The following is a 72089-nucleotide window of genomic DNA, read 5'->3' as shown; positions in this document are numbered from 1 at the left end:
AAATGTATAAATATATACAGTGCAGTGACTATACCATCAATTTAGTGATAAAAAAATTATAAAAAATTAAACCACAACTCCCACAGTGAGATAATTATACATTAAATAATAAGTGCCACATAACCGTGTTGGGGATAATGGCGTCTGCAGCTGTAAACGCAGGGGTGGCTCAGCACCCCACACACACTAAGAGAATGGAAACAAAAGAAAACAGCGCACAACGCCAAATAGTGAAGCAAATTCAACAATATATTATAGAATTAAAAAGGGGGTAATATATCTGCGTACATGAAAAAAGTTGGTAAAAGGCATGTAGTGTGTATCACACTGTTTACCACTCGGCAGCTGTTAACTGTAGAATCGGGTGCTTGCTTCCCTCTGCTGCTGCAGCTCAATTGATTCTGGGGCAGGACGTCAGTCTTTTCACTCCCAAGGGGATTTCCCTTCATGCAGCCAGGTTCAGCAGCTGGTACTGGGGCTCGGTGAAATCGCTCCTGCTTCCTGGCCGATATGAAGCTGCTCCTGTACCTCGGCAGGTGTATCCTCTGCACAGAGGTTAAAACGCAGCTTGCTGGGGTGCCCTCAGCATGCCACGATGCCGCTCCGTCGCGGGACGCTGTGTAATGACGTCACTGTCTACACAGCAGTGGTGGATTCAATAGGGAAGTTTGAACAGTCTTACAAAGTCTCTCACAAGTGTCCAAAACAGCACACAGGATTAAATAAAAACAGGACAGGCCAATACATAGACAAAGGCCAATGTAAGCAGATATAAGGCAATAGAATGTTACATCCAACTAGTTTCGTAGAATTAACTACTTCTTCAGGGAATAATTAGGCCATTACCCAGAGGTCTTAAATACCTCACATAGATACCTTATTGGTCAACCAATTAGGGATAGACCAATCATCTATAATAGGTAATGGTCTGCGTGATAGGGAAGATGTGTAGTTTACTTTTAAAACAAAAACTTTATTAACAAAAAAAAAAAAAAAAAATCAATACCTATTTAATATAAACTTACATATAGACAAAACCTAGCATAAATAATTAAAAACATGCTGGAATAAAAGAAACACAATATTAGTCGACTTAAAATAGACACCATCATTACTTGCATAAAAAGATGTAACTAGAAAAAAGCGTAGGATAAAGAAAGGAAAACAGAGATACAGAGATAAATGATACATCCCTTAGGTACAGAGGGGTGGTGAGCTAAAGATTCAATAAAGTGCCCAAATATCCACATCCTCATTTAACCCCTTAGGGGACATAGTATCTAACTTATGTATCCAATATGTCTCTTTAGAAGACAATGTTTTAACTCTGTCTCCTCCTCTTCTATTTACAGGAATCAACTGAATCCCCTTAAAAGTGAGACTTGACGGATCTTTATTATGGTGTATCAGGAAGTGTCTAGATACACTACACTACCGACACACTTTATTGAAGTGTGGTCGGTACCGCAAGCCGGGAAATCTCCCGGCTTGCTAGTGGCCGCCCCTCGGCGTGCCGCGCGTCATAGACGCGCGGTCACGCGTCATCGGGAGCGTGCGCCCGCTGCACGCGTGTCCAGGGGCTCCCCGAGGGAGCCCTGGTGTCCCGCGATCGCGGGACAGCGGCAGGGGGTTCCGGGGGACCCGGCGGACCCGGCAGCGGTAGGGAGAGCGCCCCGATCGGAGGGCGCTCTTCCGCTGCTTCCGCGTGCGCCCATCACACTCGGGCGCGCGCCAGGCTACTGCTGCGGCACAGAACGGGCAAATGCTCGAATAAACTGTGCCGCAGCAGTATGTTTTTCAAAACCATTTTTAATATTTCTGACATGTTCCTGAATCCAAACTTTAAGGCTGCGTTTGGTTCTGCCTACATATTGATACCCACACGCATGACTGTCCTGTTTTTATTTCATCCTGTGTGCTGTTTTGGACACTTGTGAGAGACTTTGTAAGACTGTTCAAACTTCCCTATTGAATCCACCACTGCTGTGTAGACAGTGACGTCATTACACAGCGTCCCGCGACGGAGCGGCATCGTGGCACGCTGAGGGCACCCCAGCAAGCTGCGTTTTAACCTCTGTGCAGAGGATACACCTGCTGAGGTACAGGAGCAGCTTCATATCGGCCAGAAAGCAGGAGCGATTTCACCGAGCCCCAGTACCAGCTGCTGAACCTGGCTGTATGAAGGGAAATCCCCTTGGGAGTGAAAATACTGACGTCCTGCCCCAGAATCAACTGAGCTGCAGCAGCAGAGGGAAGCAAGCACCCGATTCTAAAGTTAACAGCTGCCGAGTGGTAAACAGTGTGATACACACTACATGCCTTTTACCAACTTTTTTCATGTACGCAGATATATTACCCCCTTTTTAATTCTATAATATATTGTTGAATTTGCTTCACTATTTGGCGTTGTGCGCTGTTTTCTTTTGTTTCCAAACTCACACTGTGCCTGCATCTGTCGTGAGACAGTGTTAAATTGTGGTTTTATCACTGATAAGGAGCTTGAAGGTAAGTGGGGGCCACAGTATGCTTTATACTTAGCTAGACTTTATAGTTGCCTAGCATGTTTAGTATTATCGCCATACATTGTCTGCGCAGAGAGGTGCCCCATATCAGATAGCTTCGGGGTTATGCGAACCGCGCATGCGTCACCAGCGGGACTGTTTGTATCCGTAAGGTTTTCCCTATGGACGCAGGCTGCGCATGCGTCAGAGCGGGGCTCTGTTATTGCTGCACCAAGAGTATAGCTCAAAGGTATGCGGAGGCCCCAGTATGTTTAGTAATTAGCTAGACTTTATATTAGCATAACGTATCACAAGCGGGGCTGTTTGTATCCATAAATTTTCCTAACGGACGCAGACTGCGCATGCGTCAGAGCGGGGCTATGCTGTTGCTGCTCCGGGTGTTTAGCATGAAGTTTGAAGTGGGTAGGCACGGGTGGTATGCTGTACTGAGTAAGATTAGATTATAGCCACACAAATGGTAATGCTCACTGAGTAGACACTGCACGAAAGACTATCCCACACTTTATATTGAGGATTTTTAACTGAGGGTCGCGTATGCGTTGCGCGATAGGCTGTTGTTTCTCGTGCAGTCTTGCCACATAGTATCAAAAGACAGTGTAGCTGTAGATTTTCGCACTATTGAAGCGCTTGCTGTATAGTTTGGCCTTATGGCAGTCACCCATTTCCTCTCATCGCGGAGCTGCTTGTTCACCGAACATAATGCCTTTATTGTTGAGCTTTTAGAGTTTGTACTGGAGCATAACTACTTTTTGTTTGACTCTAAATACTATTTACAAGTCCAGGGAACGGCCATGGGAACAACATGTGCCCCCACCTACGCCAACCTGTATTTAGGCTGGTGGGAGGCAATCAGTGTTTTTTCAGAAGGGATGTCTATGTATACGGACCACATAGATCTATGGCTACGCTACATAGATGACATCCTTCTGCTTTGGAAAGGTACAAAGAATGAATTGGAGACTTTTCTAAAACTGCTAAATTATAACGATCATAATCTAAAGCTAACATCGGAAATTGGCTAACATCGGCCTCCGCATACCTTTGAGCTATACTCTTGGTGCAGCAATAACAGAGCCCCGCTCTGACGCATGCGCAGCCTGCGTCCATAGGGAAAACCTTACGGATACAAACAGTCCCGCTGGTGACGCATGCGCGGTTCGCATAACCCCGAAGCTATCTGATATGGGGCACCTCTCTGCGCAGACAATGTATGGCGATAATACTAAACATGCTAGTCAACTATAAAGTCTAGCTAAGTATAAAGCATACTGTGGCCCCCACTTACCTTCAAGCTCCTTATCAGTGATAAAACCACAATTTAACACTGTCTCACGACAGATGCAGGCACAGTGTGAGTTTAAACTGAGCAATATTGAAAGCAGAGTTTTGGTATTAACACTGCCCGCTTTTTGAACGTGTATCAAGATACACTGGCGACACACTTTATTCGAGCTCGGCTAGTCCCACGAATTCGGGTATACCCGGGTGTATTGCGGTTTGTGACTGTTTTCTGCCCGAGTGCATTGAGGTATTTTCCAAGCAGGGATTGAAGCATTTTATTCCCGCTAGCTGCAATACTGCACAGTATATATATATATATATACTGCATTACAATTCATGAATTTATGCCATCTGGTAGACACGCGAAGCATTGCAGCCTATTAAATCCTAATCATTATCATTTAACAGATCAGCCGCCCGTCAGCCAGGCATGAACCCAGGCTGGGAAGGCAAACGCAACGGGGCTTGTCAGAGGTGAGGAGCGGCGCATTCCAGGTATCTGCCAGGTACATACTGGGTATTTGCTCGAATAAAGTGTGTCGGTGCAGTATCTGTACAACTTGTTTAAGGACACATGTGCTAAATCTGGAAATAAAGACCCAATATCCCATAACCTGTTTAACTCACCAATGAGGTATTTACCATAACATCCCTGGTAAAGCCACTACTTTTCAACAGCAGCCGATGACGGCACGTTTGAATCTCTAGATCAAACGGATAGCGAGACATAATACAGGGACACAGGGTACAGACTCCTACAGTGGAGCGAAGGTCTCAAGCACTGAATATCTTACCCACTATAACGAGAGATCTAGGGGAATTATTTGAACATACAACACTGTTTACACAAACATATTTTTCCACCTGTACTCACCATAGACTCGGACACTGCGACTGGAAGGATAATAGGCATCTCATATAGATTAGTGCACTAGAGCCTAAAGAGACGCTTGGTAGAGATTGAATAGACCTTAGCAGTCTATTTTTAATCAGTATATAGAACTATACTATATACTGTTTTAATTACACGTTTACACAGTGATTTGAAATAAAGCTAACTATATTGACTACATACACTCCTGACCGTTTATACTACAAAGGTCTGCGGTGCGCCTACAAAAGGGATTCTTTATGTGTATTTTCTTTGGTACCCATTTCTTGTTAATCCTTTAAGTGTAAAGAGATGTGCCTAAAGGAGGCACCAGAGGTCCTTTTTAAGAGGCGCACAGCAAACCTTTATGGTATAATGTGGTCAGGGGTGAACTAATATACATAAAATAAAAAAGATTTATTTAATAACTTCGTTAAAATCGTGTAGTGTAGTGTGATGTATATGACACAGATAAAAATAGACTGGTAAAGTCTATAGTACTGCTCAGTTATCCTATTCACTACCAATGGTGAACAATGCTAAAGAGATGGTTATACTAAAGTTGCACTCATAAGAGAGCTATCAGGGTGTGAAGTATTGCTGCTTGTAGCTGATCACTGAGTCCAGACTAAATGGTGTACATCCGTTTGCTATCGATGCTAAGCCTCACATAGGTGTCCTGAGTATGCAGGGGATATCTGCTGGCAGAGTATAGCCAGTATGTAAAGGCTCTTAATGGGCTAGACCCTGTGCTTATATCATGGACGTGGTCACCGTGGAGTCCTGAAGGCACATACCCAGCCAAAAAAGGTAAGTAAGATGGCTGTAAACTGCAGGCGGTGTCTTATACTGTAGGGCTAACAGCACATATATTATAATGTTTAATTACTCTGTATCACCAGGACTGGTGGAAATATAGTGTTCTGCACAGTGGTACTGTGTTTATTATTTTTATTGGAGGGATCCCTCACTGCGCATGTGTCACAGTGTGCTTGTGTGGATCAATATTTTGCACATCAGAGCAGGTGAGATCGGTACACAGTAAAAATCACCTATGAAAAACGGTTCAGGTTTTTCACTACAGGTATATGCAGTTTTAACCCTGAAGCCTAGTATGCTCTCAGAACAGTACAAAGGGCTAAAATAACAGTTTTTTTAGAGAGTGCCCTTTCTCAGTGCTTCATATCAGAGTAGCTGTTCTAATGTTTATCCTCTTCACACATATATATATATATTGACTGCCAGATATAGTTTAAACGAATCAGATACCCAGCTGCACATAGTTAAGTGCTGGATCTAGGCAGGGAAAGTGTGTATGTTTCCTAGGAAGCTCCACTAGAAACGGGTCAGGTTCATGCTACAGGTATATACAGTATGGGGTATTCCCCTCTGTGTATTAACATATAACTGTGGTGTGCATTTGAACTCTAGTGCTGGACAGGATCGCGATCTCACACTGCGCAGGGCTTGCTTGCTACAAATAATTGTTTGTCACAAATGGAGCAGAGTTGAAACGGTAAGTAATAAAACTCTACTGAAGAAGTTTTTAGCCCTGAAGCCAGTACCATCTCGTTGGTGTGGGTCGGAGGTCCAGCTATATATGATTAAATGCTAGTTTTTAGGTATATTCCCTCAGTACACAGTGAGTATCCCCACTGAAAAAAGGGTCAGGTTTTCACTGTAAAAATATACAGTTTTAATCCTAGAGCCTAGTGTGCTCTCCAAATGGGAAAAAGGGCTGATATAACAGTGTGTTTGAGTGCCCTTTTTCAGTGCTTCACACCAAAGTAGCCGTTCTGATGTTTAACCTCTTGGCACATGTACTTGCTGCCAGATACAGTATGAATGAATCAGATGCCCAGCTGCATATAGTTAAGTGCTGGATCTTAGGCAAGGAAGGTGTGTATGCTTCCTAGGAGCCTCCACTGAGAACGGGTCAGGTTTTTTTATGTGAGTATATACAGTGTGGAGGGGTTCCCCTCTATGTGTTAACATATATATTTGCAGTGTATATTTAGACTACAGTGCTGGACAAAATCGCAATGTCACACTGCACAGAGCATGCTTCCTGCAGATACTGTCGGTAGGTTCTCCAGAGCTCCTCTGTTCACCAGGTGATAAAAGCCCAGCCTAGAAAGTTATAAACACCTCTTTAAATGGGTGTATCAGGAATAGTAGCCATGAGCATTTTTCAAAAGTGCAAGTAGCAAGTATGAATACCATAAGTGAGTTTATTGGTCGTGCTAGGTAGTAAACTGGTAGTACTTTGTCGGCAAAGACCCGACATGCGGCATGTTTCGTCGCTTCTTGCGACTTCTTCCGGGGTTTTTTTTTTTTAATCCTTTAAGTGGAATGAAATGGGACATCTTCGAAAACCTGTCCACGACCACCAAGATAGTGTTCATTCCTCTGGACCTGGGCAACTCCACGATGAAGTCCATAGAAATGTGGGACCAGGGGTGGTCGGGAACTGGAAGGGGTAACAGAAAACCCTGAGGCTTTTGACGTAGAGTCTTGCTTTGAGCGCACGTGGGGCATGCGCGGGTAAACTCCAGAATATCTTGAGACATCCTTGGCCACCAGAAATTCCAACGAATGAGATCAGTAGTCTTCTTAAAACCTGGATGACCTGCAGATTTAGAGGAGTGATCCCAAGACAGGACCTCTGGAAAAAATTTGGATGGTACAAAGAGTTTGTTGTCGGGAACGACCAAGTCCTTGGGAATGCGGTTCTCTGGGAGTGCAAAATCTTGTCAAGATTCTTGAAAGAAGACGTGACGAAAATCCTCTCTTGTGGAAGGATAGTCTCCAAAGATTCCTCTGGCCTCTCTTCAGAAGAATGTATTCGGGAGAGTGCGTCTGCCTTTACGTTCTTGGTCCCGGGGATATAGGAAAGGTGAAAATCAAATCGAGAAAAAAAAAGAGCCCAACAAGCCTGTCGTGGACCAAGGCATCGAGCATTCTCTATGTAAAGAAGGTTCTTGTGGTCCGTGAGAATAGTAAACGGCTCTTTCGACCCCTCTAGCAGGTGTCTCCACTCTTGAAGAGCCATCTTCACGGCCAGAAGTTCCCTGTTATCCACGTCATAGTTCCTCTCGGCAGACGAGAATTTCTTGGAAAAATATGCACAGGGATGTAACTTATCTTGGGGCGTGGGTCTCTGGGAAAGAACGGCACCAGCGCCACAATCAGAAGCGTCGACCTCCAGGACTAAGGGAAGTTCGATGTTGGGATGACGGAGAATAGGTGCGGATATAAAGGCTTCCTTGAGTGTCTCGAAGGCGGAGATGGCCTCGGATGACCAAGCAGAAGGATCAGCTCCTTTTTTGGTGAGCGCAGTGAGGGGTGCCACAATGGTGGTAAAACTCCGTATAAACTTACGATAGTAATTAGCGAACCCTAAAAAACGTTGTATGGCCTTGAGAGAGTTGGGTCTTGGCCATTCAGTGACTGCTTGAAGTTTACCGGAGTCCATCATAAACCCCTGTGGCCTGTAGCCGAGGTCAGGGAACAGTCCACACGTGTAGTTTAAGGATAAATGAAAACGTTCAGTGGCTTTATTTCTCCACAGCAACATAACATGCGGGTACACTGTCCCTTTAAGCAAATAAATCCTGCTCCACGTTGGGAGAAAACTGACTAACACAGCAGTCCTAGCTAGCAGGCTGGCTGACTAAACCATACCCAAACCGTAAGAGTCTTTTTAAGCAGTCATGCAAACAAATGAAAGAAATCTTACTTTGGCTGCAGTAAGTAGTGTGCTGTATCCTTCTGGCTAGCAGCACATCTATCCATGTGCTCTCATCTGAGACAGGCAGCTACTGCTGGTAACAAGATCCTTATCTACCTTGCTGGCTCTCAGGTGTCAGCTTACATCATGATTAGCTAGCTTCCACCTGAGTTAACCCTTATGAGTGCTGGATGAAGCACTCAGACATATGTTTCCCAGGCATAACTTATAGGGGTTGACTTCACCCTGTCACATACCTCCCCTGTTTGTGTGTGGCTAGTGTCCCACACGGCTGAAGCCCGACCCTCCACTCCGTCTCTTGACAAAAAATCAGCATTTCCATGGTCTTTTCCAGGTCTTTGCTGACTATCAAAAGAGAAGGGTTGGAGGGCCATATACCACCTGGTCAATCTGGGCTCCGAAGAGCGGGGCCCTCTGACAGGCACTTTTTTTAGCATGTCAAAGGCGTCTTGGCACTCCCAAGACCATTTAACTTGGGTCGGGGCACTCTTTTTTGTCAGATCTGTTAGGGGTGCAGATATTTCTGAAAAATTGGGGATAAACCGCCGGTAATACCCTGCTAACCCCAAAAGGGAGCGGACCTGTGTCTTTGTCTGTGGGGTGGGGACTTCCTTTATGGCGGCCACCTTGCTAGCTAGTGGCCTTACTATCCCTCCCCCATAGCCCAAGTACTTTGTAGTGGATTTACCCAGGGCACATTTTTTTGGATTTGCAGTGAGCCCTGCTTCTCTTAAGGACGTTAGGACTGCCCTTAACCTTTTTATATGAGACTGCCAGTGTCTGCTATAGATGACAATGTCATCCAAGTAGGCCGCGGCATATGCCCTATGGGGTCGTAGTACCTTGTCCATTAACCTTTGGAATGTGGCTGGAGCCCCATGTAACCCAAATGGCATAGTGACGAATTGGTATAACCCGAGAGGGGTGGCGAAGGCAGTTTTGCATTTGGATTCTTCCGCAAGAGGTATCTGCCAATATCCTTTCGTGAGATCTAGGGTAGAGATATACTCTGCTTTCCCAAGCGAGTCAAGCAATTCATCCATCCTAGGCATTGGATATGCATCAAATCTGGATACAGCATTTACCTTTCGCAGATCCACGCAAAACCTCACCTTCCCATCTGGTTTAGGGACCAACACGATAGGGCTACACCATTCGCTGTTGGACTCCTCGATCACGCCCAATTCCAACATGTCTATTATCTCCCTCTCTACCAGGTTTTTCGGCCCTCTGGCAATCTATAGGGACGGGACCGTACTTTTACGCCAGATTCTGTCTCAATCCTATGGGACACTAACTTAGTCTGCCCTGGCAGCTCTGAAAAAACATCTGGGAACTGGTCACATAATTCTAGTAGGTCTGACCTTTGTTCCGTTGTTAACTGCCCTCCCATGGGAACCTGATGGTCATTGTACGTACTACCCTTTGGAAGCTGCGGACCCAAATACTTCTCTCCTTCCCGAGGGTGGATGAACAGCGATCTCATCGTTTTCCAGGATTTCAGGAGGTTCACGTGGTAGATTTGTTTACCCTTCCTGGACCCTGGTTGAGAGATCTCATAGTTCACCTCCCCAGTGCGGCGGAGAACTTGGAAAGGACCCTGCCACTTCGCAAGGAGTTTACTCTCTGATGTCGGTAGTAGTAGCATCACTTGATCCCCAGGTTGGAAGACCCTCAAGCGAGCATTTTGGTTGTACTGCCTCTCTTGACGTTCGTGGGCAGATTTGAGGTTTTCCTTAGCAAACCGACCTATCATGTCTAGGCGGTTTCTAAGGTCTATGACATACTGAAGGGTATTCTTGGAGGGGGAAGGCTCCTCCTCCCAGGATTCCTTCAGTAGGTCGAGAATACCCCGAGGTTGGCGTCCATATAGGAGCTCAAACGGGGAGAAGCCTGTGGATGATTGGGGAACTTCTCGTACCGCAAACAACAGGAAAGGGAGAAGTGCATCCCAAGCTCGCTTTTCAGTGTCCACAAACTTCCTAAGCATGGTTTTTAAAGTACGGTTAAACCTCTCTACCAATCCATCAGTCTGAGGATGGTAGACTGAGGTCCGAACGGATTTTACCTCCAATAACTTTAGGACATCCTGCATTAACTTTGCCATGAAATTTGTTCCCTGGTCAGTTAACATTACTTGGGGACCCTAGAGAACAGTTCTAACAGCCCGTGAGCAACCTGTTTAGCAGTGGCTGATCTCAGAGGGAAGGCCTCAGGATATCTGGTGGCATAATCTACCACAACGAGTATAAATTTATGTCCCTTCGCAGAGGGTTCTAAAGGTCCGACCAGATCTACCCCAATTCTCTCGAATGTGACGGAGGAACCAAGGGAGCCGGCTTCTGTCCTTTTTGGCTATTTAACTGGCATTCAGGACATGTCTCACATAGTTTCATGATGTCACCATGTATGCCTGGCCAGTAAAACCGGGACGAGATGCGGTCCGTGGTTTTATCTCTGCCCAAATGACCACCCCATGGGAGAGTATGGGCTAGGGTGAACACCGTTTTAATCAACCCTTTAGGGACTAGCATCTGTCGAATGACCTCCCCTGTTTGTGTAACCTTATTCACACGATATAGAATGTCATTCAACAGTTCAAAATGTGGAAACACTTTTACACCCTGTTCATCCATTATCTTGTTGTTGACCTGTACCACCTTCTCATATTGTCTAGCCAGAGCTGGGTCGTCCGTCTGCCTCTGACGGAAGTCAGGAAGATCCAGGTCTGGCAAAATTCCCGTATCTATCTGTTCCCCACCCTGGTCATCCCCGGCCATGACCTGCAGTCCTTTGGGCTGACTAATGTTACCAAGAGTCCCAGCCTTTCTTAACCAGTCCTCTTTTTCCGCACGTCTCTGTTTACGTGTCTTTGGGACATGGTGTCTACGGGGAAAAATCTCTGGGGGAAAAGGGAACAAGTCTCCGGGCTTCTCCGGTACCAGAGAAGTAGGCTCCATAGGAGTAGGGGCCAACAATGTTTCGAGGTAGGGCCAGTCTCGGCCAAGTAGAACAGGAGCAGGTAGCCAGGGAGCAACTCCCACTAGTAGGCTAGCCTCTTGATCCTGGATACGCAGTAGAACATTCGCCGTCGGGTTTCTCTTTGTATCCCCATGGATACACTCGATATTCCAAGGAGAGTCATAAGATAGTCTATTGCTTGGAATTAGGCCCTCTAGGATCAGGGTTTTTCCAGAGCCCGAGTCCAGCATGGCGTTTACTTTTGTCCCCTCCAGAGATGCTGGGACTAACCACGGATTGTGGTCCCCTCGGAGACAAGCTGTGGCAGTGGTTCTGCTATATGAACAGTCCATCTCATCATCTCCTGAATCCGCAACCTCGGTCGTCAGCGGAAGCTCTCGACGGGGCTCGGTGTTTGGACCTCTCCGCTGTTGGATGGGGTCCTCCCTTCTGGTTGGTGGGGTTATCCTCTCCACCGGGTGGATGACAGGAGTCCAGGTTCTCGGGGAATACTGTGGGTGGTGGCCTCCCTTGAGTGATCCAGTGGCCTCGGACCCAGGTTGGGCGTCTCTGCGGGAGTTTGTACCAGGAACCCTCCGAGATTGGAAAGGGTTTTCCGATCGGGTTGACTGGATCTCCCGAGCTGGCGGGTTGTAGACCCCTCGATTGTCTGCTCTCCTGCCTCTAGCATCACCAGAAGCAACTGGTGTTTGCACCGGCCGTTCCCAGCTATCCTGTTGGGTGTCGTTGCCCAGGAAGTTTTCCACCAAGCGGACCGCTGAATCCAGGGAAAATGCAGCGTGTCTTTTTACCCAGGAGCGGGAGAAGGGGGGCAGTATCTGTATGAACTGCTCGAGCACAAACTGTTCAAGGATCTCTGCCTTGTCATGTTTTTCCGGTTGTATCCACCTGGTACATAAGTCTACTAAGCGGTGGGCTACGACCCGGGGTCTGTCTCTGTTTGTATATTTGACTGTCCGGAACCGCCGTCGGTAGGTCTCTGGAGTGAGGCCTAGGCGATCCAGAATAGCAGCCTTTAGTTGCTGATAGTCCATGGCCTCATCTGCTGGAAGAGCCTGGTAGGCTGCCTGAGCTTCCCCTATGAGGAGTGGAGCCAGAGTCGTTACCCAGCGATCAACTGTCCACCCGTAGGCCGTGGCTACCCTTTCAAAAGTGAGGAGAAATGCCTCTGGGTCTTCGTTGGCTTCATTTTATGCAGCATCACCGGTGGGTTATTTGGAATCCCTGGTCTGCCTGGGGCTGGGCCTTCGGCCAGCAATTGGAGTAGCTTTTCCTCTCGCCGGGCCTGTCGCTCATCTTGCTGGGCCTGTCGCTCATCTTGCTGGGCCTGTCGCTCAGATTGCTGGGCCTGTGGCTCAGCTTGTTTCTCTGCTAGCTGGAGCTGTTGCTCAAGGAACTGAGAAAAAATTGTCTCCATTTTTTTCTGTGTGTGTGTGTGTGTGTGTGTGTGTGTGTGTGTGTGTGTGTGTGTGTGTGTGTGTGTGTGTGTGTGTGTGTGTGTGTGTGTGTGTGTGTGTGTGTGGCCCTTCAGATACAGGGCCCGTCCAACATCCCACTTCTGACACCACCTGTGGCAGGACGGCCTGTAGCCGAGGTCAGGGAACAGTCCACACGTGTAGTTTCAGGATAAATGAAAACGTTCAGTGGCTTTATATCTCCACAGCAACATAACATGCGGGTACACTGTCCCTTTAAGCAAATAAATCCTGCTCCACGTTGGGAGAAAACTGACTAACACAGCAGTCCTAGCTAGCAGGCTGGCTGGCTAAACCATACCCAAACCGTAAGAGTCTTTTTAAGCAGTCATGCAAACAAATGAAAGAAATCTTACTTTGGCTGCAGTAAGTAGTGTGCTGTATCCTTCTGGCTAGCAGCACATCTATCCATGTGCTCTCATCTGAGACAGGCAGCTACTGCTGGTAACAAGATCCTTATCTACCTTGCTGGCTCTCAGGTGTCAGCTTACATCATGATTAGCTAGCTTCCACCTGAGTTAACCCTTATGAGTGCTGGATGAAGCACTCAGACATATGTTTCCCAGGCATAACTGATAGGGGTTGACTTCACCCTGTCACAACCCCTCATCGGAAATGATATACCCCAGGAACGAAGTAGAGGTCTGATGAAAGGTGCACTTCTCCAGTTTGGCGTACAAATGGTGTTCACGGAGACGGGAAAGGACGTAGGAGGTGTGGCGTATATGGTCCTGGAGATCTTTGGAAAAAATCAGGATATCATCGAAGTATACAATAACAAAAATATTGAGTACCTTACGAAAGACGTCGTTGATGAAATCCTGGAAGACAGTGGGAGCATTACATAAGCCGAAAGGCATTACCAGATATTCGTAGTGTCCACTACGCGTGTTGAAGGCCGTCTTCCATTCATCCCCCTTCCTGATGCGCACCAGGTTATAGGCACCACGTAGATCCAACATGGAAAAAATCTTGGCCCCCTGTAATTTATCGAACAGTTCGGTAATAAGGGGAAGGGGGTAACGATTTTTAGTAGTGATGTGGTTTAAACCCCTGTAGTCGATGCAAGGCCTCAACGACCCGTCCTTTTTCTTAACAAAGAAAAACCCAGCCCCTGATGGGGAATTGGAGTGACGAATAAAGCCTTTCTTGAGATTCTCCTGGATATATTCATCCATAGCGGGAGATTCTGGTAACGACAAGGGGTAGGTCTTGGACTTGGGTAGGGAGTAACCTGGAACTAGATCGATCGGACAATCGTAAGTCCTGTGTGGCGGCAAGAGGTCTGACTGTACCTTATTGAAAACGTCTCGGAATTGATGGTAAACGGAAGGTAGAATAACGTCGGGAACAGAGGTATTGGCCAGCAGTTGATGAGTCTCGCCTGACCTCGGCCTCCAGGAAATGGGAGCAGAGGAAGTCCAGTCAATGAGAGGATTGTTAAGCTGTAGCCAAGGAAGACCAAGGGTGATGGGTATCCCAGGAGCGTGAATGGTATTGAGAACTAAGATCTCCTTGTGCAGATGTGAGGACAGAAGCAAGGGAGCCGTCTCTAAGGAGATGTGGGCCGGGGTAAGAGGACGTCCATCGATACCGACGAGTGCGATGGGAACCTTCTTTCTCATGAGTGGTATGCGGTTTAACCTGGCGAATTCAAGATCCACGAAGTTTCCTCCAGCTCCTGAGTCAATGAAAGCGGCGGTAGAAGTCTTGAACTTATCGCCTGAAAGGGAGACTGGAAATGTAAGTTTCTTAGGGAGTTCACCTTTAGAAAGGGGACGTGAAGACATTACACCCAGAGAGAGCCCCTCTGTACTCACTGGGTGTTCCCATTTCCCGGACGCAGTGGACACTCCCGAACCAGATGTTCCATGGATCCGCAGTAGAAACACAATCCCCCGGCGTGGCGGAACTGCCGTATCGGTGTGCGGATGCGTTGTACCCCCAATTGCATTGGCTCTGGCAACTCCAGTGCAGGACGAAGAGGTATGGTAGCACTTGGGGAAGCAGGAGTGTTGCTGGGAGTACTGGAGAACGGAACTTGAAAGTTATGGACGCGAGTGCGCTGACGCTCTGAGCGGAGTACCTGGATACGTTGATCCACTCGGACAGCCAAATCAATGAGGACCTCCAATTGATCCGGCCTGGATTGGCGAGAGAGTTCATCCTTGATGGGATCTGCCAGGCCTTGCCAGAACACGGAGACAAGAGCCTATTGTCCCCAGTTAGTCTCGGCTGCTAGAGCCCGGAATTCCACAGCATACTGCGTCATCATTCGCCGTCCCTGAGTGATCTGGAGGAGAGAAACAGATGCCATCTCCCGACGAGAGGGAGAATCGAATACTTGTTGAAACTCGGCTTTAAATGCCGGGCAATCTTGGGTAAGGTCAGAACGTCGCTCCCAAACCGGGGAAGCCCAAGCCAGGGCGCTGCCAGTGAGGAGGTTATAAATGTAGGCTACCTTCTTGCGATCAGTATTGTAGAGATGGGGGGCCATTTCAAACTGCACCTCACACTGGTTTAGGAAACCCCTACAATCTTGCGGTTCACCTGCATAAGGCTTGGGGGGAGGAATCCTTACATCTGAGCTGCTAACTGCGCTTGCGGAGTGGGGTCTTACATCTGGCGGGGTCGCGGTCGGTACCCTGTCTGAGAGTACTGCGACCTGGCGTGCAAGTGCCACAATTTGATCCGCCATGGCCTGGTTTTGCTGAAGCAGATTGGAGAGAAACTGTTGAAGTTCGTTCTGGTCTGCGTCTTGTGGGCTCGACATAATGTTACGCCGGTGCTGCCCGCAGACCAGACCCGTCCCCTGAGCTGAAGGGGGAAGTAGTAATACACGCACCCGCAGCAAAGGGAGCGTATCCGGAGTGTGGTATGAAGCGTTGCCAGGCAAGGTGTAGTAAGGTAGACAATACTTGCCGGTACCGGTTGTAGAGAGAGAGTGAATGATGCCTTGCCGAAGTCAGGGAGTGGAGAGTGGAGATAGGTCGTAGTCCAAGCCGTGTTCAAGGGGTTACCAGAGTGAGCATTGTCCAAGTAGTGCCGAGATCGAGAGCCAGAGGGGGTAGTCGTACGAGCTGCGTCAGAACCTGTGAAAACACTGGGAGAGAATTCAGAAGTACTTCCATACAGAGACTATATCGAGCAAAGACTGAGAGCAGAGAGGAGCTAGATAAAGCAGGAAGGTCCAATTAGGAATGGAGGCGGGACAGGAAGAGCTACAGGGAGACACTGCAGATTGGTGCAGGCATAACAGGCCAGGTGAGTCTTGTTAGTAACCTGAGTATGCCCGTGCAGTGTGCGGGGGCGGAGCCTGAGGTCCGGGGGACGGGAATAAGAGTGTGCAGACTGAGCGTGCTCCATAACTCGTGTACGCGTGTGAACCGAGCCAGTGGATGGTGCAGGTGTGCGTGCAGGAGGGCGTGGGCGCGCCCGGCGCTGAGCAGAGGAATCGCCGAGGGGAGTGATCCCACGACGGCGGCAGGGGCGAGGAGCCGTGGAGGCCGGTAAGGCAGGATTGTTTTGTGTGTCTAGGGGCTCCCTGCGGGGAGGGAGTGCTCTGTGTGGGGAGTGAGGAGAACGCCGATTCCTGACAGGGGGCGAGCCCGTGTGGGCAGGGGCGCGAGCCCGTGTGTGCAGGGGAAGAGCGCATGTGGAGGGTGGCGTGCGCGGCGGATGCATGCTGGTCTGAGCAAGCAGGTACTAATGAGCACGGAAACAGTCATCCTGCACTTGTGCCAGCAGCTACTAACGAGGATGCAGACAGGAGTGAACAGCGGGGCAGAGTCAGAGGTAAGCTAAGGACAAAATTTTGGGGTGGGGGGGGGGGTTGGGGCATGGGGGCCAGCCTGGGGACCAGCCTGGGTAATAAAAATGATGGTGGGGGGGGATAATATGGGGTATGGGGGTCAGCCTGGGGAGATAAAAATGATGGGGGGGGGGATAAGATGGGGCATGGGGGCCAGCCTAGGGAGATAAAAATGATGGGGGTGGGAATAAGATGGGGCATTGGGGCCAGCCTGGGGAGATAAAAATGATGGGGGGGGGGGAATAAGATGGGGCATGGGGGCCAGCCTGGGGAGGTAAAAATTATGGGGGGGGAATAAGATGGGGGCCAGGCTGGGGAGATAAAAATGATGGGTGGGGATAAGAAGTTGCATGGGGGCCAGCCTGGGGAGATGAAAATAATGGGGGGGGGGTAAGAAGGGGTATGGGGGCCAGCCTGGGGAGATGAAAATAATGGGGGGGGGGTAAGAAGGGGTATGGGGGCCAGCCTGGGGAGATAAAAATGATGGGGGGGATAGGAAGGGGAATGGGGGCCAGCCTGGGGAGATGAAAATGATGGGGGGGGGGATAAGAAGGGGCATGGGGGCCAGCATGGGGAGATGAAAATTATGGGGGGGGGGGGATAAGAAGGGGCATGGGGGCCAGTCTGGGGAGATGAAAATTATGGGGGGGGGGGGCAGATAAGATGGGGCAGTGATGGGGGGCAAGGATGAACTGAGATTATGGGGGCCAGGATGAGCTGAGGAGATGATGATGGGGGGGCCAGGATGAGCTGAGGTGATGATGGGGGGAGGTGGGGGTATATTTTGTATTGGGGAGGTGGGGGAAAATGTATAATGTATTTGGGGGGCGTGGGGGTATTTTTTTATATGTATTCGGGGGCGCGGGGGTATTTTTTATATGTATTCGGGGGGTGTGGGGGTCTAGTATTGTGTCCAGTATTTTTGGACAAGCAACCTGGCAACCCTAGGCACGTTCTATAGTGCCAGGCGCGTGCTACGCCGTGCGCGCACGCAGAATTTTAGCTGGCTGATGTTAGTCAGCCTTTCTATAATGGCGCAGCGCGCGCCCGGCAGGGAGCGGGAAGCTGACAGACAGCGGCAAAGACGGGGAAAAGGTGATTTTGCGCCGCTACCGGCACTCAAATGTATGTGTGTGTGTGTGTGAGAGAGTGTGAGTGTGAATTTGAGTGTGTGTGTGTGTGTGTGTGTTTGTTTGTGTGTGTGTGTGAGAGTGAGAGTCTGTGTGAGAGTGAGAGTCTGTGTGAGAGTGAGAGTCTGTGTGAGGGAGTGTGAGAGTCTGTGTGAGAGAGTGTGAGAGTGTGAGAGTCTGTGTGAGAGAGACACCAACTGCGCACTGCAACTGTTAGGTATGTATATACAACTTTGTTTTTACTTTGGGCGCCGCGGAAAAATCCTGATCGCCTTGGGGAGCCTTGAACCAAATAAGTTTGGGAACCACTGGTGTAGGGGTTTTTATTATCTGTAATTTCTAGGTTTCTTTGTATAAAAGAAGCATTAAGAAAAGATCAATGTTTTCTAATTGATCTATTTTGTACTCTCACTGCTTGTGGTGGTATATACATCGGGCTGTGTGAATAACAGCACACCAAGTCATAATTCATCAATGATTCACTGTATAATCATAACCCATGTTAAATGGGTATACCAGGGGTTGGCAACCTGCGCACGTGGCTCTTTCTGCTCCTACTTGCGGCTCTCTCCAGGTTGCACACCCCCAGCTGCTGCTTCTCTCCCTCACTATCCTGCCAGCAAACCTAATCTGGCCTGATCCACAGAGGGGACCTGCTGGAAGGTTTCCTTGGAGATGCCTGTCCAGGCAGCTTGCTGTAGACTGGTAGAAGGGAGGTTCCCCTGACAGGCACCTCTGTGGGCACCTTTCAGCAGGCCCCCTCCACAGGCCTCTAACAGGCCCCCTCAATCCTCAATCCCAATCCTCCTTGAGTGTTTCGAAGACAGAGATGGCCTCGGATGACCAAGCAGAAGGATCAGCTCCTTTTTTGGTGAGCGCAGTGAGGGGTGCCACAATGGTGGAAAAACTCTGTATAAACTTACGATAGTAATTAGCGAACCCTAAAAAACGTTGTATGGCCTTGAGAGAGTTGGGTCTTGGCCATTCAGTGACTGCTTGAAGTTTACCGGAGTCCATCATAAACCCCTGTGGCAGGACGGCCTGTAGCCGAGGTCAGGGAACAGTCCACACGTGTAGTTTCAGGATAAATGAAAACGTTCAGTGGCTTTATTTCTCCACAGCAACATAACATGCGGGTACACTGTCCCTTTAAGCAAATAAATCCTGCTCCACGTTGGGAGAAAACTGACTAACACATCAGTCCTAGCTAGCAGGCTGGCTGGCTAAACCATACCCAAACCGTAAGAGTCTTTTTAAGCAGTCATGCAAACAAATGAAAGAAATCTTACTTTGGCTGCAGTAAGTAGTGTGCTGTATCCTTCTGGCTAGCAGCACATCTATCCATGTGCTCTCATCTGAGACAGGCAGCTACTGCTGGTAACAAGATCCTTATCTACCTTGCTGGCTCTCAGGTGTCAGCTTACATCATGATTAGCTAGCTTCCACCTGAGTTAACCTTTATGAGTGCTGGATGAAGCACTCAGACATATGTTTCCCAGGCATAACTGATAGGGGTTGACTTCACCCTGTCACATACCTCCCCTGTTTGTGTGTGGCTAGTGTCCCACACGGCTGAAGCCCGACCCTCCACTCCTTCCCTTGACAAAAAATCAGCATTTCCATGGTCTTTTCCAGGTCTATGCTGAATATCAAAAGAGAAGGGTTGGAGGGCCATATACCACCTGGTCAACCTTGGATTTGTGTCCTTCATGGTGTTTAACCACTTCAAGGGCGCATGGTCAGTGACCAGGGTGAAGTGTACTCCGGCGACATAATGTCTCAAGGCCTCAATTGCCCATTTTACAGCGAGGCACTCCTTCTCAATAACGGAATACCTCACTTCCCTTGGGAACAGCTTCCGGCTGATGAACAGTATGGGGTGTTCAACACCATCAAATTGCTGAGACAGCACTGCTCCCAGTCCTACCTCTGAGGCATCCGTCTGGATGATGAAGGGCTCTTTAAAATCTGGGCTCCGAAGAGTGGGGCCCTCTGACAGGCACTTTTTTAGCATGTCAAAGGCGTCTTGGCACTCCCAAGACCATTTAACTTGGGTCGGGGCACTCTTTTTTGTCAGATCTGTTAGGGGTGCAGATATTTCTGAAAAATTGGGGATAAACCGCCGGTAATACCCTGCTAACCCCAAAAGGGAGCGGACCTGTGTCTTTGTCTGTGGGGTGGGGACTTCCTTTATGGCGGCCACCTTGCTAGCTAGTGGCCTTACTATCCCTCCCCCATAGCCCAAGTACTTTGTAGTGGATTTACCCAGGGCACATTTTTTTGGATTTGCAGTGAGCCCTGCTTCTCTTAAGGACGTTAGGACTGCCCTTAACCTTTTTATATGAGACTGCCAGTGTCTGCTATAGATGACAATGTCATCCAAGTAGGCCGCGGCATATGCCCTATGGGGTCGTAGTACCTTGTCCATTAACCTTTGGAATGTGGCTGGAGCCCCATGTAACCCAAATGGCATAGTGACGAATTGGTATAACCCGAGAGGGGTGGCGAAGGCAGTTTTGCATTTGGATTCTTCCGCTAGAGGTATCTGCCAATATCCTTTCGTGAGATCTAGGGTAGAGATATACTCTGCTTTCCCAAGCGAGTCAAGCAATTCATCCTTCCTAGGCATTGGGTATGCATCAAATCTGGATACAGCATTTACCTTTCGCAGATCCACGCAAAACCTCACCTTCCCATCTGGTTTAGGGACCAACACGATAGGGCTACACCATTCGTTGTTGGACTCCTCGATCACGCCCAATTCCAACATGTCTATTATCTCCCTCTCTACCAGGTTTTTCGGCCCTCTGGCAATCTATAGGGACGGGACCGTACTTTTACGCCAGGTTCTGTCTCAATCCTATGGGACACTAAATCAGTCTGCCCTGGCAGCTCAGAAAAAACATCTGAGAACTGGTCACATACATCAAGTAGGTCTGACCTTTGTTCCGTTGTTAACTGCCCTCCCATGGGAACCTGATGGTCATTGTACCTACTACCCTTTGGAAGCTGCGGACCCAAATCCGTCTCTCCTTCCCGAGGGTGGATGAACAGCGATCTCATCGTTTTCCAGGGTTTCAGGAGGTTCACGTGGTAGATTTGTTTACCCTTCCTGGACCCTGGTTGAGAGATCTCATAGTTCACCTCCCCAGTGCGGCGGAGAACTTGGAAAGGACCCTGCCACTTCACAAGGAGTTTACTCTCTGATGTCGGTAGTAGTAGCATCACTTGGTCCCCAGGTTGGAAGACCCTCAAGCGAGCATTTTGGTTGTACTGCCTCTCTTGACGTTCTTGGGCAGATTTTAGGTTTTCCTTAGCAAACCGACCTATCATGTCTAGGCGGTTTCTAAGGTCTATGACATACTGAAGGGTATTCTTGGAGGGGGAAGGCTCCTCCTCCCAGGATTCCTTCAGTAGGTCGAGAATACCCCGAGGTTGGCGTCCATATAGGAGCTCAAACGGGGAGAAGCCTGTGGATGATTGGGGAACTTCTCGTACCGCAAACAACAGGAAAGGGAGAAGTTCATCCCAAGCTCGCTTTTCAGTGTCCACAAACTTCCTAAGCATGGTTTTTAAAGTACGGTTAAACCTCTCTACCAATCCATCAGTCTGAGGATGGTAGACTGAGGTCCGAACGGATTTTACCTCCAATAACTTTAGGACATCCTGCATTAACTTTGCCATGAAATTTGTTCCCTGGTCAGTTAACATTACTTGGGGACCCTAGAGAACAGTTCTAACAGCCCGTGAGCAACCTGTTTAGCAGTGGCTGATCTCAGAGGGAAGGCCTCAGGATATCTGGTGGCATAATCTACCACAACGAGTATAAATTTATGTCCCTTCGCAGATGGTTATAAAGGTCCGACCAGATCTACCCCAATTCTCTCGAAAGGGCAGAGGAACCAAGGGAGCCGGCTTCTGTCCTTTTTGGCTAGTTAACTGGCATTCAGGACATGTCTCACATAGTTTCATGATGTCACCATGTATGCCTGGCCAGTAAAACCGGGACAAGATGCGGTCCGTGGTTTTATCTGCCCAAATGACCACCCCATGGGAGAGTATGGGCTAGGGTGAACACCATTTTAATCAACCCTCTAGTTACTAGCATCTGTCGAATGACCTCCCCTGTTTGTGTAACCTTATTCACACGATATAGAATGTCATTCAACAGTTCAAAATGTGGAAACACTTTTACACCCTGTTCATCCATTATCTTGTTGTTGACCTGTACCACCTTCTCATATTGTCTAGCCAGAGCTGGGTCGTCCCTCTGCCTCTGACAGAAGTCAGGAAGATCCAGGTCTGGCAAAATTCCCGTATCTATCTGTTCCCCACCCTGGTCATCCCCGGCCATGACCTGCAGTCCTTTGGGCTGACTAATGTTACCAAGAGTCCCAGCCTTTCTTAACCAGTCCTCTTTTTCCGCACGTCTCTGTTTACGTGCTTTGGGACATGGTGTCTACGGGGAAAAATCTCTGGGGGAAAAGGGAACAAGTCTCCGGGCTTCTCCGGTACCAGAGAAGTAGGCTCCGTAGGAGTAGGGGCCAACAATGTTTCGAGGTAGGGCCAGTCTCGGCCAAGTAGAACAGGAGCAGGTAGCCAGGGAGCAACTCCCACTAGTAGGCTAGCCTCTTGATCCTGGATACGCAGTAGAACATTCGCCGTCGGGTTTCTCTTTGTATCCCCATGGATACACTCGATATTCCAAGGAGAGTCATAAGATAGTCTATTGCTTGGAATTAGGCCCTCTAGGATCAGGGTTTTTCCAGAGCCCGAGTCCAGCATGGCGTTTACTTTTGTCCCCTCCAGAGATGCTGGGACTAACCACGGATTGTGGTCCCCTCGGAGACAAGCTGTGGCAGTGGTTCTGCCATATGAACAGTCCATCTCATCATCTCCTGAATCCGCAACCTCGGTCGTCAGCGGAAGCTCTCGATGGGGCTCGGTGTTTGGACCTCTCCGCTGTTGGATGGGGTCCTCCCTTCTGGTTGGTGGGGTTATCCTCTCCACCGGGTGGGTGACAGGAGTCCAGGTTCTCGGGGAATACTGTGGGTGGCGGCCTCCCTTGAGTGATCCAGTGGCCTCGGACCCAGGATGGCGTCTCTGCGGGAGTTTGTACCAGGAACCCTCCGAGATTGGAAAGGGTCTTCCGATCGGGTTGACTGGATCTCCCGAGCTGGCGGGTTGTAGACCCCTCGATTGTCTGCTCTCCTGCCTCTAGCATCACCGGAAGCAACTGCTGTTTGCACCGGCCGTTCCCAGCTATCCTGTTGGGTGTCGTCACCCAGGAAGTTTTCCACCAAGCGGACCGCTGAATCCAGGGAAAATGCAGCGTGTCTTTTTACCCAGGAGCGGGAGGAGGGGGGCAGTATCTGTATGAACTGCTTGAGCACAAACTGTTCAAGGATCTCTCCCTTGTCATGTTTTTCCGGTTGTATCCACCTGGTACATAAATCTAGTAAGCGGTGGGCTACGACCCGGGGTCTGTCTCTATTTGTATATTTGACTGTCCGGAACCGCCGTCGGTAGGTCTCTGGAGTGAGGCCTAGGCGATCCAGAATAGCAGCCTTTAGTTGCTGATAGTCCATGGCCTCGTCTGCTGGAAGAGCCTGGTAGGCTGCCTGAGCGTCCCCTATGAGGAGTGTAGCCAGAGTCGTTACCCAGCGATCAACTGTCCAGCCGTGGGCCGTGGCTACCCCTTCAAAAGTGAGGAGAAATGCCTCTGGGTCTTCGTTGGCTTCATTTTATGCAGCATCACCGGTGGGTTGTTTGGAATCCCTGGTCTGCCTGGGGCTGGGCCTTCGGCCAGCAATTGGAGTAGCTTTTCCTCTCGCCGGGCCTGTCGCTCATCTTGCTGGGCCTGTCGCTCATCTTGCTGGGCCTGTCACTCAGATTGCTGGGCCTGTTGCTCAGCTTGTTTCTCTGCTAGCTGGAGCTGTTGCTCAAGGAACTGAGAAAAAATTGTCTCCAATTTTTTCCCCTTCTGTGTGTGTGTGTGTGGCCCTTCAGATACAGGGCCCGTCCAACATCCCACTTCTGACACCACTTGTGGCAGGACAGCCTGTAGCCGAGGTCAGGGAACAGTCCACACGTGTAGTTTCAGGATAAATGAAAACGTTCAGTGGCTTTATTTCTCCACAGCAACATAACATGCGGGTACACTGTCCCTTTAAGCAAATAAATCCTGCTCCACGTTGGGAGAAAACTGACTAACACAGCAGTCCTAGCTAGCAGGCTGGCTGGCTAAACCATACCCAAACCGTAAGAGTCTTTTTAAGCAGTCATGCAAACAAATGAAAGAAATCTTACTTTGGCTGCAGTAAGTAGTGTGCTGTATCCTTCTGGCTAGCAGCACATCTATCCATGTGCTCTCATCTGAGACAGGCAGCTACTGCTGGTAACAAGATCCTTATCTACCTTGCTGGCTCTCAGGTGTCAGCTTACATCACGATTAGCTAGCTTCCACCTGAGTTAACCCTTATGAGTGCTGGATGAAGCACTCAGACATATGTTTCCCAGGCATAACTGATAGTTGACTTCACCCTGTCACAACCCCTCATCTGAAATGATATACCCCAGGAACAGAGTAGAGGTCTGATGAAAGGTGCACTTCTCCAGTTTGGCGTACAAATGGTGTTCACGAAGACGGGAAAGGACATAGGAGGTGTGGCGTATACGGTCCTGGAGATCTTTGGAAAAAATCAGGATATCATCGAAGTATACAATAACAAAAATATTGAGTACCTTACGAAAGACATCGTTGATGAAATCCTGGAAGACAGCGGGAGCATTACATAAGCCGAAAGGCATTACCAGATATTCGTAGTGTCCACTACGCGTGTTGAAGGCCGTCTTCCATTCATCCCCCTTCCTGATGCGCACCAGGTTATAGGCACCACGTAGATCCAACATGGAAAAAATCTTGGCCCCCTGTAATTTATCGAACAGTTCGGTAATAAGGGGAAGGGGGTAACGATTTTTAATAGTGATGTGGTTTAAACCCCTGTAGTCGATGCAAGGCCTCAACGACCCGTCCTTTTTCTTGACAAAAAAAAACACAGCCCCTGCTGGGGAATTGGAGTGACGAATAAAGCCTTTCTTGAGATTCTCCTGGATATATTCATCCATAGCGGGAGATTCTGGTAACGACAAGGGGTAGGTCTTGGACTTGGGTAGGGAGTAACCTGGAACTAGATCGATCGGACAATCGTAAGTCCTGTGTGGCGGCAAGAGGTCTGACTGTACCTTATTGAAAACGTCCCGGAATTGATGGTAAACGGAAGGTAGAATAACGTCGGGAACAGAGGTATTGGCCAGCAGTTGATGAGTCTCATCTGACCTCGGCCTCCAGGAAATGGGAGCAGAGGAAGTCCAGTCAATGAGAGGATTGTTAAGCTGTAGCCAAGGAAGACCAAGGGTGATGGGTATCCCAGGAGCGTGAATGGTATTGAGAACTAAGATCTCCTTGTGCAGATGTGAGGACAGAAGCAAGGGAGCCGTCTCTAAGGAGATGTGGGCCGGGGTAAGAGGACGTCCATCGATACCGACGAGTGCGATGGGAACCTTCTTTCTCACGAGTGGTATGCAGTTTAACCTGGCGAATTCAAGATCCACGAAGTTTCCTCCAGCTCCTGAGTCAATGAAAGCGGCGGTAGAAGTCTTGAACTTATCGCCTGAAAGGGAGACTGGAAATGTAAGTTTCTTAGGGAGTTCACCTTTAGAAAGGGGACGTGGAGACATTACACCCAGAGAGAGCCCCTCTGTACTCACTGGGTGTTCCCATTTCCCGGACGCAGTGGACACTCCCGAACCAGATGTTCCATGGATCCGCAGTAGAAACACAATCCCCCGGCGTGGCGGAACTGCCGTATCGGTGTGCGGATGCGTTGTACCCCCAATTGCATTGGCTCTGGCAACTCCAGTGCAGGACGAAGAGGTATGGTAGCACTTGGGGAAGCAGGAGTATTGCTGGGAGTACTGGAGAACGGAACTTGAAAGTTATGGACGCAAGTGCGCTGACGCTCTGAGCGGCGTACCTGGATACGTTGATCCACTCGGACAGCCAAATCAATGAGGACCTCCAATTGATCCGGCCTGGATTGGCGAGAGAGTTCATCCTTGATGGGATCTGCCAGGCCTTGCCAGAACACGGAGACGAGAGCCTATTGTCCCCAGTTAGTCTCGGCTGCTAGAGTCCGGAATTCCACAGCATACAGCATCACCATTCACCGTCCCTGAGTGATCTGGAGGAGAGAAACAGATGCCATCTCCCGACGAGCGGGAGAATCGAATACTTGTTGAAACTCGGCTTTAAATGCCGGGTAATCTTGGGTAAGGTCAGAACGTCGCTCCCAAACCGGGGAAGCCCAAGCCAGGGCGCTGCCAGTGAGGAGGTTATAAATGTAGGCTACCTTCTTGCGATCAGTATTGTAGAGATGGGGAGCCATTTCAAACTGCACCCCACACTGGTTTAGGAAACCCCTACAATCTTGCGGTTCACCTGCATAAGGCTTGGGGGGAGGAATCCTTACATCTGAGCTGCTAGCTGCGCTTGCGGAGTGGGGGCTTACATCTGGCGGGGTCGCGGTCGGTACCCTGTCTGAGAGTACTGCGACCTGGCGTGCAAGTGCCACAATTTGATCCGCCATGGCCTGGTTTTGCTGAAGCAGATTGGAGAGAAACTGTTGAAGTTCGGTCTGGTCTGCGTCTTGTGGGCTCGACATAATGTTACGCCAGTGCTGCCCGCAGACCAGACCCGTCCCCTGAGCTGAAGGGGGAAGTGGTAATACATGCACCCGCAGCAAAGGGAGCGTGTCCGGAGTGTGGTATGAAGCGTTGCCAGGCCAGGTGTAGTAAGGTAGACAATACTTGCCGGTACCGGTTGTAGAGAGAGAGTGAATGATGCCTTGCCGAAGTCAGGGAGTGGAGAGTGGAGATAGGTCGTAGTCCAAGCCGTGTTCAAGGGGTTACCAGAGTGAGCGTTGTCCAAGGAGTGCCGAGATCGAGAGCCACTGAGAGAATCCAGAAGTACTTCCATACAGAGACTATGTCGAGCAAAGACTGAGAGCAGAGAGGAGCTAGATAAAGCAGGAAGGTCCAATTAGGAACGGAGGCAGGACAGGAAGAGCTACAGGGAGACACTGCAGATTGGTGCAGGCATAACAGGCCAGGTGAGTCTTGTTAGTAACCTGAGTATGCCGTGCAGTGTGCGGGGGCGGAGCCTGAAGTCCGGGGGACGGGAATAAGAGTGTGCAGACTGAGCGTGCTCCGTAACTCATGTACGCGTGTGAACCGAGCCAGTGGATGGTGCAGGTGTGCGTGCAGGAGGGCGTGGGCGCGCCCGGCGCTGAGCAGAGGAATCGCCGAGGGGAGTGATCCCGCGACGGCGGCAGGGGCGAGGAGCCGTGGAGGCCGGTAAGGCAGGATTGTTTTGTGTGTCCAGGGGCTCCCTGCGGGGAGGGAGTGCTCTGTGTGGGGAGCGAGGAGAACGCCGATTCCTGACAGGGGGCGAGCCCGTGTGGGCAGGGGCGCGAGCCCGTGTGTGCAGGGGAAGAGTGCGTGTGGAGGGTGGCGTGCGCGGCGGATGCATGCTGGTCTGTGCCAGCAGGTACTAATGAGCACGGAGACAGTTATCCTGCACTTGTGCCAGCAGCTACTAACGAGGATGCAGACAGGAGTGAACAGAGGGAGAAGAGTCAGAGGTAAGCTAAGGACAATTTTTTTTCTGTGGGGGGGGGGGGGTTGGGGCATGGGGGCCAGCCTGGGGACCAGCCTGGGTAATAAAAATGATGGTGGGGGGGGGGATAAGATGGGGTGTGGGGGTCAGCCTGGGGAGATAAAAATGATGGGGGGGGGGATAAGATGGGGCATGGGGGCCAGCCTGGGGAGATAAAAATGATGGGGGTGGGAATAAGATGGGGCATTGGGGCCAGCCTGGGGAGATAAAAATGATTGGGGGGGGGGGAATAAGATGGCGCATGGGGCCAGCCTGGGGAGATAAAAATGATGGGGGGGGGGGAAAGATGGGGGCCAGCCTGGGGAGATAAAAATGATGGGGGGGGGATAAGAAGTTGCATGGGGGCCAGCCTGGGGAGATGAAAATGATGGGGGGGGGGGTAAGAAGGGGTATGGGGGCCAGCCTGGGGAGATAAAAATGATGGGGGGGGGATAAGAAGGGGCATGGGGCCCAGCCTGGGGAGATGAAAATTATGGGGGGGGGGGCAGATAAGATGGGGCAGTGATGGGGGGCAAGGATGAGCTGAGATGATGGGGGCCAGGATGAGCTGAGGAGATAATGATGGGGGGGCCAGGATGAGCTGAGGTGATGATGGGGGGAGGTGGGGGTATATTTTGTATTGGGGAGGTGGGGAAAAATGTATAATGTATTTGGGGGGCGTGGGGGTATTTTTTTATATGTATTTGGGGGCGCGGGGGTATTTTTTATATGTATTCGGGGGGTGTGGGGGTCTAGTATTGTGTCCAGTATTTTTGGACAAGCAACCTGGCAACCCTAGGCACGTTCTATAGTGCCAGGCGCGTGCTACGCCGTGCGCGCACGCAGAATTTTAGCTGGCTGACGTTAGTCAGCCTTTCTATAATGGCGCAGCGCGCGCCCGGCAGGGAGCGGGAAGCTGACAGACAGCAGCAAAGACGGGGAAAAGGTGATTTCGCGCCGCTACCGGCGCTCAAATGTATGTGTGTGTGTGTGTGTGTGTGTGTGTGTGTGTGTGTGTGTGTGTGTGTGTGTGTGTGTGTGTGTGTGTGTGTGTGTGTGTGTGTGTGTGTGTGTGTGTGTGTGTGTGTGTGTGAATGTGAGTGTGTGTGTGTGTGTGAATGTGTGTGTGTGTGTGTGTGTGTGTGTGTTTGTTTGTGTGTGTGTGTGTGTGAGAGTGAGAGTCTGTGTGAGAGAGTGTGAGAGTCTGTGTGAGAGAGACACCAACTGCGCACTGCAACTGTTAGGTATGTATATACAACTTTATTTTTACTTTGGGCGCCGCGGAAAAATCCTGATCGCCTTGGGGAGCCTTGAACCAAATAAGTTTGGGAACCACTGGTGTAGGGGTTTTTATTATCTGTAATTTCTAGGTTTCTTTGTATAAAAGAAGCATTAAGAAAAGATCAATGTTTTCTAATTGATCTATTTTGTACTCTCACTGCTTGTGGTGGTATATACATCGGGCTGTGTGAATAACAGCACACCAAGTCATAATTCATCAATGATTCACTGTATAATCATAACCCATGTTAAATGGGTATACCAGGGGTTGGCAACCTGTGCACGTGGCTCTTTCTGCTCCTACTTGCGGCTCTCTCCAGGTTGCACACCCCCAGCTGCTGCTTCTCTCCCTCACTATCCTGCCAGCAAACCTAATCTGGCCTGATCCATAGAGGGGACCTGCTGGAAGGTTTTCTTGGAGATGTCTGTCCAGGCAGCTTGCTGTAGACTGGTAGAAGGGAGGTTCCCCTGACAGGCACCTCTGTGGGCACCTTTCAGCAGGCCCCCTCCACAGGCCTCTAACAGGCCCCCTCAATCCTCAATCCCAATTCTCTTCCCATCTCTCTCCTTCCTTCCCCTCTCACTCTTTCTCCTTCCCCCCTCTCTCTCACCTTCCCCTCTCTCTCTCTCGTTCCCCCCTCTCTCTCTCCTTCCCCCCCCTCTCCTTCCCCCCCCCTCTCCTTCCCCCCCCCTCTCCTTCCCCCCCTCTCTCCTTCCCCCCCTCTCTCTCCTTCCCCCCCTCTCTCTCCTTCCCATAGAGAGATTTCAGGTCCTCGCTCCCGTGACGCAACCACGGGGGACAGCAATGCGGGTGACGTGGTCTCCGCGCGCAGGCACCACGCTGCCAGGAATATAAACACAGCAGGAACTGTCCCCAGGCTCCGCCCACGTGATGACACGGGAAACCTACAGAGCACGATGGCTACGCGCAGACGCCGTGCAGACAAGCAAATAAGGGTTAATTCTCTTAATTATTCCTCACCTGCTGTGCACCCCGCTTCTGCCTATCAGTGGACAGTCTATGTCTGAGAGCTCTTTACCTTGCAGCCGTGGGCTGCTCCACATTCCTTAGGCTGAGTCCATGGTGACTCCAGCCGTGCGGAGGCGCGCTGAGGCTGAGGGAAAGCGGGTGCTTTCCCTGGCCTTAGTTCGCGCGTCGTCCGGGGGCGTGTCGGGGGGCGGGCCAGTGACGTCACGGAGCTGGTACGCCCTCATTGGGCAAACCGCTCACGTGACCGCCCTCCGCTCCCATGAGAGAGAAAACTAAAAAAAAATTAAGTGCTACGCCTCCGCACGCCTGTGGAAGAGTGCGCGAGCCCCTGCTAAAGCCGCTCTCATTGACAAGCGTCAGCACGGGTCAGCGCCTAAGCGCTGACCATGGACTCAGCCTTACTCTGCAGCTGTGTGCCTTCCTCCCATTGGCTGCCTGTCCTTTAAATACCCAGTCAGCATTCTGCTACATAGCTGAGCATAAACTACTGTTTATGTACCATGCTTGCTACAAGCTGCTCGTTGCTGTGCTGTGCCGTTGCCAGTCTTACTCTCTTCGTTGTGACCCCAGCTCGGGCCCGGACCTCTCTCTTCTTGTACCCCTGGACCTCGGCTCGCTACTGGGCTCCCTCTCTCTCCTCGACCACGGCTACGGATCTCAACCACTTTTCTCTCTCCAACCGCTGACTACGGCAAGTACTTCGACTTAGAGGCAAGTTTTGTGAACAGGGTAAGTCCTCTGTTACAGGAAATTACACTGTTTTGCACAGAAAAACAATGAAAACAACTAAATAAAGGGACTCATTATTGTGAGGCATTTTATTCGCCCACATATTTTGTCGTATGTTAATGCTAATGCAGTATATACGTATTAGTGTGTGAACAGTATATGTGTGTGTTTGTGGGGGTGAAATATGAATGCGTTGCGGCTCTCGGAATATTTTGGAGAAATACATTTATTATGAAATCTTCTTTGAGAGGTTGCAGACTCCTGGGATACACCATTCAGGCTGTTCCCATAATGTGCTGATGGAGGGACGCGGAGACCCCTGTGGTCATCGCGGTTACATCCTTTGGTGAGACCATTCCTTAATCCCTCGCCTATGCTATTTGCTTACCCCCCATCTCCATCTATAGAGGTCAATATCAGCCTGATTTTTCCACGTTTGCATCCGCAATCTATCATCTGACGGGTCAATTACTTCTCCCCATTTGTTGCTCCAGTCATTTGCTAACCTATCGAGTGACAATTCCTCCCACATCTCACTGCCTCCTACATTTGCGCTATTGGACATTTTTGGTCACATATCCCTTCTCTTTTATTTTCAAGAGTACTCTTGTTTTTTATTGTCATATATTGTGTTTATTGTGTCTATTGGCATCATTGTGTTTGTTTAAATCTGTTCAGTCACCTAGCCTTCCTTGCTTAATTAATAAATGTTCCTGTTTTTTATTGCTATACAGGATTGCGCCTTTTTTCTTTCTTCCATATATACATGTAACGCTTGTTCGTGTCTGGTCTGACCCACCAAATCTTACATTGGCCCCTGTGGTCTATCCAGACCCGTTACATGTCTGTGTCTGGTGGTGCACATGTAGGCAACAGGACTCCTGAGTCTCCCGCATGATGGTATTCGGGGATGTCAAGTCAGACAGGTATCTGAGGTAGTGAGTGCGAGGCCTACTTACATCACGTGCAGCGCCTCCACCTCATCAGGATCTATGCGTAGTATGCAGGTAGATGGTCCTGATGAGGAACTCTTTCTTGGTGGTGAGGGCCCCAGGAGAGTAATTGCAGACTCACACCATGGGGTTCTTGGTAAACAAGCCATATTTATTGTGCGTGGTGATAAGGGCCAGCTGCCCCTCACAGTCCTTGTCTCAGCCGCACATTGTTCCGTGATTCCCTTTAAAAGGTATAACCTCCCAATGGAGTGGGATTCCCTCTCCCCGTAGGGAGATCACCCCTGTGCCAGGTCCCTGGACACAGTTGGCCGTCTTTGGCTCTGGATTTCTATTTGATGCCACTAGTTACTGCACTAGTGGGCACCTTTAACTGGCTGCTTCACCTTCAACATCAAACCGCAGCAACCTTTTCACACACTAACTTTAGGCAGTGCAGTGCCTTATATACCTCAGGAGGCAGCCACATCTCTGATGTCACTAATAATGGACTCAGAACATGTAGCCACTCCCATCCATACATAGGCACCTCACCAGGGTGTGAGGGCAAACCTCCATGATTACTGCTGGCATTCCTGTAACTTACCAGGTTTTACTGCCAGCAGGACAGATGTGTCAGGATCACCTAGACCTCCTGCTTAGCCATAGTTCTTCTTTGCCCACTGGGTGTGCTGCTGTCTTGTTTCCTCTGGGTTCCTCTGTCTGCCTGTCTGTCTTCTTGTTGCTCCTGTCTCTGTCCTTTCTAGCTTCTGCTTCCTGGTTGGTTCAATTGCCTTTGCTTCTAGTCAGACTCCTATGCACATGCCTCTGTCTTTGATTCTGATCTGTTCATGTACCTGTACCTGTATTATAGTCTGTTCACAGTAAAGGCCCTTGCTGGTAATCTGGCTTGTCCCTGTTTGTTCCAGTTTTCAGTCCCTGCCCCCAGACCTGTCCATGCTCCCCTGTCCTGTTCCAGTCTCCTCGTTGCCGACCTCTGCTTGTTACCTGACTTCGCTACCTGCCGCATGCCTCTGACCTCTGCTTGTTTCCTGACTGCGCTGTCTGCCGCCTGCCTTGGACCCCTACTTGTGACCCCTACTACGCTCGTGCTGTTCCGGCCACCAAGATCCTACCCGCCACAGGAGTCTCTCGTGACAGAAAGCAAAGGCCACTTCTGGACCTCGCTGGAACAGATTCTTCTTCTGCCTGCACCCTTTCCTGCCTGCTGCAGCAGACCACATCAGCATGGTTGAAGATAAGTACTTTCGTTTCTTTTTTGGAAATCCAAGTTGGGATTTTGAAAGGTTTTTTTTGTTGCTGCTAAGTGTTCTGCAAGAATTATTGCGTTCATAACGAAAAAACATTTCTGCTGAGACTAGAACTGTTGCTGCAGAGACAAGTGCACCTTTCTTTGAGGTTTTTTTCCTTTTGTGCAGTGCCTGGGTTAACCCTTGCAGTACCTGTTGCCACCTTTTAGACTCTGACTTTTCATTCCCTGGACAAGGCTTGTCTCTGCATCCCTGGTTGGACCACTGCTGTTCACAGGGTTCCCATTTCAAAAGACAAGAGTGCTTCCATTATTTTGATACTGCATGCTGTGATTTTTCCTGCAATCTGTAGTTCTTCCTATGATTGGTTCTAAGGTTTCAGGTTTACCTGCAAGTTCCCCTAAAGTTTGTTTCTCTGCAACATATGATATCCCTACGCCTGATATCAAAGGTTTCAGATTTTAACTGCAGGGTTCTCTGTCTGATATTCCTATGTCCGATGTCAAAAGTTTCATATCTAACTGCAAGTTTTCTCTGTATTAGTTTCCTGCTGTCTATGATATTTCTATGCCTGATATCTAAAGTTTCAGATTTAACTGCAAGGTTCTGTCTGATATTCCTATGTCTGATGTCAAAAGTTTCAGATCTAACTGCAAGTTTTCTTTGTAGTAGTTTCCTGCTGTCTATGATATTTCTATGCCTGATTTCTAAAATTTCAGATATAACTACAGGTTTCTCTGTCTATGTTTTTTCCTTGCATTTATAAATCTCCGTGACTGATGCTAAAGTCTCAAAAGGTCAGCTCTCCTATCTTGTGTCTCTCTGTGTCTAATATTCCTGTTGTTCATTCTAATGCTTCTGCTTTAAAAACACATTTCCTCTTTACTGGTTTCTTGGGAAGTGTGGTTTCCCCATGTCTGAAATTATGGCTCCCACTCAAAAAGTATTGAGCAGGAAATGTGAACACAGTACCACTGATTCTTCAGAACTTCTCAAACCAAGGAAGAAGAAGAAAAAGAAGGGAGGCATTACTGTGGAAGTTGCAGAAGGAATTAAGAATGAAAATTTAACCCCAGAGTCTGCATTTGATGAAAGAGATATGCTGCAGCTTAAGGCAACTCACAGACGTATCCCAAGAATAGTGGAAGAAAAGAAAGATGCCCCTACTCAGACGCTTCAAGCTGCACAGAAAGCGATTGATTGTCTTTATGAACGTTTAGATAAGGAGCAAGAAGCCAAGGCTGCACTACAAAGCTGTCTATCTTCAGAAATTGCTAAGTGTGTTCTCCAGGAGAAAGAAAAAGAGCAGGTGGAGAGGGACAGGGTGATCCTGTCAAGCAAGCTGGAGAAGGCCTATGTTGATAATGCCCAGTACCAGAGTTTCATGGCTCAAGTTGGCGCAAAACTGGAAGCCTCTGAGGAGAAGAATTGCCACTTCAACACAGAACTACGTTCTTTGAGAGAGATCTTTGAAGGGTTAAATAGCAGTTTTGAAATGGTAACCCAGGAGTGCAAGAATCTCTATGTCCATGTCAGTGAAGGAGATAAGAAACTCCATGAATTAGGAGAGGAGAAGAAACAGTTGGCCCAGGAAAAGTTAGACGTGCAGACAGCACTGCAGAATGCAGAGAGAGTGCTGCAAGAAGAACGTGTCTCCCTGGAGCAGCGCACACAAGCAGAAAATGTGCTGCAGAGTCAGCTGCGAGAACTGCGTACACATCTGCAGGACACCAAGGAGAAATGGGTGAATGCTGAAGAAAAGCAGCGAGTTCTGCAGGAAGAAAGATTCCAACTGCCTACAAAATAAAGATGCTGCAAGATTATTTGAGTACCCAGTGTGTCCCCAAAGAACAGCATGAGGAGCTGAAGGCCACACTGAGCATAACCAGAGCCTCGCTGGAGGAAGAGCTAAAGCTAGCAGCTGAACACACATCTCAGCAGCTCACAGCGCTGCAGGCGCAGATCGCTGAGCTCAAGACACAGCTTGCCAAAAAGGAGAGAGAGAAGGTGTCCGTCTGTCAAGTGGCTGGCCTGACACAGCGCTATGAGGTCAAAATGGCCAATGCCTGCAAATTATTGGACCACACAGCCCGTGATAAGGTCCGGCTGCAGCTGGAGCTGGACAATGCCCGGGAGGAGTACCGGCAGCTGCAGATCAGAAATGAAGAAGATGAAACATATTTAAGCTTTACTTTGAGTCAGCTGGGAGATATGGAGTCGCAACTCAACTCCAAAGAAGCCGAACTGACAACTGCATTGAGTGGGAAAAGAAGTGCAGAAGGACAGCTTCAAGAGCTGAAAAATCAAATAGCTGGTCTTAATGAGAATTTAGCTGATACCACGAAACGGCAGTCACAAAAGGAGACCATGGAGCGTGAATTCTATGTTCCCACTTACCCATGTGAAAAGTCTGCACCCGTCCTTGATGCCCACATTCCTGATGTCCATGCCTCTGCAATGGAGTTGAACGTATCCATTGGGAAGTTCCAGATTCCAAAACTAAAAGAGATATATTGGTCACAAAAAGAGACCACGAAGAGTGAACTCTGTGTCCCCACTGACTCATGTGGAAAGGCTGCACCCGTCTTTGATGCCCACGTTTCTGATGCCTCTGCCCCTGCATTTGGGTTGAACGCACCCATTCGGAGGTTCCTTGCAGTACCCAATGTACCTGTGGAGTACCCTCTGCCCGCTGACAAACCACCAGAGGTGGGTCACCTTGAGTCCTCTTTTCATCAAGGCCTCCGGGAAGAGCCTGGAGGATCGTCCGGAGAACGCTCTTGAGAGGGGGGAGTAATGTCAGGATCGCCTAGACCTCCTGCTTAGCCATAGTTCTTCTTTGCCCACTGGGTGTGCTGCTGTCTTGTTTCCTCTGGGTTCCTCTGTCTGCCTGTCTGTCTTCTTGTTGCTCCTGTCTCTGTCCTTTCTAGCTTCTGCTTCCTGGTTGGTTCAATTGCCTTTGCTTCTAGTCAGACTCCTATGCACATGCCTCTGTCTTTGATTCTGATCTGTTCATGTACCTGTACCTGTATTATAGTCTGTTCACAGTAAAGGCCCTTGCTGGTAATCTGGCTTGTCCTTGTTTGTTCCCGTTCTCAGTCCCTGCCCCCAGACCTGTCCATGCTCCCCTGTTCTGTTCCAGTCTCCTCGTTGCCGACCTCTGCTTGTTACCTGACTTCGCTACCTGCCGCCTGCCTCGGACCTCTGCTTGTTACCTGACTTTGCTACCTGCCGCCTGCCTTGGACCTCTGCTTGTTACCTGACTTCACTACCTGCCGCCTGCCTCGGACCTCTGCTTGTTTCCTGACTGCGCTGTCTGCCGCCTGCCTTGGACCCCTGCTTGTGACCCCTACTACGCTCGTGCTGTTCCGGCCACCGAGATCCTACCCGCCACAGGAGTCTCTCGTGACAAGATGACTGTAGGCATTGTTAGACATGACTACATACATATACATATATATATATATATAGTATATATATATAGTATATATATATATTGTGACAAACGGCTTACTCCGGGGCTCCGCCGTCTGTCCGGGACTGTTAGAACACGGTCTTTTAGGGTAGGTTAAATGACGAGGCGTCACGTGCTGTTCCTTTAAGCAGGCTATGCCTGGTTTATTCAGTCCCAGGCACTGAGACTGCCACGTAGCATACAATAGAAACACATCAAAAAAAAAAGCTGCTCACCTGAGCGATAACTTAACTTAGATTTTCCCTAACTCAGGGTGGAAGTGGCTTTTCCACTTCCAACAACAAAACAAGGTATTTTTCAGTTTTAGACAAAAAGGAACATAAACATTTAACCTGTTTGGGGAGAGGCTTTTTCCCCTCTCTGCTTCCAACAGCCTTCCTGTCTCCAGGCTCTTGGGGAGAGGGGAGAGGAAACAGGAAATCAGTCTTACATACCTGATTTCTAATTAGCATGACAGGTAACAGAAATCAGGCAGCAGACAAACTCTGGTCTGGATCTCTCATCCCTCAGTTCCAGCGCTTGCCAAACTGTGGGATGGAGTGCATGTATTATAAGGTTGCACTCCCAGGCCAAACAGGATAGAAACTGTTCAGTATCCTGGGAGCCCTATATATGGAATTTATTACCATCCCTTGGTTTCTGTCACATATCCTCCCCCCCAGCTCAGACCTCGAGGGATGAGCGACCATGGATATTAGGGAATGCATCCTTGACAACCCGTCAGCATTGCCATGTTTGTGCCCTGACCTGTGTTCCACAGAAAATTTAAAGGGTTGTAGGCTTAGGAACCACCTGGTCACTCTAGCATTCTTTTCCCTGTTTTGACACATCCAGGTAAGGGGTGCATGATCTGTGACCAACCGGAATTTTCTCCCCAACAGGTAGTATTTGAGCGTCTCTACAGCCCACTTTATTGCGAGACACTCTTTCTCGACTATGGAGTAATTTTTCTCCTGGGGATTTAGTTTCCTACTTAAATAAAGGATGGGGTGCTCCTCACCTTGAGACTCCTGGGAGAGTACCGCCCCCAGCCCTACCTCAGATGCGTCGGTTTGGACAACGAACTCTTTGGAGAAGTCAGGTGTGACCAACACTGGTTGGGCACAGAGAGCTTCTTTCAGGCTTCTAAAGGCCTGTTCGGTTTCGGGGGACCACTTTACCATTAGCGGTCCTCTTGCTTTTGTGAGGTCGGTTAGTGGGGTTGCCTTAGTTGCAAAATTGGGAATAAACTTCTATAGTACCCAATTAACCCCAAAAAGGTCCTTACTTGTTTTTTTTGTAACTGGCCTTGGCCAATTTTGTATCGCCTCTACTTTGAGTGTTTGGGGTTTGAGTAAACCTCTGCCAATAGAATACCCCAGATACTTGGCCTCCTCCAGACCAATAGTGCATTTAGCGGGGTTAGCAGCTAGTCCAGCAGACCGAACTGCGTCGAGCACAGCTTGGACCTTATGGAAGGTGGGATTGCCAATCTTCACTATGGATTACCACATCATCCAGGTAGGCTCGGCAGAATACCGAGCATGTGGTTTTAAAATTTTGTCCATCAGTCTTTGGAACGTTGCGGGAGCTCCATGTAAGCCAAAAAGCAGCACCTTATACTGAAAGAGGCCGTCTGGGGTTGAGAAGGCTGTCTTTTCTTTTGCCCTTTCTATGAGGGGAACCTGCCAGTACCCTTTTGTTAGGTCTAGGGTTGTGAGATATCGGGCTTTGCCCAGTCTCTCTACAAGTTCATCTACCCTGGGCATAGGATAAGTATCAAATTTTGACACCGCGTTTAGTTTCCGGTAGTCATTACAAAACCTTGATATACCATCTGGCTTTGGGACTAAGACTATAGGGCTGTTCCACCCACTTTGGGATTCCTCAATTACGCCTAGTTTTAGCATTTTTTTAACCTCTAAACTTATAGCCTCTCTTTTGGCCTTTGGGATTCGGTACGGTTTAAGGTTAACTCGGACCCCCGGTTCAGAGACTAGGTCATGTTCAATTACGCTAGTTCTACCTGGCTGTGTAGAGAAGACTTCTTTGTTTCTTCTCACTAAATTCTGAACCTCTCGTTTCTGATGAACGGACAGGGTTTCAGCTATGCTAACCTCTGGGTCAGTTTCTCGATTCTCTGACTGACCTGGGGGTACTAGGGTTAACAAGACCTCTCTATCTTTCCAGGGCTTAAGTAGGTTTATATGGTAAATTTGCTCAGGTTTCCTCCTACCTGGCTGTCTCACCTTATAATTTACTTCTTCCACTCTTTTCAAGACCTCATATGGCCCATGCCACTTAGCAAGGAATTTACTCTCTACGGTGGGAACCAGAACTAGCACCCTATCGCCTGGAAAAAAAATTCTGACCCTAGCACCCTTATTATACGTATTCCTCTGTGCTTCTTGAGCTTTTTCCATGTGTTCCCTCACTATAGGTAGGACTGCAGCTATGCGGTCCTGCATCTGGGCAACATGCTCTATTACACTTCTGTAAGGGGTAACCTCGTGTTCCCAAGTCTCTTTGGCTATATCCAGTAAGCCCCTTGGGTGTCGGCCATACAATAGTTCAAACGGGGAAAAGCCTGTGGATGATTGGGGAACTTCCCTAATGGCAAATAACAGGTATGGTAACAAACAATCCCAGTTTTTCCCATCCTTATCGACCGCCCGGCGTAACATGCTCTTTAAGGTTTTATTGAACCGTTCTACTAAACCATCTGTTTGTGGATGATAGACTGAGGTTCTGAGATGCTTGATTTTTAGGAGTTTACATAACTCTTTTGTTACTTGGGACATAAATGGTGTTCCCTGGTCAGATAAGATCTCTTTAGGAATTCCGACCCGGGAAAACAGAACTATTAACTATTTTGCTATGTTTTTGGCAGAGGTGCTACATAGGGGAACTGCCTCCGGATATCGGGTGGCATAATCTAATATTACCAATATATGCTGATGTCCCCTAGCAGACTTTATTAGGGGTCCTACTAGATCCATAGCAATCCGGTCAAATGGTACATCTATTATGGGAAGGGGTACCAATGGGCTACGGTACGCTTTGAACGGGGCGGTGATCTGACATTCTGGGCACGAGGAGCAATAATTCGTAATTTCTGCCAGAACCCCAGGCCAATAGAAGCGTCGGAGAACCTTTTCTTTTGTCTTTTCCACCCCTAGGTGTCCCCTCAATGGGTGACTATGTGCGAGGTGTAATACTACATTACGGAATGTCCGTGGTACCAACAATTGTTTAGTTGTAACTGACTTCCTTTTATCAACCCGATATACTAGGTCATTCTCTACCTCGAAGTAGGGGTAGGCAAGTGACCTATCTGGTTGGCCAGGAGTACTATTCTGGTCCCGTATATTCCCCCTTGCTACCGCTAATGTGGGGTCTTCCCACTGAGCCTTCTTAAAACTCCCAGGACTGACCTGTAGGTCAGCGAGGGTCTTATCCTGTTCTGGGGTGGTAAGTGCCTGTTCAACATCTTGATTTGGGGTATTCCCTACCAAGGTAGCCATGGGGAAGGGAATTTTACCGCACTCCTCCTTTTCCCCCTTCTTATTTGGGCCCTCGTCAACCTCTATTTCTGAAAAAGGAAAAGGATTTGTTTCTTCTGTTACTTCGTTATGGTCCGCTATTGAACTCTGGGCGCTATTCTGAGAGGAGGACCACATTTTTAGAAAATGGGGAAAGTCGGTCCCTATTAACACATCATTTGCCAGTTTGGGTACAATACCCACTTTGAAATCTAAAGAACCAAACTCTGTTTCAAAAAAAACATCAACAGTTGAATATTCATGATTATCCCCATGTATACAACAAATTGCCACTCTTTGTGAACTATTTACCTGTTTCTTCTTAATGGGCAACAGGTATTCGGACACTAGTGTGACCATGCTCCCAGAGTCAAGAAGTGCCCGAACCCTCTTACCATTAACCTTTACAAATGCCCACAGTTGGTTATTCAAGGGGTCCTCTGGGCTAGGGCCCATACATTGGGACCACAGCGAATAAGGTTCAACGCTGTTGCATTGCATGGGTTCAGCATTTAGTGGGCAGACTTTCGCGGTGTGGCCCCTCTCATAACAATTTACACATTTAGGTACATAGTCTGTGTCCCACTTAGAGCCTTTTTTCGGCTTCCCATGTTGGCTGTTGCCCTTAGTGTGCGAGCCACTGTTGCTGGTGCTGTGTGAAGGCTGTGGTCGCTCTTCAGCCCCCCTTAACCCTGGTACCCTTTTACCGTCTCTGGAAGAGTCCTGGAACCTTGGGTAGTAGGGTTGCTCCACGACTATGGGTTGTGGGTGCTCTTCTGCCGCATTGTACCTTTCTACGAGGGCCACAAGCTCGTCTGCATTGTGGGGGTCACTCTGACTGACCCAACGGCGTAGGGCAGAGGGAATTTTCCTCAAGAACTGGTCCATGACCAACCGTTCCACGATGTGGCTTGCTGAGTTGATCTCGGGTTGTAGCCACTTCCGAGCGAGGTGGATGAGGTCATACATCTGGCTTCGGGTGGCTTTATCCATCGTGAAGGACCATGCGTGGAACCTTTGGGCACGAACAGCCGTGGTTACGCCGAGGCGGGCGAGGATCTCGAACTTCAATTTTGCATAGACGTTAGCTTCGGCTGGCTCTAGATCAAAGTAAGCCTTCTGGGATTCGCCGCTTAGGAAGGGTGCGATTAGACTGGCCCACTCAGCTTCTGGCCATCCCTCTCTCTGTGCCGTGCGTTCAAACGTGAGAAGATAGGCTTCCACATCATCCGAAGGCCCCATCTTCTGAAGGTAGTGCCTTGCCCTGATCATTTTCGGTACTGGGGCTGCCTCTGCCAGTGGAAGGTTACTGATAGTCCCCCTCAGGATCTCTAGTTCCTGCTGGAAGCCCTGGGCGAACCGTTGTTGCTCCTCTCTCAGCAAGCGGTTTGTCTCTTGCTGGTTTGCATTCGCCTGTTGCTGGTTTGCATTAGTCTCTTGCTGGTTTATTAACAGCTGTTGCTAGTTTGCATTAGTCTCTTGCTGGTTTATTAACAGCTGTTGCTGGGTTTCACTCCCTGTTACAGGGCTGCATTAATCTTTTGCTGGGCTTCATTCGCGTCTTTCGGGACAGCGACATTGCGTACCAGCGCACTCACCACGTCTTCCATCTTGTTTGGAGAGAAAACCCCCCCCTTTTTTTTTTTTTTTTAAAGTTCTTTAACCCCCAGACCTTTTAGTGTTCTGCCCGCATTTTCCACCATATGTGACAAACGGCTTACTCCGGGGCTCCGCCGTCTGTCCGGGACTGTTAGAACACGGTCTTTTAGGGTAGGTTAAATGACGAGGCGTCACGTGCTGTTCCTTTAAACAGGCTATGCCTGGTTTATTCAGTCCCAGGCACTGAGACTGCCACGGTGCATACAATAGAAACACATCAAAACAAAAAGCTGCTCACCTGAGCGATAACTTAACTTAGATTTTCCCTAACTCAGGGTGGAAGTGGCTTTTCCACTTCCAACTATAAAACAATGTACTTTTCAGTTTTAGACAAAAAGGAACATAAACATTTAACCTGTTTGGGGAGAGGCTTTTTTCCCCTCTCTGCTTCCAGCATCCTTCCTGTCTCCAGGCTCTTGGGGAGAGGGGAGAGGAAACAGGAAATCAGTCTTACATACCTGATTTCTAATTAGCATGACAGGTGACAGAAATCAGGCAGCAGACAAACTCTGGTCTGGATCTCTCATCCCTCAGTTCCAGCGCTTGCCAAACTGTGGGATGGAGTGCATGTATTATAAGGCTGCACTCCCAGGCCAAACAGGATAGAAACTGTTCAGTATCCTGGGAGCCCTATATATGGAATTTATTACCATCCCCTGGTTTGTGTCACAATATATATTCACATATTGTAATATGATACATTGATTTGTCTCAGGAATAAAGCTAGCTTATTATTTGTTTAAATATAGTTATATATAATGTAGATATTTTATGTTTTATGCATTAATAATGCTTTGTTTATGCTTTGTAGTATTATTGTAACATTATGCCATGTAGAGAGATATATCTGTAATCTCAGCCCACTTAGCACTTTGAACCTATCCATGGACATTGGGCAGTCTGTAGTGGGTATATATTGAGATACACTGCAGCATGTCTTAGGCTGCGCTTATAGTGCCGGCGACTGCGACAATGCGGCAAAACGAATGCATTGCCGCCGTCGCGTGCGCTTATAGTAAGCGCGGAGCGATGAATTGGTCGCGATCGCTGGAAGTCATCTCTATTTGATTTTCCAGCGACCGTCGCCTGACCGTCGCGTCCCCGGCACTATAAGCATAGCCTTACACTCCTTAGGAAGTGACGTAGTCATGAAACGTGTAGTGTTAGAGGTGAATTCTTCATACCAGCTGATCTAGAGAGACGTGCGCGCTATCCTGCTTACACAGTCTGAGCGAGGCAGTGAAGACAGCTGCAGCTACACACACTCATTCCGAGTGGTAAGACGGCACCGGAATATCTACGGACATCCACTCGGCATAGGAGTCCTGGAGAGGAACCACATGCGGTCTCCTGCAGCCTCGTTGAAGTGGACACAACATCAGATGTGCCTACTGTATATATCTTACTTATTGTAAGTAGGGCTCCAATTTTTCCCAATTGATGAGCATTAGCGTCACGCATCTCCTGTGACCCAGACACCAGATTGTCTTCTTTTTATATATTTTATTAAATTGTTTTGCACTTATTCAGAAATTCACTAGCATTATATGTGCATACATGTCTGTTAGTCTAGTGTGGTTAGTCTATATTTGTTGTTTTTTGTTTGGTGTGAGTTTTGTTTTGTTATGTCCTGTCAGTCATAGTTAGTTGGCTGTATACACTATGATCTCTGTGTGTTTATCTCCACATGTCCTGAGATACTCCTTGTGGTCATCAGAGGCACATCCGGATCTACCTGACTGGACTTAATTGCACGGTTTGATCCTTATTTGCCATACCTTGATATCTTGACTTAATACTATTTCTAAAGGCGCCAGAAGTTATTTCATGCGCGTGAGCCCTAGTTTCTCGCAATACACCATCCAACTCTTGCGTTCTGCTCAAGGATGTCTTCTCTCTACCCCTTTTATATCTAAGGCCCTCTCCCACTTAAAACCTCTCACTCATTGCCCCACACCTCTGGAATGTCTTTCCCCTCAACATCCAACTGGCACCCTCTCTCTCCACCTTTAAAAGCTATCTAAAAACACACCTCTTTAACAAAGTATATGGGTAGCTCTGCTGGCTGATACTATACATCTCGGATGCACTGACCTTGACCCCTTGCAGACACACTTACCATAAAACCCTCCCACTGTCTCTGTAAGTTCTCCCTAATTACCACATAGAGTGTAAGCTCTTCGGGGCAGGGAATACCTTTCCAATTGTTACTGTCATGTCTGAAGTGCTTATTCCCATTATGCGTTATATTATTATGCCTACAATCCAGGGGGAGCATATAGTAGTCGAATACAGAAAGGGTGTAAGTAGTCGAATAACAAAGAGAAAACGGGTGGTGAGAGATACTGCGGTGTATTGACCCTGCTTACACATTTATGTGTTAAATGCCCTATTTTAATGGCACTATTGTAAGGTCGTTTTCTATGTATTTTTTACAGGATTGATCTGTGGCATATTAGTTTCTCTTTACCCTCACACGCTGGATTACTTCCTCTGAATCAATTGATGGGATTCCTGAGCACCACACACCTTCAGAGAGTCTTCAGCCACAGCCATATTTAAAACCCCTGCCTTTTTACATCCATCATCTTGTGAGTAGGCTGTGTATAGAGCCAAGCCTGCAGCAGCATTTTCCCAACACAAAAAATATGTCTGCACTTATATTGTTTGTATCACTGTCTTTTCCCCCTATATGCTCACCCTGGATTGTACGAATAACTTATCTGCACTTTGGAACCAGAGAAGACAGGTCCCACCAGAGGGTTTGAGCTGGGAGTATTATATAACTCTATGTCACTGATTTTATCACTGTGTGATATATATATTTATAATTATTTCACTACTTTCATATGCACGTTGTATGATTGGTTGTACTGTATCCAACATTATTAGATATTCACTATATATTTTTAGTGAGCACTTACTGTAGTTCGCGCCTTCTTGTCACCTTTACCTGTACACTTATATTATTATGCCACATGTATTTCTACTGTGGAGCGCTATGTACCTGGATGGCGCTATATAAATAAAAATATACATACATTCATACATACATGTCAGTCCTTGTCACCAGCTCCGGAGCAGGAACCAGATTAAATGACAATACAGAATCCAGATTTGTTTCAAAATGAAATTCAAATGTTCTAATTGTCTAGGTGTGTGTGGACTGTAGAGCTAACTGGCCAAATCTGCCACGCTGTCAGCAAACTAGTGGTGCCATCCCAGACTACCCACATGGCCGATATTCCCAGTGCCACACACCACCACCATTGGCACTAGAGTAGTGTGTGTATGGGAGCTTTGCGACAGGCTATAATAATACACCAAATAACTGGGTTGAACTGAACGAGGCTTAGATATAATAAAGTATATTTATTCCTTAAATAGGTGAACACAACAATATAGTACAGTAACAGGCAAGAAATAGCAAAACGAAAAAAAATAGGTAGCGCTATATCCAACAAATAGGCTGGCTGCCTTTGATATAACCCTGACCCCTGGTCAGGTGATAGAAGTAGAAAAAAAAGTTATATTTATGGCGCTCTGCACTAGTATGTAATCAATATTAGATGAATAATAATAATAAACAGATTTATACAACCAGTATCACGGTATTGATCCGTCCATAAAGGTGCTCCATGTGATGAAAGGGTACATAGAAAAAAGAAAATCAAAGATCATAGCATAATACTGCTGCAAACAATAAGTAACATGTAACACACACCTAACACTAGACAAACGCTGAGATCAACAGGTGACAATGAATAATGCAAACACATTTAATTATGACATATCATATGTAAAAATACATAAAAATACATATAAAAGGGTTCAATAAGGACACTCCAACTCAGGTGGGGGTACCTGCTTACCAGAGGCAAGAAGGCATCAAGCGTTGGATAGATTAAAGAGTATCCCCTCTTATGGATAACAGCTGCCGTCACTGATGTCTGTGCTGTGGCTGTTAGACTCCTGGTTATGTAGGGGTAGATCTTTGCAACCTGCAGTTTCTGCCCCCCTCTGCAATCAGCACTGCACACGTGTTGTGATGGCTGTGAGATGGTAGCAGCAAACACTTCCTGTCCAACCCTGCCAGATGATGCAATGGCAGCTCATACTGTAGGAGATTAGTGCACAAACGAAAGTGCATCAGCAGATGTCAGCTTCCAAGGGGGATATCAGTCACACCAGAGTGTGCGGTGTCACATAGAATCACCCTACGCGTTTCGAAAGGCCTGCTTTCTTCTTCAGGGGTGAAATATAATAAAAATATAGTCCCTGTAAGTCCCAGTATATGTAGTTCCGTTTTAAAGGCACAGTGCACAATTTCAAACTTAGTCATGTGCAGATGTAAAGTGTTTGGACTGGGACACTCAGCGTTTTGACAGAACAACAAAATAAACATACAGTATAAGGACATGTAAAGACATATAAGTGACAAAAACAATGAAAATAAACAAATCATTATATGCATTTAACATCAATATTCATCCTCTCACAGTGTATTTTATCAAATATTTATTATACTGTATTAGTAATCTGTAGAAAAATCACAGTGATATATATAGGGAGACCACAATAATATATCTAGTGGTTCACCAGAGAAACATGTTGAGCAAAATAGAACACCCAGTGGGATTGTGACTAGCAGAAATAATTGCTAGAATGAAATGAAAAGCATACCTCATGTGATATGGTATATTTATAAAATATGTATGTGTAATGTGGTATAATAATATAATATTGTGATATGAAGTGTGTAAATAAATATTAATTAATTAATGTATATAATGTGAAAAGTGATCTATGTTCTAATAGGAAAATTAAATGTATAATATAAAATAGTGATGTGAGATAAATTAAAGTGAATAATATATAAACAAAAATAATAATGAGCACCGGTTGTTAACTCTCAATAATATTATATAATATAGTACAGTGACTATATGTGAAAATAAACTGATCAAAGAGTGAGAATCATAGAAACTATAACAGTATAGCATGCCCGCCTAGATGCAAGGATGGATCATTTATCAAGAAGGAATGGCTTCAGGTCGAACTCTATATTTAGTCCAGCCGGTGCTAAAGTTTGTAACTCGTAGATCCAAAAGGATTCTCTCTTTCCCAGCTGGCTTTTTATATCCCCTCCACGCCAGTTTGGCATCATAGCCTCTATTGCCACACACTTAAGGCCTCTTGGATCCTTACCATGCACTTGGAGAAAATGGCTCGACACATTGTGCGAAACCAGATCCCTTTTGATATTATAGATGTGTTCGTAAAAACAACGTTTTATGGGTCTAGTGGTCATCCCCACATACTGCAGACCACAAGGACATTCAAGGAGATAAATAATATTGGTGCTATTGCATGTAATGTACTGTTTTATGGTATATGTCCTCTGTGTTTGAGTTGAAGTGAAAGATAATTTTCTGGTACTAAATTTGCAGGCTGTACATGTGTTACACATATAATACCCTTTTATGGAATTTTTGTTTTGATAACAGTTTCGTTTGAGTGGACAGCTTGGAGCCAACCTTTGACCTATATTTGGTGCTTTTGTAAATATTAGCTTTGGTTTTGAAGGCAATATCTGTGCTAAATCTTTATCTTTCATTAAAATTGGCCAATGTTTCTGGATTGTTTTCTTTATTCCTGGGGCCATTTGGTTATATTGTGTTATAAATGGTATTTGTAATTGATTCGTAAGTTGTTTCGGTTTATATTGTAAAAGTGTTGATCGCTCCACTGATTCACTCTCTTCTAAAATTTCATCTAAATGGTTTGGTGAATATTTTCTATCAATGAATCTATTCTTGAGATCTTGTGCCTGTGTTTGAAATGCATCATGTGTAGAACTATTTCTTTTGAGTCTAATGAATTGTCCTTTGGGAATGTTATCGATCCACACAGGGTTGTGATGGCTATTGGCATGTAGATAATTGTTCTCTTGAACATTCTTAAAGTGAGTTTTAGTGTGTATTGTGTTATTTGAAATATAAATAACTAAATCCAAAAATTCTAAAGAAATATTACTTGATACAAACGAAAATTTTAAATTAAACAGATTATTATTGATGTATTCTTGAAAAAGCTCTAGCTCCTGTACTGTGCCAGACCAAATGAAAAAAATCTCATCGATGTAGCGCCGCCACAGCACCAGGTCTGCTCCAAAGGGGCAGCCGGACCAGATGTATTTATTCTCCCAGCTGCCCATAAATAAATTAGCATAGCTGGGAGCAAACCTGGTGCCCATGGCGGTGCCACATGTCTGTAGAAAATACAAATTATTAAAATTAAAATAATTGTGAGAAAGTATAAATTGTATACCTAAAATAAGAAATGATTTAAGTGATGCTGTAACTGCAAGATCATTATCCAAAAACTGGCCAAGAAGTAGCACTTACTTGGGGGTGGGGAATGAGAAGTATCATGTAGCAATTCTCCAGCAATCAGGTAACAATTCAGATGGTATAGAAGACAAAGGATATAGGGTTGACCACAGTTTATATGTCTTTTGTGACCCTATCCTTAACATTAAGTACAGGTGATTCGACAACAATTACCTGTATCCAATCTTTAACGTGGGAACACATTGTAATCCATGCCCCCCTGCTAGTCAGCTAATGCACACTAGGACCCTGGGGTCTCATTTCTGTAGCCCCACATTTACATTAGGAATGCCAGCCAGTCTACCAAATGGAATTTCTGGCAGGAGACTCTTTGTTGGGAGGTGTAAAATGTGACACTCACAGACTGCTCTGGTTTGAGTCGTCTCCGCCCTCAGGTAAACAGTGAGGGTGTCCAAATCCTTTGAACAACACTTAAGTCCTAGACATTGGGTCGCCTCTCTGACCATATGCTTCCTTGTATACAAAGGAATTTCCTCTGGGTTTTATCCCTGCCTTGGGATACAATGTTATAGGTAAAATACAAACATATTAAAATATTTGGTTCCGTTGGGTCTAGCTGGTCCAAACTACCCAGATCTTAGTGCCGGAACTGGGACACCATATGGTCCGAGTTTCAGCCTGCTATGACCTTCGGAACCGGAGTTACATAATTACAACTTAAACCGTTTCCTAATTTAATACAAAAATCTCCGCTGTAAATTAAATCACGTTTTTTCACTAAATCCTCATTGAAAACAACGGGCTCCGTCGCCATAGACTTTCAATGGCAAACCACCGCCGTTGGCGGCTATGGGAATCCGCCGCCATAGACCTTCAACGGGGCATCGCCGCCGTTGAAGTCTATGGGGTTTCTCCGCCATAGCCGGTCAATGGAAATTGGCCGCCATTGGAGTCTATGGGAGAATTCCCCGAACTTTCAAGGGGGTCCATACTCCGTCGGGTTGGTCCAAGAGGGTCAAGGATGGTTCTGCAGCCATGCCGGAGCAGCGCCTACAGATACCCCAAACCATGGCCCTCAGGACCTTCCGGAACCGGAGGTATGGATTCATGGTTTTTAGCTTTTCACACTTAGTCGAATTCCTGAGCTGTTTCTGCCGCCGCCATTGGAACCTATGGCGCGACCCGCTCTCTCGGCCTGACCCTTCTCGGGGGTCCAGGATATGGGGACCCGGTGGTGGTCGAGTGGGGGGAGGTCTAGGGACTAGGGGCAAAAAGAATTTTATTTCTGTGGGCCCTAGAACTGTAGATTCCCACGCCACTTAACGTTGAACTTGACTAACAGTGATCAAAGCTCTTTTTTAGAAAAAGTATCCGCTTTGCGGTTTTGCGGTTTGGACGGCAGCCAACTCGTTCCTGGAAAGCGCCGTTGAGGAATCTCCATTGAAGTCAATGAGCCCATTGACTTACAATGGGAAACCGCCGCTTCTCCTCTCGGACGCCATCTGCTGGTCTTCGAGGGAAACAGGTCCAAAACAGCAAGATCCGCCATTGAAATGCATGGAGCTCTAATGGCGGCCTATGGGACTCTGCAAAATGGTGCCTGAAAAGGCGGGAAAATGACACAAAGGGCTATAATCACTAAAGAACTATTAACCCTTGCACTCCCGGATGGATCCCAGTGTATGTGTGATGCAGACACCGATATAACCAGATATCACAATAAAGCATGGGGACAGGGGAATATACATTTACATGTTATAACAAGGGTTAAATCACATTTCTGGACCGCAACCCAGTTAACCACTTGTCTCCCTGGTGAGGTCAGGGGATGGCCAAATGGGGTGCAATCCCTTTAATACTGGGCCACCCCCTTTCTCCCTCTACATAGTGGACTACTACCACTGTAGCACCGACCAATTAACTTTTTTTGGTACCATTTTATGGGGGCAAGAACAAGCCAGTGCTTATATTGCCAGCCACAATTGTAACAACTAGGTGAGCATAGTGCTTGGCTTATTGATGAGTATATGGCCTAACTGTTCTATCTGTAATGGAAGGGAGCGTCCAAGGACACACTTCTTTTAGTTTTATCACTATACTTTGACCTGCAGTACATGTGTATGATAAAACTGGCATGAGTGTGCTGTCCCACATTAAAACATCTTTATTTCTATAGCTAGTGTAATTTTGGTTTATTGTTTCCTAGAATCCAAACTGAGAGTTAACTCGAGCAGTAATATCCTGGGGAAAAAATCATTATTTACTAGCAACAGGAGAGTATTACTATAAATCCCTCAGACAATCGAAAAAATACTGTGAAAAAGCACTAAAGTGTCTACAATAAAATAATTAAGTGTTTAAACAGTGATAAACTCTTACATAAGAATAGGCTGCCTGGTAACTACTGCCCTGTACAGACAGAATCAGAACAAACAACAAAATAACCTGACGCCAAATAATGTCCAAAGGTGATAAGTCCTGAGATCTTCAGTGGATAAGCACAAGTGCTTGCAGATCATGAAACGAGAAAAACAGAAAAAGGGACAAAACATAGCGTAAAACTGCTGGGTAATGTCAGCCTACACTAGAGACAAAACATACACACTCTTAGTGACAGACTATAAAAATAAATTTAATAAAATAATGAACTATGTCAATAAAACAAAGACGAACAAAGGAAAATAGGGCACAACGGATTTAGCATATCCAAACTCATTTATTGAGCCAACACTGTTGGTGGGGGAAGCAGGCTCACTGGAGTACTCACGCCAACACCGCGTGGAGCTGCTCCTCCTTTCTCACTGCTCCTCCTCTCTGCCCGGCTGCTAGTGCGCGCCCGCGCGAGTGTGCCCGTGGATTAAAAGGTACACGAACCTCAGCGCTAGATACTGGGTGTTCCTGCAAGTCCTGCAAAGTACTGTATGCAGTCCAGAGGGTGACTATTAGCACACAGTATAAAGTGCAATGTGACCTCTGGTCACATGGCTCAGTTGTACAAATGTCTTAAAATTTGCTTGGCAAAATCACACTGACATCACAAACCCACCCCCAGACATCATAACTCCATGCCAAAATCACAGACCACACCCCTGGCATAGGGGATGGTAAATAAACAGACAGGGCAATACATGGATGAAAGGGATGTGGAGAGCATGTAGGACCATATATCCATCAGCAGTATGGAGGGGGGTGGGGGGAGGTGTTAGACTCATGGAATAATTGTAAATGAGTATTGCTTGACCTGAGGAACAGAGGACAACTCTGGAAAGCTTGTCATATAATATATATATATATAATATCAATTGTTAGTCCAAATTAAAAAAAACTATCACTTAATACTGAAGTACTGCATGTGTTTAACACTTGTTAGTCTTGTTTCTTATATTTGATGCAGATCTCTTAGGAACAGAGATTAATGCCACCTCAGACATGGCTGATTTATTTGATGCAAAGAGAGGAAAACTTCACTAGTTATATGCCCAACTGGTGCAAGTGGAGCAAAATTAGAGCAAAATCTCTTGATATATTGACAAAAAGTGATGCAGAGTCACAATGGCACAATTTGTACCTATTTTTTATTAACGTTTGTGACAATTGATACATGTTTCCTATATTGATATACAACAGCAATCTTACCTGGTTTATTTGTACCACTTTATATGTCATTTTTGTCAAATAATATCGGCCTCGATTCTGTCTTGTATTGTGCATCTGGTTATATCATCATGACATGACTCTGAAATCACAGCTGCATTCATTCTGAACCCCTTCAGTCTACATCTGTGTTGCCCCAAAGGCGCACAGCCGAAGGTAAGCCAAAGGGTCTGAGCCGTTTGCTGCCGTTCACCGAAGTTTATTGGTGTTAAAAAAGCTGTATTTCAATCTGAAACTCTCCAACTCTTTTATCCCCTGCACCCGATTTTCCAACTCTAACTGTCCATGAAATGTCTGTGAATTAACTGTATAACCTCTGTTCATTTAATGCAACCATGTATTGTTATAACTCTGTGCCCATGACATACAGTACGTGAAAACGAGAGGTAACTCTCAGTGTATTACTTCCTGATAAAACATTTTATTAATAAATAAATGACTCCTGTTGTAAAACTAGCTGTGACTTCACAGAGAAAAGGCAAAAGATAAGATGCTACCGTGTCTCAATTTACTGTACATGGTTTATAAACCTTTCTAAAACAGCTTTTTAAAATGATATGAAAATATATGTTTGACCTTTTATGAAATACATCAGTCACTAAAATTTACCCATTAGAAGTTGCTATTTGCTCGTTTTGGTCTCATATGGGACAGTTCACAGCTTAACACCTTAGCAGAATAAGACAGAGGAAGATGCTAACGGATGACCGCTCTTCACATACAGTATATCTGCCAATGTTTATGCCACTGACATGAAACAATGAGGTTCCTTTGTTAACTTTCACCAAAACAAAGCAAGGAAAAGGTCACAAAATACAGCGTTTCAAAAAAGCAAATAGCCTGCAGTTCCAGTACGTACTATTAAAGAACATGTCCCATTTAGATAGACACTTCCCATTCTTTCTCCTGTGATATACAGTATTCAGAAACAGACACATTTTTTAAACAGAATCTCTGCACTCTCTATGCAACAACATAGTAATTAACAGACGAATCCCTTGGTCTATCGGAATGCTTATTTTCTAGATATCCAAGAAGTGTATTCTGGTTGAGTTAAGTTTTGCCAGCAACAACGAATCATGAGGCATACAAAGCCATATTTTAGAGACTAGAAAATAGAAGCAAGTTTCAAATGACGGTGCTCAGTGTACTGTACACAGGAAACATATATTCCAAATAAAGTCCTGAATCATAAGTATAAGTGTTTGTAGGATAAGCTCTGAATCAAGCCCAGTGAGACTGATAGACCCAGTGTATCTGCATCTCATATGAGGAGTTAATAGCAATAACTGTCTATATAGTGGGGATACATTGCATAATTCAGTAAGAGTACTCCACTGGACAAACCTCTAGAGTAACACTGATAATGGTCAGTTCCTCCCCAGTCAGATAGTGGAGGAGATACAGTACTCACATATGGCAGCTTGTCCTGGTGCGTGCGTCACGCCAGTCAAATAGTAGAGAAGAACATCCAGAGATAGGGATGGAGCACAGCTGTAAAAATGCAGGGGCTAACACCAGTAGAGGAGGGTTAAAAAGTTAAATCTTAATGGTTATGGCATACAGGGAACATGTGGTTAACACTCTGACGCGTTTCAGACAAACGCCCTTTATCAAGAGTTTATCAAGAGTTTGCCTGAAAGGCGTCAGAGTGTTAACCACATGTTCCCTGTATGTCTATGCACACAGAACCAGGAGACTGCTGATACTACATTAAAACAGCTCCAAGTAGGAGACTGACAACATTGCGCGTCCAACGCGCGTTTCCCTCCAGCAAAGGAGCTTCTTCAGGGACTGTTCTATTCCAACGCGTTTCGAAACCACAGGGGTCTCTTCATCAGGATATTCCCTGATGAAGAGACCCCTGTGGTTTCGAAACGCTTTGGAATAGAACATTTTGTGAACCCTTGACTGTGCACCACTCCTTTGAGAACCAGCTCGGTGCTTAGAAAGATCGCGACGTGCTGTCGCCGCAGAGTGACATCACGAACCCGGAAGCGCCGGATCAGATAGTTGAACAGCGTGTGTCCCGCTGCCGCAGAGATTTCTAAACCTGCAGACATCACTTATCTGCACTGCGAGTTGGCTGAACCGTTTGCTATCTTACCGGAGACCTTCCAGGCTTTATCCTGAGACTGAGCGACCATGACGGGGAGAGCTACGTGCCTAAACTGATGACATCTCTACTGGCGTCCTGTTTGGTGCTTGGGTAACAATAACCCTGAAATGCCTGTTTAAATTGTTTTAATGTACGCCTAATACTTACCTCACTTGTTTGGTTATCAATATATTTTTTAATGCACTATGAGCGTTGTGCGCTGTGTTTTTTGTATTTTTTGTCTGTCCAGTAGGGCAGTACCTTCGACTTCTGAGGAATTGTTCTACGATCGAAGAATTCATCATTCAATCGAAAGAACTCCGATCGAAATTCCTCAATCGTGGGTATAACATTAAAACATTGAACAAGGCTTATCATCGGGCACTGCACAGTGATAGGAGCTCTCTCTTGTCCAGCAATAAGAAAAAATCAAAGGACAAAACAATTAGAGTCATTGGCACCTTTAATAAAAGATGGTGGGCCATCAAAAAGATCTTTGCTAGACATTGGCACCTCCTTCAGGCAGATGTTGATTTGGTGAAGATTATAGGCCCTAGACCCACTATTACCAGCAGGCGGTCTAAGAACCTGCGGGACTCTCTAGTGAATAGCCATTTTCAGCGGGCTAGGACATCCACCTGGCTAAGTCCTGTGAAAGGAATGTACCGCTGTCAGGGTTGCAAAGCGTGCAGACACATCAACGTGGGCAAAGTATTCGCCAATCATGATAACACCTCACAATTCTGTGTGGACAGTTTCATCAATTGTCGGACTACCAATGTTATCTATCTTATCACATGTGATTGTGGTAAGAGATATGTTGGTAAGACAACTAGACAACTTCGCAGACATGTTCTCGAACATATTAACTCTATCAAGCACTCTGCTGAAACATCAGTTGCCAGACACGTCACACAATTCCATAATGGCGATGCTAACGTCATCAAATTCATGGGCATTTATCAGTTGAAATGCCCCATGAGAGGCGGCAATATTGACCAATCCTTGCTTCGTATCGAAGCAGAATGGATTTATAAGTTAAAAACCAGGAGCCCTAATGGACTCAATGAGGGGTTCACCTTTACACCATTTATTTGATTGGGTTTTTGGTCTGACACTGTTTCTTTTTGTCCCTTCATTTTGTGCACAACCACTTTATTGTATTTCTCCTCATGACCAGTCGTGTCATTTTTCATGTCCATTGTGTTAGCTTCCAGTGTCTGGTATTAACAGATATTATATTATTATTATTTGCTATTTTCGTATAGACTAGTGACTATAATACTGGAGCTCTCAACCCCTCTGTGGATTTAGTGTTTGTGTAATGTGTGTATATGTGCTGAATAATTATTTGATGAGACTAGACAATTAACATCTTGCATATATACATTTATGTTCTTTTTAATCATTAAAGATTTATGTTTATCACTGCATTTTACTCTGACACATTGCTGAGTATTATATATCAAAGGGGGACAGCGATTAATTTAGCATGTGTAACCAACTCAAATGCGTTATATTGGCACTGTACACCCTTACCCCCTTCTCATGGCCAGTACCTTTCATAATTTTGCTTTAAAGAGCTCTGGATATGTGCTTTCAGCAGGAGTGTGGCTGTTTGAGACTATGAGCCCACTTCTGCGCATTGAATGCCTATGCGTCCAGTTCGCGCATGCGCAATACAGACGGGCTGTAACAGAAATAATTTTCTAAGTCCCCGCGCATGCACAGAAGACGCTATATGCGTCGCAAAGGGGTATGGCTCCAGAAGCTCTGTAAACGATCGGTGAAACATCTAAAAACGGCACAATTGAGGTACTGTGCCCAAGATCTAACCAAGATTCAATTTCAGTAGTATTTGAGTAGTTTATTGGGCCGCTTAGGGCGCGAGCGCAGCGCGCATGAGCAACAGCTGATGGTTATTGATTTTGTAATCAAGGTTTAGACAGGGTATAAAAGGGTTCAGTCCTCTCTCCCCCAGTAAATTTTTTCCCTGAAGAAGCTCCTTTGCGGGAGGGAAACGCGCGTTGGACGCGCAATGTTGTCAGTCTCCTACTTGGAGCTGTTTTAATGTAGTATCAGCAGTCTCCTGGTTCTGTGTGCATAGACCTTAGTATTTGGTTACTTTCCAGTTTTACAGTCAGTGAGCTTGTCATTCCTGCTATCCATGATATGCGTCTTAACAGGGCTAATGCTGTGAATTCACCAACAACATTGCTGTGAGTGTCAGTTTTACCACTCACAGTATTTGCACCTCACTATATTGACATTTACTACTGAAGTGCTCAATGGTAAAAATCCTAGCAGGCTGTTTGGATATTTATTCCTTTATTAGTTCACTGACCTGTATATATATATTTATACTCACCACCGGGTCTCACAGTTGTTCCAGAGGGGTTAATACACTGACTTACATCATCTCATGTCCTCTATTTCCCACCAAGATTAGATTGTTAATTGGGGTAGTATAATCACATATCTGATGACATGAATGCTTGATAGTGTTGATTTAATTTATTTTTAATTCACGTTACACAATTCTTTGGTAATATATGTTTTAAGTAAATCTATTAAAAGTTAATTTTTACACTCAGTGGTGTGCAGTTTAGTGAATTCTTTAAGGGGCACAATCACTTTGTGCTTCCCTTCCCCCTTTTTCTGATTCACTTTTCAGTTCACAGTTTGCACCCACTATTGGATTACCTAACATACAGTACACGTATTTAATTACATTATTCAATTGGTATGGTCCTGTGATCACTCCCTATCCCTCTCCTGGTGTTTCTCAAAATATTTGAACTATTTCAAAAGGTTGGTTGAAATGAAATCAAAACAAGCGAGCTATTTAAAAAAAAAAGAGTAAAAGAGCCTGATGAAGTTCAAAGTGCTTCTTATCAGGTAGCACATAGCACAGCAAATTAAGCCACATACTATAGCTGAGTCACTTATTGTGCCCGCATGCCGTACGAATGTTAGGACAATGTTCGATGATTGAGCAGAACAGGAAATTACCAAAATTCCACTCCCGAATGATACAATTCCAAACATAATAATAATAGAAATGTCATCTGACATGGAGGAACATGTTTCTAATGAGCTTAAGTCAGATTTTGCTTTGCAAGTTGACGGCTCCACTGACCTCATCGGGTGAAGCCCAAGTGCTAGTGTTTGTTCGCTTCATCCACAAAAAATGAATTTATAAGTCAATTTTTATGCTGCAGAGAACTTCTAAAAAAAACACAAGAGGTCAAGATATATTCGATACTTTGACTACCTACTTAGAACATGTGGAACTTTCATGGAAGTCATGTGTGGGTATTTGTACCGATGGTACTCTATCCATTGTGACATAGTCCAAAGATGTTAGGCAGCTTTCTGCCCCATTTTAGAGCAGAAAGTGCAGGAATAGTTACAAATGATCCGTTCCACAGCTTCCCATTACCTCAGGCAGCTGGATGGAAAATCCAGACCACAGATTACAATGGCTCTAGTTCTCCCTCACCTGCTCTTCTAATCACATGCACAGGTATTTAGAGCAGAGAGGTTTTGCATTTGACTCTCTCTCCTTGGAGCCTGGGGGCTGGGGGTGTCGCTACTCTCCTGCATCCAGTATCGAGGTTGACGGCCTCTCCACGTATGACAGTACCAGAGGATTTGCCTGGACACCACGAACAGATAAGACAAAACAAATGATTACTGCTGTTGCTAAAAGACTGTGCTGTATCTTGTGTCCCTAAATGAGAGAGCATTGTTTTAAGCTGGGGAACCAGTTTAGTTGGCCAGCAGCTGTTAGAGAGACTGATTCTGGTGTGTAGTTAGATCCCTGAAAGGGATAGGATTTGCTTATATGATTTTGGTTTTATTTCTTGAAATAACAGTGTGGGAAATATTGTAACACTGAAATGTGTGAACTGCTGAATGAAAGTATCTGAGTACCTCTAACCTACACATGTTAAAGCTGCAGTACCTTACTTGGATGAAAATAAAGCAGGCAGAAGCCTGAGTTAAGCAGCATAATACTTTGCATGATCCTGTTTGTTGTATAATTAACCCTAGAAGACTGTGTCGGGAAGAACCCAGACAGACGTCAGCACTACAAAAGAGGGGCGTTTGTCACATATGGTGGAGAATGCGGGTCGACACTAAAAAGTCTGTGGGTTTGCAAATAAATGCGGGGGTTTAAAATGGCCGCCGAGCTGAACTAAAGTACAGATGCTATGAGTGAAGTCTGTCCCAATGTGTATATCAGTTGTGCTTCTAGCATACACAGAGAATGTGCGAAGTGTGGATGCAATAGCACCCTGAAGCCAAACAGAAAACCAAAATGTTTTGCTGAAAAAAAAAAAAAAATTGCATCTAGCAAGTGCTGTTTGTAAAGCTAATGCATTTTGCTGAAGTGAGTGAATTTGCAGCTAGCAAGTGCTGTATGCAAGTTGCTGAAGGGAGTGAAATTGCAGCTAGCAAATTGTTCCTGCCGGGTTTCTAAAATGGCCGACGTGAAATGTTTATTTTGTAATGTACATAATCATGAAAAACAGTGTCCCTTCAGGCCATACGATGATGATGATGATGATGACGACTCGTATGTGGCCCCTGGAGGAGAGCCGTACCCACAGATGAATTTAGTATGCTGGGCCTGTCATAAAGTAGGTCACATGGAAGATGTGTGCCCCAAAATTTTCAAAGACAAACAGCTGCAAAAGCAAGCAACGCCCTATGTGTGCAAGCAAGATGTGGAAGCTGATACCAGTGAGCGTGTGCCCAGTACCACTGATATCTCTGGAGCTAATAAAGCAAAAAGAAAGAAGAAGAAAAAGAAAACTGTCCCTCAAGTCACAGGGGAAGTGACCGAGCCACTTGAACCTGCGCTGTCAGGACATGCATCAGAAAGGCGCCGAGATGTGCTGCAGACCGGAGTGATCGGCAGAATTGTCACGGGAACAGTGGCAAAGGAAAAGGAGGAGCAAAGGGAAGCTGAATCCTTGAACCAGGATAAAGAGGCTTTGGTTTCTGCACTCCAAGCTGCCCGCCATAATTATGAAGTCCTGTGGCAGGATTTGGTGAAGGAGCGAGAATGTTGGAAGAAGGAGCAAGAATCTAACAATAAGGTGCGAGAAGCGAACGCCGAGTTACAGAGGTGTATACTTCCAGCTTTACAAGAGCACGAGGCTTTGAAGAAAACAGAGTCTCTCTTACGGAGTGAGCTGGAAGAGGTGACGACTAGTCTGGAAAAGGCCAACACCGTAATTGTCACCATGGATGAAAAACAGATTAAGTCTGACAAATTGATTGCTATCCTAAAACAGAAATACGGGAAGGCTCTACAAGAGGTTCATGCGCTCAGCACAGAGGTGCAACACTTGCGCCTGGAGGGCCACGGTCTGAACACAGAGCTGGGAATGTTGAAGCAAACCCATGAGATTGCCCTAAGTGAGTTAGAGACTGTAAAGCAAGAAAATGAGACTCTGAAATTGGAAAATTCAGATTTGACTGACCAAGCAGAAAAAATAAAGAAACAGTTGACTCAGGAAAAATTAGAAGTGCAGGAAGCACTGATGCACACTCAGAGCCAGCACCAGGAAGAAATGGACGCTCTGAGAACAGAATTGCGAGATGTATGCACAAAACAGAATTCTCTCGTGGAGGAACTTAACATTTTGAAAAAGGAGAAAAGCATTAGAATAATTCAGAAGCACTGCAAAGCTCTTATCCAAGGAAGAAGGGAAAGAGAAAATTATCAGCGTAAACGCGCCGCAACTATCATCCTACAGGCTGCCTACAGAGGGATGAAAATTCGTGTGTTCAATCACCGGAATAAAGCAGCCTGTGTTCTTCAATCATTCTACCGTGCCCGCATGGTACGAAACAGGTTCCTCATTATGAAAGGAGCAACTATAAAAATCCAGTCTCTGACTAGGATGACACAGAACAGGATTCGCTATCAAACCCTGAGAAATGCGTCACTGGTTATCCAGCGGTACTTCCGCCTGAATAAATGTAGACCTCAGGAAAGAGAGGTCCAAGACTAGATGCCTGCCGGCTGCAAAGGTAAAATGCCACAGGGTACAGCCGGAGTTAGTGAGAGCCCCATCAAGGTGAAGGTGCTCCAGGTAGTCAGTGCTTCATCTTCTAAGTACCATATAATTGGCCCAAAGGAAAAATCCCAAATCTCTGAGAGTGATGGTCGTGAGAAAATACATGGCAGTAAGAAGTACCTTAAAGGTTCAAAGGTCGCAAATCAAAAGCGACGAAGGTCAACGCTGGCCTTGAATTTTTCCGGATCTCGCCACTCTGGGCCACAATATAAAGACAAAGACTATCCGGGCCCAGAGTTCCGTCAGAAGCTAAAGAAACAGTCCAGTCATTTGCAGTTTGCAGCGGCCTATGAAATAAAGTCAGGAAATGTAATGGACTGGAAGTCAAAGAAAAAAAAAAATGTGTTTGGGGAATTGACCGATATTTTTTTTGTTATTACACGTGTGGACTATGTCACGGACACTTAACTATGCAAATAAGCTATTGTAGTTAAGGTATATTAGGCCTCTAGAATAAGCATTTTGTCAAGGGTACAGTGTTATATTGGTTCTCTGTGTTGAAAATGTAGCTAAACTACAAATTAATATACAGGGTTGATGGCCCTTTCAGTTGGTAAATTATATAATAAAGTTCATATTCGTGTCATGTGAATACTTAATGTTGTACTGAGGAGTTAGCTCAAGTATTTCAGGTAGGACGCTCACCCCAGTGAGGTCCATGGCCGCTCACCCCAGTAGGTGTGAGCTGGGGAGGGGGATATGTGACATAGTCCAAAGATGTTAGGCAGCTTTCTGCCCCATTTTAGAGCAGAAAGTGCAGGAATAGTTACAAATGATCCGTTCCACAGCTTCCCATTACCTCAGGCAGCTGGATGGAAAATCCAGACCACAGATTACAATGGCTCTAGTTCTCCCTCACCTGCTCTTCTAATCACATGCACAGGTATTTAGAGCAGAGAGGTTTTGCATTTGACTCTCTCTCCTTGGAGCCTGGGGGCTGGGGGTGTCGCTACTCTCCTGCATCCAGTATCGAGGTTGACGGCCTCTCCACGTATGACAGTACCAGAGGATTTGCCTGGACACCACGAACAGATAAGACAAAACAAATGATTACTGCTGTTGCTAAAAGACTGTGCTGTATCTTGTGTCCCTAAATGAGAGAGCATTGTTTTAAGCTGGGGAACCAGTTTAGTTGGCCAGCAGCTGTTAGAGAGACTGATTCTGATGTGTAGTTAGATCCCTGAAAGGGATAGGATTTGCTTATATGATTTTGGTTTTATTTCTTGAAATAACAGTGTGGGAAATATTGTAACACTGAAATGTGTGAACTGCTGAATGAAAGTATCTGAGTACCTCTAACCTACACATGTTAAAGCTGCAGTACCTTACTTGGATGAAAATAAAGCAGGCAGAAGCCTGAGTTAAGCAGCATAATACTTTGCATGATCCTGTTTGTTGTATAATTAACCCTAGAAGACTGTGTCGGGAAGAACCCAGACAGACGTCAGCACTACAAAAGAGGGGCGTTTGTCACACCATGTTAGGACCTGTCAAAGGCTTTGTCTCACTTGTAAAACAACAGTGTTGGGTTTTTTTTTAAATCAGAAGGAAACAGAGGTTTTTGTGAATATCTTAGCAGGGAACTTTGGTGTGCCAAACTAGAATACTTGACAGATATTTAGGAACCTGAATAGTGTGAACACAAGTATGCAAGAGTGAAATGAAAACATCATTTACTTGTACAGATAAGCTGCTGGCATTTAAAAAAAATTATTATCTGGAAAAATAGAGCTAGAGAGGTTAATCCTGAAATGTTTCCTCTGATATCAAACCCCTAACGTAAGACATTGTTGCCCTCATGGTGGAGTATTTGGAAACCTTGGAGCACAATATCCAACGTTACTTTCCATCCTTGATCACAGAAATCCGACTGGTTAAGGAAACTGTTTATGCCTGTTTCATCTGATTTAGATTTGACAATATCCAAAAAATAAGAGTTAGCTTCTATTTTAAATGATTGCAGTCTTAAAATCAAACTCGCCGAGTTATCTCTGGATATGTTCTGAATTTTTTTTAGAGACCAATATTCTGAAATTGCAAAAAAAGCTTTGAAAGTTTTGATGCAGTTTTCTACATCCTATTTATGTGAGTTGGAATTTTTCCCACTTACGAGCATTAAATGCAAAAAAAAAAGTGAAAGAATCCACTGCGTTGAAGATGAAATGAGTCTGCTTATCACGTATACGTCCCAATAACGAAATCGCTAAAAACATCAAGCTCAAGTGTCACGAACAGATGGGAGTGTTTCTTTATCCCGTTGCCTGTGCTTAGTTGGCAGTATCGGATCTGAATGACTATTTTTCCCAGTTCCTGGCTATAGGCCACAAATCCAAACAAACCAATCAATTTTAATTTTAGTGTGCTGCAAAGCAAAAATTATTTTGCAGGTGTGCTGTGAACACCAAAAGGTTTAGAAACACTTCTGTAGGGAACAGACAACTGAGTAAACAAAGTGACAGAAACCCTCCAATGTTCAGTACTGACAAAGAACACTTACGAGCACATTGACATATCTTAGACAGGTCTCCAGACGTACCACCTCATCATCACAGCATACTGTGGTCCAACTTAGCCAGACATACTGGGTAATGACATGCAAATGGGCACTCACTCATGAGTACAGGTATGTCACTTTTGGCTTCTTATCCACTTGAACATGGATCCATTCAATTTTATGCCAGCTGCTTCAAGCCGCTTTTAGAGCAAAACCTGGGTTAAAGAGATGTATGGCCAGCAAACCTTCCCAGACAACTTACAACCTTTGGGTCTCATCAGTGTGAAGCTGGTTACTATCTTTGCACTGTGAAGCTGGTTTTGGATACATGACAAATACACAAACAAGTTACAGTGAGTACAAAAGTGACATAGCCACCAGACCATACTCTCAAAAGAGAAGAGTATAACGCTCTGTCACAGAGCTAATCATAGCAGCAGTACACTCATGCTTGCCTAAAAGATTAAAATACCTAATTTGTTACAACATGATACATATTTGTTTGCAAACCCTTTGCTAATAAAATTCTGATATGGACCAAACCCTTGTGAATTTGGGCAGTTTCTGGTACCTTAGTATATTTGTGCTTTCATTAATCTAGGTCAGTCCATTTTTTTCAGTGAGAATACTACAGTCATTTGTATTTTTGCCTAGTGGTCCACTACCCATTTCATTTTATCGGTCCATTTGTCTGTCATGGACATAAAAGCATCATATAATTTCAAGATTTCTTACCTGGATTGACAAACCTGACAAAATAATAATTATATGCTTTAGTAACAGACTTGTTTGCAGTTAAATGACATTTTGGCAAACAAGTATGTGATTGTATGTAAAACAAAATGATAGTCTCTTAACCAAAAAGTCAATCACCTCTCTCATTTAAAACCTTGTGATGTGTTCAGACAAAACAATAATCCTATTTTTGTAAACAAATGTTTACACCAACCATTATTTCAAAAACTAAAAATGTAATGTTGGCTGAAATTTGAATTATGCTTGTCATACTGATGTCAATGAAACACAATGTCCTTGTCAGTTTTCTTTAGGCCTCTCAAAGATTGGAATAACAAAGCTTAGAAAATCACTTGAAAATATTTCATCTCAAGACTTATCAGCGGATATTCCGTTTCCATTAATGCCTCTACAGGTACATGTAGTTTTGGGATGGATGTTTTAAATATTCACCAAAACATCAGAGAGAGTGTGTGTGTGTGTGTGTGTGTGTGTGTGTGTGTGTGTGTGTGTGTGTGTGTGTGTGTGTGTGTGTGTGTGTGTGTGTGTGTGTGTGTGTGTGTGTGTGTGTGTGTGTGTGTGTCTGTGTGTGTGTGTTACAACATTATTTTGCTGACTTACCTCTGAGTGCTGCTGTCTCTCTTTGCTGTTCTGCTGCGCTGCTGGATGGTAACGTACTCTTTACATTATTTATGGGACTAGCACAAGGCCTTTCTGGATATCTACATTGGAGTGCTTGCTGCTTTTTTTACCTTTATATATATATATATATATATATATATATACCATACGATACCGGTTGCAACACGACATCAAGGGACAGCACGCAGGTAAGTAAATCATACATTTTCTATATTTGATAGAAGACACAAAAACCGACGTTTCGGTCCCCCAGTGGGACCTTTCTCAAGGTGGTGCAATTGAATGCAGTGCACAATACATACATATACCCCAAACCCCAGTGCAATTTAACAAAACCAATCACCGTTCAAAATAGACATTTAATATTCCCAAAAATCTAACAAATAAAAACTCACAAACAACAGATATTAGAGAGCGTGTTATGAGATAATACTCATGCACCAGTGGCTGGATACTCAGCTCCTCCAATCGTATGCCTCGTGATGGCGTCAGTTCCACACTCCTCTGAGCTTCCGTCCAGCAGGAACTCAGGGAGCTATGCAGCCGCTATTGTCGTCCCTCATGAACAGTGCACGAGGATGAATAGTTCCGGGCAAGGCAGGAAGAGGCAATGGAGTCGCATGAATGAAGCTATCAGCGAGCTAGAGTCTAGTACTGGGTAACAGATAAATGCGCTCACACTAGCAGCACAGTGCACACCCTACGCGTTTCTTCAATTCAAGTGATTTTATCAGGGGATAAATATTAGGTGCTAGTCATAGGTATATATACCCACATAATACAATCAATTAAAATATAAGACAATTAAGCACATGTGTCATAACTACCTATACTAATTACCTGTGGTATAATTATACCACTATCAATGCTATTGTAATACATATACTAATTACAATTGTATATACCAAATAAAATATATAAAATTATATACAAATTAAAAATCAATAATATACACATAAATATATAGAATCATACTGCTTTCCACCAAACCCAATTGTCATATTCTCTAGTCTGCTGTACCCATGCTTGGCCACCGGGACTGCTGCCACTTTCAATGTCTTGTTCTAGCCTGCAGTACCTATACTTGTCCACCAGGATTGCTGCTGCTAAACTAAGGAACATTCCAGACTCTGATACCTGACACCTCTGCACCTGTGCTCCACCTCTCAGCCTGCATATATAAGGCTGCGGTCCCAGTACAGCCTGTGCGCACGGTGCGGCGTGCACTGTGCGTGTAAGCACCGCCCCTCAATGGGGCTGGGCCCACTATGCACCATCACGCAGAAGGTGCAGCCAAGCCGTGCGGCAGGGTTTTTCACAACTCAATAAAATAGAGTTTACTACTAGCGACGGAGGCGTGGCCACGCCCCCACCGGCGGTTCACCCAATGAGGGCGAACCAGCCGTGTGACGTAATGGCCACGCCCCCACAAATCCCCGACCACGTCCCCTCCCGTCGCAAGATTCTCCTCATAGACCGCAGATCGCGGTTAGCGCTGTGACACGCGCCGTCCCCCCCGCCGGGCGCGCGTGTCACAGACATTACTGGGACCGCAGCCTAAACCTCCCTTTCCTGTTCCTCCTTTGCCTGTTTATACTGGTTCCTTAGCTCCTGCAAGGTTCCTGTGTTTACTGCTGTGCTAGCTACTGCTATCATCCTGTTCCAGTCTCCTCGTTGCCGACCTCTGCTTGTTACTTGACTTCGCTACCTGCCGCCTGCCTCGGATCCCTGCTTGTTACCTGACTTCGCTACCTGCCGCCTGCCTCGGACCCCTGCTTGTTACCTGACTTTGCTATCTGCCGCCTGCCTCTGATCTCTGCTTGTGACCCCTACTTCGCTCCCTGATGTTCCAGCCACTGGGATCCACTTCAGCCGAAGTCCAATCTCTGACAGAATAAACAGGACCTACCATGGATTCCGCTGGAACAGACCCGGCCCAGGCTCAGACACTCCATGACTTACTGAATGAAAAGTGAAAAAACTAACAATAGCGCTCTAACACACCCTAAATGTGACAATATACAATTCAACCACATGTGTGAATAATAAAGCAATGTGATAATAATAACAATCAAGTGATCTAAAGAAAAAAAATTAAGAAACTTAGAAACAAACTGCAACCCTTGATAAAGACTGTTCCACTCGTCTTGCACCAGGTGATCTTCCAACAAATCAGGGGAGCTCGTCTCGTAGTTATGAAATAAAGAAACTATGTGTGTTTCTTTATTTCATAACTACGAGACGAGCTCCCCTGATTTGTTGGAAGATCACTCCATGACTTACAACATATCATGGTTGGTTACCAAGAACAACAAAGACACGTGTTCAATCGTCTTGGCCGCTTGGAAGAACAAGCCGCCACCGCGGGAGCTGAGAATCGTGAACTACGTGCAGCCTTAAGCACCTTGTCTGGTCAAAACACTGTGCCTGTGCAAACCGCACACCGTATGTCCCTTCCGGAAACATTTTGGGGGAAAAAACAATCTTTCTGGAATTTCCTTAATCAATGCAGTCTTGTGTTCAAGCTTCAGCCCACCATTTATCATACCGAAGAAGCCCAGGTTGGAGTGATCATAAGAGGAGGAATTGGTAACCGTGGTCACAGCACTCCACACAACCAACACTTGGAAAAAAATATAAAAAACTTTATTTAAACTCCACAGTGAGCATACATAGCACCACTCTGACGCGTTTCGTCTATAGAAAGACTTTTTCAAAGAGTGAAGATCCCCACACAGTACCGGATCTTATATAGGAAATGACGCATACAATAGGCACCTCCCTAATTGACAAGGGCCTCCCATTTTCTTAAACAAAGTCAAAATTGGACGTCATCCTATTAAAGGGACCAAGTACATATAACCCACATATATACAACATAATAGACATATATAAACACCTATTACCATTAAAAACCTTGGGATTAAAAACAAAGACACAGTAATGCTCACATAATATAGAATCAATTGAACAACACAAATACATAATATAACATATTCAAATAGTATGATGTGGACCAACCGTCTTCCTGATAGACTTATAATCAATAGCCTATATCCATATATATACAAAGCATACCATATCCAAAATACAATACGGATGAAAATGCAATGTGGCAGACATAGTGTACAAACAAGGCTTCTTTGCAAAAAAATTGTTCAAGCACAGCAATATTCCATAATTGTAACTATAATGGCATAATACACCCCGCACACTCCCCAACCCCTCAGCCAGCCAGGAAGTGCTTGAGTTCCCATTCCTGGTTGATGCCAAGTGGGTGGAGAGTGCGCAAGGTGTATATCCAGTACATTTCACGCCGATTAAGCATACCCTCCCTGTCTCCTCCCCTTATATGTGGGGAAACATGTTCAAGGGCCATAAATGAGAAATTCTCAATACCCCCCCTACTACACTTTGAGAAATGTCGGGGTACTGGATGTGTAACATCGTTCCTTTTTATTAAGCGAACATGTTCCGCAATGCGTATCTTTAAAGCTCTTTTGTGCGGCCAACATATCGCATAGAGCACCCGCATTGCAACAAATAAATTGTAAAGGTGGTATTGCAATTCAAAAATGTTTTTATAACATGGCTCTTTTTGTTATCATCATAGTTTATGATCTTAGTTTTACATACATACCTACACATTGAACAATTTCCACATGGGAAAAAACCTTTGGGTATCCCCCTTATGTTGATATATTCTGATTTTGTTTGGAATAAGCTTGGTGACAGATGTGACGCTAATGACTGCGCTTTCCGATATGTGAATTTAGGGCCATTTTTTACAAATTTCGTTAAATCTTTATCTAAGGCTAATGTAGCCCAATGTTTCATGATTATGTCACGTATGTTCCGAGCTTGGCGACTATGGGCCTCATGCAGTAAGCGTCGATTATGTGAAATCGGCAATCTTACCGATTAGTCATGTTATTGGCGTTTTTTCCTCTCCGTATGCAGTAAGTGCCGAATACATTCAAAATCAACCCGAAAACAAATCCGCCCACTCTCACGATGATTAGCCGATCACACACAGGTGTATCGGCGTGCGTGGCGCGGTGCTGATAGGTTGCCCAATCACAAATCTTGCTGAATCAGGCGAAACAAGCATGTTTTGGATTGCGCGCCATATTTAAAGGCAACGTGTACTGCTAATCATTCTCTGTGTTGTTGGGAGTGAGAGAGAGAGAGACGCACAGAGCTGGCTGTTTGAAGATTTGCATATTGACTGAGAGACTTGTTGTGTATTGGGTGAGCTTTGTCCATTGTTGTTTTGTTTACATCTTTGTCTTGTTTTATATGTGGAAGTGTTTCGTGTGATTGGCTGTACATTTATTGTCTGTTTTTTGTGAGTGCTGGAAGTATGCCCGCAAAGCGTGGGAAGAGTGATGCTGGTGGGAGTGGGAGTGCTACTCGTGGGAGTACGCGTCGGAGTGAACGTACTGTTCAGGGGAGTGATGTTGCTGAGAGTGAGAGTGGTGTTGCAGGGAGTGGGAGTGCTGGTGCTGCGAGTGGTGTTGCTGGGAGTGGGAGTGCTGTTGCTGGGAGTGGGAGTGCTGTTGCTGGGAGTGGGAGTGCTGTTGCTGGGAGTGGGAGTGCTGTTGCTGGGAGTGGGAGTGCTGGTGCTGGGAGTGGGAGTGCTGTTGCTGGGAGTGGGAGTGCTGGTGCTGGGAGTGGGAGTGCTGTTGCTGGGAGTGGGAGTGCTGTTGCTGGGAGTGGGAGTGCTGTTGCTGGGAGTGGGAGTGCTGGTGCTGGGAGTGGGAGTGCTGTTGCTGGGAGTGGGAGTGCTGGTGCTGGGAGTGCTGGTGCTAGGAGTGTGAGTGCTGGTGCTAGGAGTGTGAGTGCTGGTGCTAGGAGTGGGAGTGCTGGTGCTAGGAGTGTGAGTGCTGGTGCTAGGAGTGGGAGTGCTGGTGCTGGGAGTGCTGCTGGTGGCGCAGTTGCTGATGGGGTGGATGGTGGTGGCGTGCTTGCTGGTGGGCAGCTTTTGGAGGCTCTTCCATTGGAAGAAGGAGAGTCCAGTCAGCACCAGCCAAGCTCTGACCCTAAACCTGCTCGGAAGAAACGTGTGGAGAAGCCACGTAATCCTCGCTTCAATGACCAGGAAAATACAGCTCTTGTCACTGGCATTCTGGAGCACTATGACAGTATATATGGACATTTACTAGGTAAGTGTACATTTACATTTATTATTCAAATACATGTGATCCTAGGTCATCTGAGTTTTGTTCATATGCAAATATGGCTTCACAATATCTTTCTATGTTAATTAGTCTGGAAACACAGCTTTTTAGCATGCCTTACAAGGACAACTAAACACAGGCGGTCAATTTGCCATAACTGCATACAATATGAATGCAACCTTGCTTACATGTATAGGTTTAGTAGTGAATGCTCATGTGCTTCACATATTACACATAAAACAGCATGTTTGCTATCTCTTGGAACAGCTAGCAGTGTAGGAAACTGGTGCTTATATTATTATTCATTTACCTCATATATTTGATATGTTTTTCAAGGGCGGACAAGTTCAGCAAGCAGAAAAGAAATGTGGGACACAATAGTCATTGGTGTCAATGCGTGTGGGAATCATGTGAGGGACAAGCGGAATTGTCACAAGAGATTTGATGATATTAGGTCCAAATTGAAAAAGAAAATACAACACCAACGCGTGCATGCTACTGGCACTGGAGGTGGGCCCACACCACAACGTCTCATATTAAGTCCATTGGAGGAGCTGCTTCGGGCAAAATTACTTCCCGTCGTCGTGGAAGGCTTACCTGGTGACCGTGATATAGGAATTTACCCCTCACAATTTCCACCAGGTGAGAAATATTACTGTACTAGGCGTGTCGTTGCTTACAGTTATTTTGCATAGTTACACTGCTTTTTATACTGTCTTCACAATATAAGCATACCTGCATCTATATATGTATATGTCTGATTCTGTATATATATATATATCTAAATAGACATATATGTTGTAGTCCTACTAAAAGCAGTAACTAATATAGCACGTGCCATTGCGTGCTCATTTACATGTGAATTCCCAAAATGCATTGCTGCAGTGGAAGCAATTGATGGTGGGCGAAGATGGGGAACAACAGGGTAGTACACATGTGTAACACATGTTAATCAGAAATTATTACTAGCTACAGGTACAGAACAGAAATATGTAGAATATTATTGTGTATTTATTTATTTTACTCCGACAAACATGACATTACTGCCTATTTTAAGCATGCATCAAATATATTGCATGCAACGGCCTACAAACATCACTTGCACTAACACATCTATAGTTGTTTATGAAAAGGTCCATTTTTGCTTTAAGTCATATACAGACAGCATAATGAGGCACACGTATCATATTTTATGTCATTGTTTTCATAACTTCAAAACTGCACACGACTATTTAGCTCATCTACCATTGTGTTAAAGCAGCTGCAATTAATATCTCATCACAGCATACACTTCAACAGAGGGGGTGGGGTTCAGCACACACACTAATTACAGCCTCATTTTAGGGGCAACTTAGTTCACACCATTTTCACCTGTTTCAAGTAATTGAAAGGTGTGGCTCATTAGGCTTTTTGGGGAAGGGAAAACCGTTCTTACAACCTCACTAGCACAACTGAAGTTAATCACACTCATTTGAAAGCTTCACTTTAGCTACTAAATGCCCCAACAACTCATTACTTATCAAACCGTACGTCACACATTAGTTCACTCATATCTATAGTTGAACTACTATCAACGACACATTATCACACACTGCATGTCTTGTCTTGTTTAGTCACAGCCACATTCATGTGTGCCACATCTTATATTAATGTACCACACATATCCTCTACCAAAAACAACACTTTTTGCAATATGACCACCTTCATGATAACCATTGTGAATGGTCATCTCATGATAGTTATGTACATTATGATACTGATATCACTACACAACATATGATTTTTATGTACTAATTTAATGTATTTTTCCTCACGCATTACTGCAGAACCATAGTATGTTGTATGTTAGGGAACTCAAAACTTCTAAGTACACAGGCATGTACATTGTTATTACAACTATTTATGTTCACTTTCACACACACATTTTGGGTTAAGGAAATGATGCTGTTAGATACTCATAAATACAGAACATACAATAACTGTTTGTTCAATATTTACACATGTAAATATAAAACTTATGTTATTGTTATATATAGTTGCCCCTGAAGGACATGTGTCACCTGAGACTGAACAAGTGTCTTCACCTGGGTCAGCCAGCTCAACACACCTAGAAGGTGAGTGTATCAGTTGGTGGCCATATAATATGTGCTCTTCTATATGTTATGTTGTCATGTTCATTATTTGTTTTGCACATCTTCTTTAAATAGGATTACTTAGTGTCAGTGAAAATGAAGTGTAAGGCAACTTGTATTGTGTTAGTGATGTTAACTATCATGTAGGAGTTTTGAGTTTACAGCAAGTTTTCATTCACTCATATTTCATACTGAGTCCAAACATTATTCTTAAGTCAAGGTAGTTTTTAATGTGAGGTTATAAAACGTATGGAAACATGTTAGTTGTTACTTATGACACAGTACAATTACATAGTAACACAGCAGAGATTAACATGACATTTAATAATTTGTACATTTATTTGTAGAACATGATGAAGAGGATTATGATGATGATGATGATGACGCCACCGCCATACACACACAAATAGAAGCAAGTGACCATGAAGACGTTCCAATTGAAACTGTTTTACCGGCAAATCGTCCAGCAAATACGACATACGATGCAATTGTAGCTTCTGAGGGAAAAATTGTGGAAGCAGAAAATCGTCGCCATTCTGACTTCATGACAGTGCTGGAAAGGATGATTGCACTGCAGGAAGAAACAGTTTCACAATTGGCACATCTCCACAGAGTCTTCATTGAAGTGCCGAAACAGTTGCAAAAAATCAACACCTCATTCGAAGCATTAGTTGTTCAGCAAACACAAGCTAATTACTGGAGAATGACTAATGTACCACAATTCAACACCTCCCAGCCAGGATCTGTTCATGCAGGTCAGTTTTCACCACATTCATCTGATATTCATTCACCAGGCCCAAATGTTACCGGTCAAGTAGCAGAGATTGCTGTGCAGGTTCCTGACGACATACTACCACTGCCATCTGTACAAAATCAGCAGCTGACACCTACAAAGGAGCCCACAAAAACAAAATACAAGCAGTTACTACTGACCAGTTTTTGGTCAAAAACAACAAAAGACACACATGAAACAGACCAACCATCACTTGTGCAGTGTCTACCAACTTGCTCACAGTCACTACCCAAAAGCCCTGTAGGTGAATCACTGCCCAAAAGCCCTGTAGGTGAATCACTGCCCAAAAGCCCTGTAGGTGAATCACTGGCCACAAGCCCTGTAGGTGAGTCACTGGCCACAAGCCCCGTAGGTGAACAGTCACTGCCCAAAAGCCCTGTAGGTGAGTCACTGCCCACAAGCCCTGCCCGTGAAGTGCCAGAGGCCACTCAAAGTGGCTCTGCTGTGCCTAAAGTTGGTGGCAAAATAAAAAGGAAAATTCAAGAGACAACAAGCAGGCCTGTTACTCGCTCGCAA

General features: G+C 45.9%; 1 long non-coding RNA gene across 1 annotated transcript in view; it reads right to left on the bottom strand.

Annotated features, from left to right (window-relative positions):
* Positions 1-71575: 71575 nt before the first annotated feature.
* Positions 71576-72089, bottom strand: part of LOC142462948 (uncharacterized) — a 2507-nt gene continuing 1993 nt past the window's right edge. The window contains exon 3 of the long non-coding RNA XR_012787294.1: positions 71576-71667. This is a non-coding gene — a long non-coding RNA (uncharacterized LOC142462948). The remainder of the gene's footprint in view (positions 71668-72089) is intronic.

This window comes from Ascaphus truei, chromosome 11 (assembly GCF_040206685.1).
Source record: "Ascaphus truei isolate aAscTru1 chromosome 11, aAscTru1.hap1, whole genome shotgun sequence".
In the NCBI taxonomy this organism is placed as follows: Eukaryota; Metazoa; Chordata; class Amphibia; order Anura; family Ascaphidae; genus Ascaphus; species Ascaphus truei.
Note: the sequence above shows the minus strand (reverse complement) of the source record. Positions and strands in the feature narration are given on the sequence as shown.